General features: G+C 38.9%; 4 protein-coding genes across 4 annotated transcripts in view; all 4 read right to left on the bottom strand.

Moving 5' to 3' along the window:
- Positions 1–31,735: 31,735 nt before the first annotated feature.
- On the bottom strand, positions 31,736–32,909 carry LOC122036360 (agamous-like MADS-box protein AGL19). Its single transcript, XM_042595656.1, has one exon. It carries the CDS (start codon positions 32,849–32,851, stop codon positions 31,736–31,738), a length of 1,116 nt encoding a protein of 371 aa, XP_042451590.1. The 5' UTR covers positions 32,852–32,909.
- Positions 32,910–33,046: 137 nt separating this feature from the next.
- LOC122036363 (plastidal glycolate/glycerate translocator 1, chloroplastic-like) lies at positions 33,047–35,937 on the bottom strand. The gene is made up of 6 exons (XM_042595659.1): positions 35,483–35,937; positions 35,261–35,376; positions 34,788–34,897; positions 34,523–34,700; positions 34,026–34,155; positions 33,047–33,345 (listed from the first exon to the last, which is right to left on the bottom strand). The coding sequence occupies exons 1-6, from the start codon at positions 35,668–35,670 to the stop codon at positions 33,195–33,197; spliced, it is 873 nt and encodes a 290-aa protein (XP_042451593.1). The 5' UTR covers positions 35,671–35,937; the 3' UTR covers positions 33,047–33,194.
- Positions 35,938–67,907: 31,970 nt separating this feature from the next.
- On the bottom strand, positions 67,908–69,139 carry LOC122036361 (agamous-like MADS-box protein AGL19). The gene has a single exon (XM_042595657.1). The coding sequence runs from the start codon at positions 69,042–69,044 to the stop codon at positions 67,908–67,910; it is 1,137 nt and encodes a 378-aa protein (XP_042451591.1). The 5' UTR covers positions 69,045–69,139.
- A 102-nt stretch (positions 69,140–69,241) lies between these two features.
- The window catches only part of LOC122036362 (plastidal glycolate/glycerate translocator 1, chloroplastic-like), a 2,891-nt gene continuing 43 nt past the window's right edge, over positions 69,242–72,089 (bottom strand). The window contains exons 1-6 of the mRNA XM_042595658.1: positions 71,678–72,089; positions 71,456–71,571; positions 70,983–71,092; positions 70,718–70,895; positions 70,221–70,350; positions 69,242–69,540 (exon numbers count right to left, since the gene is read on the bottom strand). The exon at positions 71,678–72,089 is cut by the window's right edge and continues 43 nt beyond it. Of these exons, the coding sequence (XP_042451592.1) occupies positions 69,390–69,540; positions 70,221–70,350; positions 70,718–70,895; positions 70,983–71,092; positions 71,456–71,571; positions 71,678–71,865 (873 nt within the window). The 5' untranslated portion in view covers positions 71,866–72,089 and the 3' untranslated portion in view covers positions 69,242–69,389. The remainder of the gene's footprint in view (positions 69,541–70,220; positions 70,351–70,717; positions 70,896–70,982; positions 71,093–71,455; positions 71,572–71,677) is intronic.

Genomic DNA, 72,089 nt, shown 5'->3' on the forward strand with positions numbered 1-72,089 from the left:
GCTATATCTTTCTGCATTTCTCTTCAAGCGAGGACATGGCAAGAATGGCAAGAGTGTGGACTCGTGGAATTTGGTTTATTGGGGGTATGCCCCTTTGGATTTTCAAATAGTTCCCAAATATTTCTTATTCGGTTGAATCTTCAGTGGTTCCTGTTTGGATTCAATTTCTGGATTTTTCCTATTCATATGTCAACAAACATTCTTTGTTTTCTGCTGCCCGGATTGTTGGGAAGCCAATTAAACTTGATGAGGCGACGACTGATAGTTCAAGGCTATCCATGGCTCGGGTGTGTGTTGAAATCAATCTTGTGAAACCCATGGTGGATGAATTCTGGATTGGTATTGGAGAGGAAACAAGATTGCAACGTGTGATCTTTGAAAAGTTCCGAAATATTGCACACAATGTTTTCATCTTGGGCACTTGGAGGATGCATGTTATGCTAATGGAAATAGGCCAAATCCTTTGTGGAAATCTGAGAACGATGGTAATGATGGTCAAGATTTGAGTGTTGGTCTAAATAGAAGAAATGCTGTTGGAAAACAGGAGGTAACAGGGCCTTTTGAATCTGATGAAGGGAAAAAGATGTTAAACAAATCTGATGGGGGAAAACAAGTATGGATTAAGAACGGTGAGGCCAGTGAGCAAGGTATGGTGGACAAGAAGGGGAGTGAAAGTAGGAATAGCTTTCACGTTTTATCTACATTAGAGGAAGAAGATAAGGGTGAATTAGAGGGGCTGTATGAACCGCCAGAAAATGTAATGTATCCTTGGGGAGATGGTTATGTTGATACTAAGATTGGGCAAAATCAATTGGGGCCTTTGGGTTTTCAGAATTTGGAAGTAGAGGAACAAAAATTAGATAAGTTGGAGGATGCTCACCTGGCTGCTGTCCTGGCTCCGGCTCATGTTGACAGTCAAACTAATGTACTAAATGTTGAACCAAGGATGGACAAGGGGAAATCTGTAGTTGGATTTTCAAAACAGAGGTCTTACAACAGGTTGTGCAGGAAACAAAATAAACTGTACAACCCACAAATCAGAATGTGCAGGATTTGGTTTCAGCTCCAAATCAGATTGTGCTAGATTTGAAGGTGCTTGCAGTCTCTAAACTGACAGTATAGGTTCAAAAAAGACAGGTGCAGTTTGTGCCAAGTCCAAGGCAGAAGGTACCAGCAGGGGATGGAGTTCCTCCTTACAGAAACAATCCGGTCCTGTTGGTTTGGCAGGGATACAAGATTCTGGGCAGTGGGGAAACTTTTCATTTTCAGCTATGCAGGATGAATTTGAAGGGAATGAAGTGTCTAAGTCCTTCATGGAAGAGGATGATTCTGATTATGGAGAAGCAGTGGATTCACAAAGGTCTTCATCTTTTCCACTGGTTTCTAATCCAAAGGGCCCTCTTTTGAAAACTTCTTCTATTAATGTTCCATCTGGGGTTACCCGAATGGTTACTAGAAGTAAATCTCAGGTACAAAAAAGTTCTTCCTCTTCTAATTTTTAATGTTAGGCTTGATATGGAATGTAAGGGGGGCTGGGGAATAATGCTTCTATGAGGAGATTACTTTATTTGAAGAAGTTACATCGTATTAATTTCATGGGGATTTTGGAGCCCTTTATTTCTCTTGACGCTAATTTTATCACTAGAAGGTTGGGTCTTCATGGTGCTATTTCAAATTGTTCTGGCAAAATTTGGTTTTTGTATGATCATAATATAGCTTGTACTATGTTAGTGGATCATGTTCAGTTCTTGCATCTTAAACTTTGCTCTCCTATTTTTCCCATCTCCATTATGGTGACTGTGGTATATGCGAAATGCAATAGAATTGATAGAAGGATATTATGGGATGATGTATCAGCAGTTAAGCCAGTTATGGATGAATATTGGCCAATGGGAAGAGATTTTAATGTAATTATTGGTTCCAATGAGCATTCGGCAGGTTTTCTAGCTAAGCCAGGTGCTACACATGAATTTAATAATTTTCTAATGTTGGCTGGACTTCTGGATTCTGGTTTTGTGGGAGATAGGTTTACATGGACAAATGGTAAAGTATGGAAGTGGCTGGATAGAATCCTGGTATCTCCATCTTAGAGTCATCAGGAATATATGGTGCAGGTGGAGCATTTGAGTAGGGCGGCTTCAGATCATTGTCCTTTATTTATTTCTTTCCCCAGTTTCCATCTGCCAATGGCCTCATTCAGGTTTCAGAAAATGTGGACCAAACATCAAAATTTCTCCCTTACAGTACATTTGAATTGGATGCTGCCGTGTTCTGGTTTTGGCCTTCAGAAGCTTCAAATTAAACTCAAAAGACTGAAGGCTCATTTGAAATGGTGGAATGCTGAGGTATTTGGAAATATTTTTAAGAATGTTAAGAAGGCTAAAGAGGTTTTTGAGTTGGCAGAAAAGGCTTTTGATCTTTCTCCTACCATAGAGAATAAAATTCATATGGCTAAGTGCTAAGCTTCTTTGTTTCGTACGTTGGATATGGAAGAAATGTATTGGAAACAAAATGCGGCTGTGAAATGGATTGGGGAAGGTGAAAGGAACACTAAATTTTTTCACAATCTGGTACAGAAAAAGAGGATGGCTAGCCGAATATTTAGAATTTGGGAAGACAGGGTTTGCTTGGAGAGTAATGACCTTATTCAGGCTTCTGGGGCTCAGTTTTTTGAAGAGTTATTAATAGGGGAGGATTTGGGTGTGTCTGTGAGTATGGATATTATGCCACAGTTTGTGAGTTCGATGGAGAATCAAGCTTTGTTAGCTTTACCATCTATTGAAGAGGTAAAGCAAGTGGTATGGGAGATGTGTGAAGATAGTGCAGTCGGTCCAAATATTTTTTCTGTAGCTTTTTATGTGGCCTGCTAGGATATCATCAAGGAAGATATGTATCAAGTTGTCTTGGATTTTTTTCAAGGATATTCTCTTCCTAAAGGTATGGCTGCAACTACTATTGTGATTATTCCTAAAGTTGATAATGTCCATTGTAGGCACGAGTCTAGGCCAATTAGCTTATGCAATGTTTCTAATAAAGTTATATCAAAGTTGTTGGCAAACTTGTTGAGCTTGATGCTGGATAACATTATTTCTCAGTCACAGAGTGACTTTATAGCTAGAAGACTAATATCAAATAATATTTTGTTGGCACAAGAGTTCAACCATAAGTTGAATTAACATGCTAGAGGAGGGAATTTAATTTTGAAACTGGATATGACCGAGGCATATAATAGAATTCAATGGAGTTTTTTGTTTAAGGTTTTCACTGCTTTTGTTTTTTCTGAAAAGTTTATTGACATCATAAGACGTTGCATCAGTGATTGCTGATTTTCGGTAAGAATTAATGGACAGTTATTCAGAATTTTTCATTCCAAAAGGGGTTTTTGTCAAGGGGATCCCATATTCCCTTTACTACTTATTATAGCAGCGGAATTTCTATCAGGAGGTTTGGATGATTTATTTTTTAAATATCCCCTAATGTTTTTTTAAGTTGGTTGTGCCATGAAATTATCTCATTTAGCTTATGGGGATGATGTCATGATTCTAATGAATGCCCCGAGGGTATACTTGTCCGCCAAATCAGACGGTACCCCCTAGCGACAATATAGGAAAAATCGATATCAAACAAATTCAAGTCCACACAAACTCCAATGCGATATAAAATCAATAAACACATTAAAGATGATGCGTGTATGTCTACATGTATATGTGGACATTCTCAAAATCCGATACAAAAAGAAACTGCAACCATAATCAACAAGAACAATAATATAAAGCAACTCAACGGAAACCCAACTCGAGCGGGATTGGCAGCCAGGACCTCTAAGCGACACAACGCCTCCTCTATCAACTAACTTGAAAGTCAAGGGAAAAGCAAAGGGTAGTGAGTACAACCACTTGTAAAAGAAGATATTGTATGCATAATATACTGACAGGAAATCAAAGGATGCAGTCTCAGATAAAGTACTTACTAACAAACGTAAGTGTCCCAACATAATCCTCTGCTAATTAAAAGCATAACTAATTACATAACACTACACTAACCTGCTCAACCAAGTATAACTAACAAATTGGGATTACATACCGTACATCCAAAACCACCTGCATAAACTCAGCACATAACAAGCATATAACACACGTATAACAAAACATACAGTCCTATGTATCCTAATCGCTGACGACTCTCTCAACCACGAATGGGAGACAATAGTCGACAGTATATACCAACGGTTACTAACAACTCTCAACCATGAATGGGAGACAATGGTCATTAGGATATACCAACGGTCACTAACGATTCTCTCAACCACGAATGAGAGACAATGGTCGTTAGTATATACGAACGGTCACTAACGACTCTCTCAACCACGAATGGAAGACAATGGTCGTTATGATATACCAACGGTCGATAAGCAAAAAATGAAGTCACATCAATATAACACTATAGCCACACCTTGGTCTAACCTTACTAGCGTATAGTCATAGGCCTAAATAACAAGGGTCTAGTAGAATACTCACTATCTTATACTACGGTATGAAATAACAAACATAGGTTTAACAAGATGCTCGATATCCTATACTTTGGTATGATCATCGTGACAATAAGTACAAACTCAAATCATCTACCAAGAGGTCTTAGCAAAGTATTCAATGTCCTACACTATGGTATGGTAATATCGTGCATACATATAAACACAATCACAAATAACAAACATAACAGCATAGCTATCAACAATAGGTCAACATATTAAGACAAACAATAAGATATTAAATTCAAGAGCAATATAGGATAGATTTAAAGTAAACGCGTAACTGCAACCTCATCGAAACATGACAGTAACTAATCATGCAATATGATCAAAACTACTCACCTCTCAACGTAGAATGTCCCTTGATGTCTTCAAGTCTAAGAGCATGTCTCTAGCTCGAATCTACATATAAGATATACTAAGAATTGACCCATTAATCAACCTATTTATTAATTAATCATCTACTAATCAATTCATTAATTAATTCATCAATCTACTCTTAATCGATTAAGCATTACTTTATTTATTTAATCAAGTAACCTCAATTAATCAACCATTTAGATTAACCTAATTAACTATTTAGCTTATCATTTAAATTAATCAAATAGCGTTGATCAATCATCTCATACTCTTGATTAATAATCAATCTATTAATTAATCAATCTTAATTAATCAACCTTCAATCAACTTCTCATTATTAATCAATTCATTGATGCATTAAGTCAACCCTAATCAATTTAACCTAACCTTAATTAAATCCAAAATAACAAAGTAAATCAAAACATAATTGGATTTAATTAATTCGTTACACAAACTAGTTTGGCTTCTTCTTCTTGGCGAGTTTGCGGTCGGCGGCATGGGAGGTTGGCGATTGACGTTGGGTTGCAACAGAGATGGGCACAACGTCGGCGACTTGCAGCAGCGGCTCGCGGCAGTGGCTTGCGACGATGTGGTCTGCGGCGGTTCCTCGCGTCTTCTCCTGTGAAGGCTCACTACTGCAGGTGGCCGACTGTGGTGTCGAGGCAGGAGGGTGGGAGGCACTCGAGCAGTGACTCCAGTGGGTGAGCGTCATTGCGTGGACAAGCGACCAATGCATGCGACGGGGAGCGAAAGGGAAGGGAGGTGGCTGTGGAGGCAGTGCGCCGACGATGGGACGTGTGGACAGTTGGGATGACACCTGGCAGAAGTGTCGAGGAAAGGAGACGGACGCAACCCGGCAACTTGCGTTGCGGTAGCGTTGGTCGGTCCGCGCGGCGGAGCAACGCTGCGGATGCGTAAGGGAAGAAGAAAACGCGGACGGGTGAGAGAGAGGAGGGAATAAAACTTAGGTTTAGGAAATTAAACTTAACAAAATTGATTCAATCAACTCCCATTTTAAATAGATATTCTAAACATATTTTTATTTTTACCCGTTTATCCCTATAAAATATAAAATACTCATATAAAATCTAGAAAAATTCTATAAATTCATATAAACATATTTCCTGATAAATTATCCCCTAAAATATTTATTTTCCTTAAAATAATTTAATTATATTAAATTTTAATTATTTTTTTATCTTTATTTATATTTTTGGTATATTACATTAATTGTGTGAAAAGGATCCGAAAGTTCTTAGATTTTTATATGGTCTCTTCGGGCCAATTCATAAATGCTGCCAAGAGTTGTTTCTATCCTTCAAAAACAATATCTACAGTTAGACGGTGCCGAATTGCGAGTATCACAGGCTTTAGAGAAAGGGTCACCCCTATCATATACTTGGGTGTTCGGATATTTTTGGGTAATCGAAAGGCAATTTATTTTCAACCTCTGTTAGAGAAAGTGAGGACAAGGATGCTTGGGTGGAACCTTTCAAGGCTTTCTCATGGTGGCCGGCTTATGCTTATTCAAAGTGTCCTAAGCTTGGTGCCTTTTTATCTAATGCAGGTTTTACTCCCCCCTGTATCTATTCTTCATCAATTAGAAATGATGTTTGCTAACTTCTTTTGGGGATCTTCGAGTTCAAATAAGAAACCACATTGGATTGGTTGGGTTGATGTTTGTAAACCAAGATTAGAAGGTGGATTGGGGGTATGTAGACTTTCGGATGTTGCTACGGCAGTCACTTTGAAGCATTGGTTTCAGTTCAGGGAGCAAAAGTCTCTTTGGGCAATTTATATGGCTAAACTGTATTGTGGCGGAGTGTCTTCAAGTGTGGTTCTGTTAAAGAGCAATGCTTTCCTGTGTTGGTGCCAGCTTTTGAAGATACGTTGTTATTGAGAGAGCAATATAGGTTGGATTCTTGGAAATGGGGAAATTAGATTTTGGTATGATAATTGGTTGGACTGTGGTCCTCTTTATCTTTCTTGTCCAATTTCTGGAAATCCGGATAGTAAGGTTGCGGATTTTATTTGAAATTGGGGATGGAAGTTGAATACGCTCCAAAGTTTTGTGTCGGATCAGATTGTTGCTGAAATTGTTGATGTTTCTTTACCTGCTGTTGAGGGGGTTTCTGCTTGGGCGGAGAATGTGGAAAGGGCTAGACATACTGGTGTGATGGATTGTATTGTATGGAAGCCATCTTTGGATGGTAGGTTTTCTATGAAAACTGCTTGGCAGTGCATCCGGAATGATCAGCAACAGGCTGGATTTGGGCAGCAGGATGGAGTTTGGAGCGCAGTTTGGAGTAAACCTATCTTCCCAAATATCTTTGTCTTTGTTTGCCGATTTTTAAGGAAGCGTTTACCTATGGATGAAGTGTTGTAGAGGCGGGGAGTTTGCTTAGCTTCTAAATGTCATTGCTGTGATTTGTGGAGTCTTGGGATCATTTGTTTTATCATGGAGCTATTGCATTAGAAGTGTGAAGTCATTTTGCCCAGTTGTTTGGAGTTTGATCGGTTTCAGGTATTGGAAAGGTGGAGGGTTGGTCAGTTTTGGTCTCATGGTGGTCATGTTAGGGAGGCTATTCCATTCTTGATTATATGGTTTTTATGGTATGCAAGAAACGACGCCAAGCATTGTGGTATAATGCTGGTTGCAAAGAAGATTATTTGGAATGTTTTTCAATATCTTGTTTCTGGTATGGCTGCAGGGATTATTAAACCAAAGTATTGGAAGGGTTTTACTGATGTGGCTCATAATTTGGGGTTTCTTGTGAGGCCAAAAATTGTTAACACCATTTCAGTGGTGAGTTGGAAGAAGCCGAAGTTTAGATGTTTTAAGTTAAATGCGGATGGTTGCTCGAAGGGGAATCCAGGTGTATCTTCGTATGGGGTTATTGTACTTGATCATGGTAGTATTGTTGTGATGGCAAAGCATGGATTAATTGGAGTGGGGTCGAATGTTAGAGAAGAATTCGTGGCAATTCTAAAAGGTTTAGAGTTATGTATGGAGAATCAACTATTTCTGATCTGGCTTGAGTCTGATTCTTTAGTAGCTTTGAAGATACTGTCATCTTCTTATTTTTCTTGGGAGTTTGGCAATCTGATACGCAAAATCAAAGGTATTATTTGTAAGCATCAAGTTTATTTTTCTCACGTGTATAGAGAGGCTAATGCAGTGGCTGATTACATTGCTAATCAAGCTTTTAATTCTCCTGTGGATAGTGCCTTGAGTGTTCCTCTTGATTTGTATACAGGTAGAATTTTTTATAATCAGGATATTGATAAGGAGCTTCGTGGAATTTGCAACCTGGATAAGAGTGGTCTTCCATATATTCAGTTTTCCTCTAAGCTAGGTTAGATAATATATGGAAAAGTGTGCAGACTTTTGCTGAGAAATGAGTAGAGTGCAAAGGTTTGGAGACTTGTATATGCGGCTGGAAATATTAGAGCTTTACAATGTTTTGCTAGTTCTTTGTTTGTTGGAGTGGTTTCCACTTATGCATGGGAGCAGAGAAGTGCATGGGTGTAGGTGTTTGTTGATTTTCTGGTGGAGCTTTCTTTTTACATGGAACATTTTCGTATGGTGCAATCTAAATTTGGCACTGCTGGTGTTCTTGAATTCTATGTTGGTTTTCTGGTACATTTTGACTTGCTGGCTGAAATTCTTCTGTTTTTGTTGATCGCGGTGTAAGAGTGATATTTCTTTTGGTGTTAAATATCCTATGCTGGCGGATGAGTTTTGAGTGGTTTTAGACCGTTGGAGTTGCTGACAGATTTTCAACGAGCATCCATTTCTCTTTGGAAGTTTCATGACGTTCTGTTGGAATAGGAGCTGGTGTGATTAATATGGAGTTTGCTGGTATTTGAGGGGTTGTTGTTGGTAAAGGATTCGGTTGCAGAAGTTTTCATGGTGCTGGGATGTTGATTTTCTCCTGTTGCAAAATGGTGGAATTAAGATTAGAAGTTATTGAGCTTGGCACGTTGTGCTTTTCTCTCAACTTCAGTGTTGGTGACTTTGTTGGAGCTTGGGACTGGGATTGAAAAGATGAAGCATTTGTGGAAGTATGGTCCCTGTGATGGGTTTCTGTTGAAATTTCGTGCTTATTTGAAGGTGGAGTTTGGTGATTCTTTCAGATTGCATGATTCATATGGTTTTATTTTGTATCTGGCTGAGGAAGAGTTCTTTAATGTTCTGACTTTAGTAAAGTTTACAGAGTTGGTTTGAATTACTTTAGAGATTATTGTAAAGTAGTGGAGTCTTTGTAAATAAGCAATACTAGAAGGTCAGGTTTGGCCCCCCTTCTAGTATGGTTTTTCTTTTTATAAGAGTTCTTTAAAAAAAATAAAAAATAAAAAAATCAAGTAATTCTTGCATCCTTTTACTTATTTTATGCATTTTCTTTTGATTGTTTAATTAATATGGTATCCTTGCTAAGTTCGAAAAACAATACATTTCTAACTTTCTTTTTAGATTATTCACCCCTCTAGCTAGCCTAATACGGACCAACATTTGGTTCTGTCCATCTATCCATTGCTCTGTCCATCTATCCATTGCTCGGATTTTGGAAGAAACCAGCAAGCCGTTCATACTGTTTCATAATTCATGGTTTGAAATCGTTATTGTGTAGGACCACGAGTGACGACAGAGAAAGAACTTGCCCTTTGTGCGTGGAGGAAATGGACCTGACTGACCACTAGCTCAAACCTTGTAAGTGTGGATATGAGGTATGAGTTTTGTGAAGGCTGAAGAAACACTTTTGTTTTGTTGACCTAAAACCTTTATACCGGCTAGGGTTGCAATTCTCTCATTGATGTCTTAATACTTTGTACTCGCATTGTCGAGCTTATTCAAAATTATAACTTCTTCCTTTTATAGAGGCATATGATCATACATTCAATGACTTGCTTTTCTTATGAATAGATTTGTATTTGGTGTTGGCATCATATAATTGAAATGGCTGAAAAGGATGACACAGAATCTCAATGTCCAGCATGCTGTACACCTTATGACAAGGACAGAGTCCTGACAGTGGCTGCTGCTAATTCTGAGAGGTTGCTAGCATTTTCATTTTTTTTGTTTTCTTTCTGCTGTATTTCTTTCTTTCTTTTTTTATTCATTTACTAAGGAATTGTGTAGAAGATTCTTTACCCTGAAGATAGGATAATAACTGAGGTTTACTCTGAGAAAAAGCAAAGGTCTCAAAGAGCAAAGCCAAAGATTTCTGAAGAAGTTAGGAAACACCTTAGTGGTGTTAGAGTAATGCAAAAAATCTTGTATCTGTAGCTGGATTACCAGGAAACTTATGTGACGAAAATGTATGCTCATGTCATTTTCAGAAATAGTAATAAATCAAATTGTGCACTTGACATTTATTGATAGAACGTTTTTGTTTGTTTGCCAGATTCTTGAACACAATGAATACTTTGGGCAGTATGGTAAAGTTTTAAAGGCTTCAATTTCATGTCCTGCTGGCACCACTTCTAAGAAAACGTTTGCCGGGTATGTCTCGTCAAACTCACTCCTTTAGCTTTCCTCTGGCATTGGTTGTGAAGACATTTACTTATGATCTATTAGCAGTGAAATTAATTGTGTCAAACATTATTAGGCTATTGTTTGCTAATCTTGTTAATCTTTATTTTTCATTACTATAGGTCTTTCATGTGCTAGTGTTATCATTACTACACACGTCATTGTTGACAAAGTTTTTAACAGTTATTTCTGGATAGTTATTACATACCACTTTGGTAACTGTTAACTGGTATTCAAGTGATGTTGATGATATCACTGTTTGTACTTTCTTTCAGATAAGCGAAGTTGTGTCTTGAAATTGTTTCTGGCATGTATTTGTCATCCTTTCTCCAGTGTGAAGTACTCAACTATTCCATGTGATCATTTATGTCTAGGTATATCACATACGCCAAAGAGGAGGAAGCTGTTCGATGCATACAAGCAACACATAATTATGTTTTGGAGGGGAAAACCTTGAGGTGAACACATAACCTGACCTCTGATTTCTTGCACTCATCAGTTGAAATTCTTATTCTATGACAACTGATTTTCTTAGAGCATGCTTTGGTACCACAAAATATTGCTGTGCATGGTTAAGTAACTTGGTACGTAGTGTCTCCTTTTGTCTTCTCTCAGGTTACTTATTTACGTGCTCATCTGTCTGCTGGATTTTCTAAGATGAACTTTGTCATTTATTCAGACCTGCAGCAATCCTGATTGTTTGTATTTGCATGACATAGGGAACCAGGAGGACAGCTTTACAAAACATGAGACAATTTCAGCATATACTTGGTATTTTTCTTTCACAAAGTTTGCATGAACTTTGTAATCTTGATTTCCTAGTATAATGAGATGTTTGTCTGAGGTGATTGAACCCTTGGGTTTGATGAATGTGTATTTTAGTACAATATGTATCATTGATCACTCAATTGTTAAATTGGATATGTGTAGTAGATGGTGTATGTGGTGACTAGGAAAAAAAATGTCACTATTTTGAGCAATTAGGTTTAGCTTCAATATATGATAAAAATAAGAGGAATAGGGTAAGACAATTAAGATATGTCTGAAAATTATTGATAAATTTTTATGATTAAACAAGTTTCTATAAGAATTGACAGAGACTAAGAAAGTCTAATTAAATAATTTATGTGATGTAAGAAATCTAGATATTAAGGATATAAAAGATAGAGTTTATCTAGATATTATTAGTGATAGAACTTTGGATAGAGTTAATAGTGGTCAGATCCATGTGGCTGACCCGCCCCAAATAGTGGGACTAGCACATTGTTGATATGTGTGCTTACAAGTGATTTTGAGAATGTTGGATAATTTCTTTGTCTTAATCATCTTTCCCATGCTATTGGAATCTTAACATTAGGGGAAATCACTATGGTGATATTCAAAATAAACCTACTAATGCAGAAGCTATTGGAAGTTTCAAAAAACTTAAAAAGAAACCTTGGAAGGTGAAGGTCAAAAACTATTAAACATATTAAGCTTGTCAAAACATACTCGAGTGCTTACTGTGGGGCATACAGATGCAGTGTTTTTAATTACATAAGCATCTAGTTGATTTTTATCTTGCACCATTTAAGTATATTAGAAGCAAGCCAACTGATTCCTTTAGTTTTGCCTCTTGAGCATACTTTTTTCTCACTAAGACTCTAGTTTCTGCTTATAAACTTTGTTTCTATTACTGGACTTAATCCATGGATTAGTTTGCCATTTCAGGAGTAGAGTTCCTAAAACTACTTTGAACATACAACAACGGACTGGAATGTGCTGCCACCTCCTGTAGATGACTCCAGCAGTAATGGAACTAAGCATCCAGTCAAAGATGCCTATAATGTAAGTCAATAATCTATTGTACTATATGCACTTGTTTTGATAAGAAATGCCACCTTCTATGAGAGCAGATCCATATTGTTCTTTTTATGCTCTATGTCATTCTTTTCCAAACTAGGTGTTCATACAGAGTGCTCCTAGCCAGGTCAAAGGTTCTCTTCCCAATAGTAGTCTCAGGAAATCCAATGCTTTACCAGCATCTGCTTCATGGTATGTTGCTTTTAACTTTACGTGCCGCAAAATATCTTTTTTACCAATATTGTCACCACATGCGGGGTCTTCATGGTTCAAATTGTCGGATAGATTCAAGCATGCAATGTTCTGAAACTCTTGCCGCAAAATGTAGAGACTAGCAAAGGTCTACTTTGCCTTCGCACTGATGAAAATCCAATTCAACCTCCAGAAAAGCTTGATGAAGTGGCTACAACTTCAAAGGAACCTGAAAGCAATATAGTTGGTGCAGTCTCAGGATCATCAGAACAATTACAATTTGGTAACTCAGTAGATTCAAGATAGTGATTGGCCTTTAGTATCTGCATGGGATGATGATACCATTGTCATACCAAAACCCAAGGAAGATGTGGATGACAGTTTCATTGGTTGTGAATCTATAAAATCAAACACTGTCAGACATCAGCCTACATCTTTAACATGGTTGCCAACTCAGTTTGCCCCAAAGACGACAGATGTTTCCCATGTTTTTTCAAGTTGCTTATCTAACCCCCTTGTTGAAACACTTGAACATAATGGACATATCATAAATTTAAGCAATAGGGAGATGTTTCCAAGAAATAGCACCATGCTTAAATGTCATGTTACACAGCTTAGCAATTCTGATCCTGATACAGTTGATCGTGATTCTGCCCTTATCAATGGCGTTGTACATAGCTTGGGTTTAGGGTCTTTGTCAGTTAAATTGGATAGATCAACAACAAAACAGGTAAATGTTGGCCAACATCAGACCTTAGCCTCTAGTTTCTCTTCAGTTGTTTTACCCCAGAGTCGAGATTTTTTTTCAGACCTGTGGCATCAAGTAGGGATGAACCAACAGGTTGGAACAATGAGCTCCAAGGGCAACAGTTGATATCTGCAATGAATGAGATGGAAGATCCCTTGAAAGAGCAGGACAACCATTCTTTGCATTCTTTAAATAGACCGGATAACAATACAATACATTTAAGTGCTACTTCTTTGTGTGACTTGTCAATAAGCGAACACCAGGTGTCGAGAGTTCTGTGGATATTGATAGAAGCGTTTGTTGGTTGCTACTCGGAAAGCCTAGAGGTTCCACTGTACAAAAATTTTGTACAAAGGTCTGAACCTTTTCCTAGCTACCATGTGTTCTTTTAAATTAAATTTTGGATCGCCTGCGGAACTTAACACGTTTGATCCAAAACTTAATCTATTTGTTCTTTTAGGTTTTGACTTGGATCTCCTGCGGAACTTAACACGTTCGACCCAAATCACCTTAAGTTATTAATTCCATTAAATATTAATTTCCATAATTGGTTCCCAGTACTGACGTGGCGAGGCACATGGCCTTCTTGGATATGGGAGCAACCACCACCGACTAGACAAAACCTTTTATAGAAATCTAATATTTAATTTCCTAAAATAACTTTAGGTTAACCGAAAAGAACAATCAAATCACAAGGAAAAATAAAACAAAAGAACACAACTTCGAAAAACATATTCGAAATACTAGAATCGTAAGCCTCTTGTATTTGGTATTATTTCCATAAATAACTAGCATGATGCGGAAAGAAAAATTACTAGTTATACCTTTTAGAAAGACCTCTTGATCTTCTACTGTATTCCTCTTCTAACCTCGGACGTTGTGTGGGCAACGATCTTCCAAGATGAGAAACCACCAAGCACCTTCTTCTTCTCCTAGCTAGGTTCGGCCAATCACAAAGAAGCTTCACCAAGGACGAAGAACAAAACACCAACCAAACTCCAAGGGATACAAGCTTTCTCTCCTTCTTCTTCTTCTTCTCCAAATAGTATCCGGCCACCACAAGAACTCCAAGCAAGAGATAAGTTTCGGCCACCACAAAAGAGGAAGAAAAGAAGAGGATGGCCGGCCACAATAATTTTCTTCAAGGATGAAGAATTTCGGCCGCCACCAATGCTCCAAGGGATGCTAGAGACTAGACTTGCTTTCTCTCCTTCTTCTCCTTCCTTGATCCGGCCACAAACAAAAGCTCCACCAAGAAGATAGGTTTCGGCCAACAAGAGGAGAAGAGAGAAAGGAAAGGGCCGGCCACCACACCAAGGAAAAGAGAGAGGAAAAATAATAGAGGTTGTTCCCATGAAGGCACCCTCACCTCTTCTTTTATATTCCTTGGCCTAGGCAAATTAGGAAATTTAATTACAAAATTTCCTTAATTCTTTTGCCATGTAAAGAAAAATTATTTTAATTAAAACAATTTTCTTCTTTTAAACACAATGGTCGACCACTTTAAAAAACAAAACAAGGAGAGTTTTAATTAATTAAAACTTCCTAATTTGTCTCCAGAAATTTTATAAAAAATTTCTCCAATAATTTTTATCCCTTTTATGATTGGTTTATAAAAAGAAATTTCTATAATTTTAATTTTTCAACATGTGAATAATTTATAAAGAAGAGAAATAAAATATCCTTTCTAATCTACAAATAAGGAAAGAGATTTAATCTCTTTCTTTAATCTTTTATAGAGATTTATAAAAGAGATATTTTAATTTTTAATCTCTTCAATAAATTATATCTTTCACATAAGAAAATTTTAAAATTAAAATTCTTTTAAAATTAAATAGGGCCGGCCACCTAAGCTTGGGTTCAAGCTAGGGCCGGCCACCCATGAACCAATGGTTTGGCCGGCCCTAGCTTGATCCTCAAGCTAGCTTGGCCGGCCCCTATAACATGGGTATGAAGTGTTAGGATCTTGGATGGCTAGAGGGGGGTGAATAGCCTCTTCAAAAGCTAAAACTTAAAGATAAAACTCACACGAGTGGTTAGCGCAGCGGAAAACAAGTTAAGAACAGAATAAGAATAAGAGAAGAAACAAAGCAAACCACAGTGACTCAAGTGTTTACGAGGTTCGGGGATAACTTGCCCCTACTCCTCGGTGTCCGTAAGGTGGACAAGCCGATCTTCGGTAGATCAACCCCGGTGAACACCCGGCTATGAACTTTCTCCTTCTCGGTGGAGTGACCTCTCAACAAAATCTCAACAGGTATGTAGAATATAGCACAAGACTTACTGAGCTTGGTGACTTAGGAGAATGAAAATTAAGCTTACAGTCACGCGAAGGTCAGTGAAACAGAGAGCAAGTCGAGACAGCCGCTTCTCAGCCCCGAGCGTCAAAGCTTTTGCACTGATCGACAGAGAGTGTTTCTTTTTCTTCCCCAAAAGAACTTCTTATTAACCCTCTCTTCAACCAGCCTTTTATGTCTCTGCCATCTCTGCCTTTCGCCAACCTGCAGCAAATCTCTGCATCCAGCCATAGCATCGCCAATCACGCTTCTTTCTCATCTGATCATCTGAGCTCACACCAATGGAATTCTGGTCTTCACTGGTGTCTCTGAGCTCCACCCAATCACCATGAGTTGAGCTGATCGATGCCAGATCACCGCCAGATCGCAGCCACGACTTTGCTGCTTTAACAGGTTTACAGTGGAACATAGCAAAAGTTTCTCTGGTATCCTCTACTAATGAAGCTCAATTTGAAATCAACCAATTGCAAATTACCAGTAACCTGCACCTCAAAATCTTGCAGCAGATGGTTAGAAATATTTAGGCAAAAGCAACTTTGAATCAGAAAGAATCAGAGAAAGTGCATGCAAAACAGACTATAGTATGGATCGGTCTGCAGACCGATCCATACGTTCAAATTTCTTTTTCGATCGTTTCTGATCGGTCTGCGGACCGATCAGGAACTAACCTGATCGGTCCTCAGACCGATCAGGTGTCGCGCGCACAAGCCTGATCGGTCTCCGGACCGATCAGGCATCAATCTGACCGGTCCCGAGACCGGTCAGTATCGATACAGTAGCATACTGAGTTCTCACCGATCGGTCGGCGGACCGATAAGTAACAACACAGGATGCTACTGAGTGTTTACTGATCGGTCCGTAGACCGATCAGGGCACACTTAGTGTCACTGGATCGGTCTGCCGACCGATCCCACTGGATCGGTCTGATCGACCGATCCAAGGCTGTGATTTAAGAGGCAAGCTTCCAAGCTTGCTACCCTTAATCCTGACAGTCCAGAGACCGAGCTACCGAGCTCTTCTCCGACTATACATGCCAAGTTTCCATACTTGGACTTCCCAATACCAGATGTCCGATCACCCTTGATCCATCTGGATTTTCCCTTGCCTGGCTTCACTCACCAGGACTTTCCAATTGCCTGGTTTCACTCACCAGGACTTTCCAATTGCCTGGTTTCACTCACCAGGACTTTCCAATTGCCTGGCTTCACTCACCAGGACTTTCCAATTGCCTGGCTTCACTCACCAGGACTTCTCCAATTGCCTGGCTTCACTCACCAGGACTTTTCCAATTGCCTGGCTTCACTCACCAGGACTTCTCCAATTGCCTGGCTTCACTCACCAGGACTTCTCCAATGCCAAGCTCCTTGCTCGGACTTTTCCCAATCAGATTAATCAGGTCAACCAAGTCAACCCTGATTTGTCTGAGTTAATTCAATATCTGATTGAAACTTAAATCAGTGTCAACATCAAAACAACATCCAGGTCAGACTGTATCAACAATCTCCCCCTTTTTGTTGTTTGACAACACGATTTAAGTTTAGATCAGAAATGCTTTCATATCCATAATTTTAGGGAAATCGGGATCCTCCCCCTAAGACGGATATATCTCAAATATCTTCTCCCCCTTTTTCATATTGAGTTTACAATTCGTCTCTAAACTTCAAATACTCTCTCCCCCTTTGTCAAACACCGAAAAGGTATATATATAAAAAAAAAAAAAAAATGTGAGGACTGACAAACACCTCCCCCTTAAACCCATATCATAATCCACAAAAAGAAGTAAGATATGATAGAACTCAAGCAATGTCATATACATAGCATGAAAAAGATATCATAGGAGTACAAAACGCATGAAAATAAACATAATGTCTAAAATAGCAACCATCCAGGACAGGCAATCAACATCGTATCTAGAATAAAGTAGCACAATCAACAATCAATCACATAATCAAAATCAACTCGCATCCTCATCATGAGGAGCAGTGTCATCAGCAACAGGATAAGAGAATCCCTGAGGGGGCACGCCGCTGCCTGAAGATGGATCGTCTGTAGAAGGCTGAGGTGGTGGGTGGCTGGCCATCCATCCCATAAACGCCTGATGAGTAGCCAACTGATGTCTCTGTAGGGTCTCAAAGCGTCGGTCAATGTGGAGACGTAGACCAACGAACTCAGCAGCCACCATCTCCTCGTGGCGATCAAATCGGTCCTCCAACTCCGCGATCTGCCAGCGCAGATCAGGGTCCGCCTCGCCAATGTCAGCAGGAGGAGCAGCTGCAACCTGTCGTGGTAACTCACCTAAAGCTCTCCCATCCTTCCACTGAACCTCCCCATTTCGCCCTATGATTCCAGACTTGGAAAATGCTCGTTTCCCAAGTCGGCAATCCTGCCTGATCATTTTGATTATTCTACCCTTAGAGACATCAACCTGAAGGGTCTCAAGCCAATCAGTAATTATATGCCCATAAGGCATATAAATAGTGAAGCCGCTAGGCTGAGAATATGATATGATCGAGGAGTAGATGCTTGACATGATATCAAAATCGAGACGCCGACGCAAACCATAAAGCATAAGACAATGATATGGTCGGATCTCAGATAGTGGTTTAGATGTGATAGGTAGAAGGCAGTTCGTGACAATTTTAAAAAGAATGTAGTCTTGAGGAGATAATCTCAAGGCTGCAAAAGTAGGGAAGTCAACATCTAGCTCATCTAGCCCTAGTCTAGGCTGTCTGAAGAAGTACTCATAGATTTCGTCAGATGAGATATCAAACGGTGGAGGTAACTCTTCTGGTAAGTCAGGAAATATCGAAAAGACATCACCGGAACACCTCCGACAATCGAGATACTCAAAGAAAGATGAGATACTGAAATCAAGAGTCCGCCTAGCAACTCTTGTTTTAAAACCTTGATCATTAGTCTCATGAAGGTTATTATAGAACTCAGAGACCAAGTCATAGTTGATATCCCGTTCCAAGTAGACTAGAGTATCGAGTTTGTAGTATGCTAAGATTTCGGACACTTGTGGGCAAAATTCGTCCATGAATTTTCTATCCACGGACCTACAAGGGAGTAATTTGAATGTCCTTTGTTGAAAAGCTTCCTCAGTCCGGCGGTTTGGGAATCTACTGGAACTAGCCGGTTGGGGTCGGGAAGAAGCAGCAGGAGTTTTGGATTTGGATGTCTTGGTTGGTTCCTTAGAGGTTCCCTCACCATCAGTGGGTTTCTTCCTAAGGGGACACAATGGGGTGAAATGGGGAGCACCGGAGCCACCGACAATTAAGAACCGAGACAACAAAACAACAAATTCAGTGAGAAACATAATGCTGCCAAATTCTAGAAAGGTAAGAAGTTACCTTGGTGCCATTTGAACCTTAGTATAGGGCGAGTGCTGGAGCTTCGGCGTGCAAAGAGAAGAGAAGGAGTGAACTGGTGGGAAGAGTCGGCTAGGGTTCGTGTGAATGAGGGAAAGAAGAATCGGGGGTTTTAAGGGTTAAGATGGGTGTACAATGAAGAAAAGATCGGACGGTTGTCCGATCAGAAGGTTTCGGAAGCCCACAGATCGGTCACCAGACCGATCAGGGAACCTCCTGATCGGTCAGTAGACCGATCAGGGAGTGCGAAGCTGATCGATCCTCGGACCGATCAGGGAACTACCTGATCGGTCCGTAGACCGATCAGAGATCGATCAGTAAGCCCAAGTTAGAACCACCGATCGGTCCATGGACCGATCAGAAGAACCCTATGCGTATCAGATTATCCTGATCGGTCCCTGGACCGATCAGTGAGCCGCACAAACATACCCTGATCGGTCCCTGGACCGATCAGATTACAGACAGTAAGGTTGGGAAGTTTTTGGATCGGTCTGTCGACCGATCCATCTTCTCCTGATCGGGCTGTAGCCCGATCAGTGTCTGATACTGAAATTTTCAGTGATTTCAGTAACCGAAATCCTTAGATATGTTTGATAGGTCGTAGAAGTTTCTCCAGTAAAACTGTCAAACTCAATATCTAGAACCCTGAGAATCTACAATCATAACTATGTCCTAACGATGGGCTCTTATGGTGTGAATTTGTTTATAATTTGAGACTTTCATATTCGACTACAAACACTGAGATTTCAGACAAGTTTCAAGTTTGTCAAAATAGACAACTTGTCCTAATTTGCAATCAAGGCATGAAAGCTGAAATTCTTGATTCTTGTTATGTTTAGTTTCAAGTTTGTCAAAATATATCCAATTTGTTATTATTTCCTTTAATAACCTAGCGTTTTATCAATCAAGGTCATGACATGAACTAAGCAACAATACCAATCAACACATCAGCCATCAACCATGATTAGAGAATTTCTAGGCAAATGTCCAACCAAGATTCCTTGGTTGGAATATATGAGTAAGATCTAGGAACCAAATACACATGAATTGTGTAATGGTGTTCCCCAAACTCAATTAATGTCTCTTCAACCTAAATATTCAAGGGATGCATGATACATTTTGAATAATTTGGTTGATCCTAGCATCTCACCCCATTTCTAGCAAACAAAAACATTTTGTTAAACCTTATAGTGTATGTGAGATGTTCCCAAGTTGCCCAAATTTTTGTCCCAATTACTCTTGTCATTTTAATAGTCCTTATTGATTATGGTGAAACTCTAATGACCTAAGGAGCCAAACACATTCCCAACTCCCTCCTTAAATGACTAAATTCATTTTCCGGAAGGGGTTTGGTGAAAATATCAGCTAGGTTTGACTTTGACTCAACATATGTGAGTGCAATGTCTCCCCTAGCTACATGATCTCTTATGAAGTGATGACGCACTTCAATGTGTTTAGTCCTCGAATGATGGACTGGATTTTTAGTTAGGTTGATTGTGCTAATGTTGTCACATAGCACTTGTACACCCTTATAAGAAAGTCCATAATCCTCTAGGGTGTGTATCATCCACAACAATTGTGATACACTCTCTCCCATGGCAATATATTCAGCCTCGGTCGTGGAGAGAGCAACACAATGTTGCTTCCGACTTGACCAACTAACTAAAGATGACCCTAAAAATTGGCAACCCCCACTCGTACTTTTCCGATCCAATTTGCACCCAAGATAATCGGAATCGGTATAACCTATCAAGTCAAAAGACTCGGTACGAGGATACCAAAGACCTACTCTTATTGTGCCCTTAAGATATCTCAAAATTCTTTTAACTGCAATTAAATGAGATTCCTTTGCACAGACTTGATACCTAGCGCACATGCCCACAGCAAAAAGTATATCGGGTCTACTGGCTGTGAGATATAGAAGACTACCGATCATGCTTCTATATTGCGTTAGATCAACTGGTTTTCCACTCTCATCATTGTCAAGGCGAGTGTTTGTCGCCATTGGAGTGGACACTTCCTTAGAGTCACTCATATTGAATTTTCTGAGCATCTCTTGAGTGTATTTTGCTTGATGGACATAAATACCATCTCTAGTTTGTTTGATTTCGAGTCCAAGGAAGAAAGTCAATTCTCCCACTAGACTCATCTCAAACTCACTCTCCATGTGAGTGATGAACTCATTTAAATAGCCCTTGTTGTTTGAGCCACAAATTATGTCATCGACATATACTTGGGCTACAAAAATATTTTCACCATCTCTACGTAGAAATAGTGTTGGGTCTATTTGTCCTCTAACAAAGCCCTTCTCTAGTAGATATGTTGACAACCTTTCGTACCAAGCTCGTGGTGCTTGTTTAAGCCCATAAAGTGCTTTCTTGAGCTTGTACACGTGATTTGGAGATTCGGTATTCACAAATCCCGGTGGTTGTTCAACATAAACTTCTTCCTTAATGAGACCATTTAAGAAGGCCGATTTTACATCCATTTGATAGAGCTTGAAACCTCTATGTGCAGCAAAAGCTAGCATTAAGCGAATGGACTCTAATCGGGCCACTGGAGCATATGTCTCATCATAATCAAGGCCTTCAACTTGACTATAGCCCTTGGCTACAAGTCTTGCCTTGTTTCTAACTACATCTCCCTTTTGGTTCAATTTGTTCTTGAAGACCCATTTGGTTCCAATAATGGTGGTCTTCTTAGGTCTGGGAACCAAGTCCCATACTTGGCTCCTTTCAAATTGACCTAATTCGTCTTGCATAGCTATGATCCACTCAGGATCATGCAATGCCTCATCAATTAATCTAGGTTCAATTTCTGAGATCAAAGCGACCTCATTGGACTCATTTCTAAAGAATGACCTAGTCCTAACCCCTTGATGGATGTCTCCCACAATCTGGTCTTGGAGGTGACTAGTGTCTAACCTAGACTGCCTTGGTGCTGATGGTGCCTCATGAGTGGTCTCACTTGGCACAGACAAGGACTCAATATCAGGCAATGGATCCACCTGAGTTCTTTGTTGTCCTTGCTCATCATTATCAGAGTCAATTTCGACTCTTTCGATGTTTTGGTCATTCAAACTTAGCCTTCTAAGTTTGAATTGAATTTGTTCTACATCCCTTGATTGATCATTTAAATTAGGGATTTCTTCAAAAGCTACATCAGAGGACTCTTCAATCAATTTAGTCCTACTGTTGTAGACTCGATAGGCTTTGCTGGTGAGTGAATACCCGACCAGTATCCCTTCATCAGCCTTAGCCGTGAACTTCCCAAGATGATCCTTTGTGTTTAAGATAAACACCTTACAACCAAACACCCTAAGATGTTTAATTGTAGGTGGTTTCCCAAACCAAAGTTCATGAGGGGTCTTTCCTAAGAATCTGTGTATTAGGACTCGATTTTGCACATAGCAAGCTGTACTCACAGCTTCGGCCCATAAGTAGCTCGGCAAAGAGTACTCATTGAGCATGCTTCGTGCAGCTTCCTGTAGGACTCGGTTCTTTCTCTCCACAACCCCATTTTGCTGTGGGGTCCTCGGAGTAGAGAACTCATGTCTATAACCCTTCTCTTGACAAAACTCTAAAAACCTATGGTTTTGGAATTCACCACCATGATCACTCCTGATGGTTTTAATTGTGGTTGATTTTTCATTTTCCGTTCTTCTACAAAAAGAAATGAAAATATCTATGGTTTGGTCCTTATGTTTCAAAAAGAAGGTCCAAGTATATCTAGTGAAATCATCAATAATCACAAGACAATATCTACTTCCATTCAAAGATATTACACTACTGCAATCAAATAGGTCCATGTGCAATAAGTCTAACGGAGTAGAAGTACTTACAATGCTTTTACCTTTATGAACCGCTTTTGTTTGCTTACCCTTTTGACATGCATCACATAGTTTGTTCTTTTGATATTTGATGCTTGGTAAGCCTCGCACTAATCCTTTGTTTGCTAGCTTCCGGATGTTCTTCATGTTTACATGTGCCAACCTTCTATGCCATAGCCAAGACTCTTCTTCTTTTGACATGAAACACTTAATCAAAGCATTAGTAGCACTTTTAAATGATACTTGATAAATATTGTCTACCCTTGTGCCTACTAGTACTGTGTCAAGTGTGTCAATGTTTTTAACCAAACATTGACTTGAATGAAATTCAATTGTGTAACCCGTATCACACAATTGACTGACACTTAGGAGATTAAAAGTCATTCCCTTGACTAGAAGGACATTCTTGATATGAAGACATTCGGATATATGAATGTCTCCAACTCCTATTACCTTAAGACTACCATTGTTACCAAAGGACACATTACCTCTACTTTTGTTTTGAAGAGAAGCAAATAGAGATTTGTCCCCGGTCATGTGCTTGGAGCATCCACTATCAACAAACCAAGTTGATAGGTGCTCCCCCTCGATCAATGCCTACAAGATACGAAAGATAGATGTTTTAGGTACCCAAATCTTGGGACCTAATGCATCTACAAGAAGTGACCTAGGAACCCATGCTTTGGTCATACCCTTCCTAGTTCCATGAACCCTAGAATCATTTGATCTATGGTATTGGGTCCTAGACACTAATGAGATAAAACTCGATTCTTTGGGTTGATAACCTATCCCGGCTTTGTTGTAGACTGCCCTTTGGGCATTTAAGATCATGTCTAATGTCTTAGAGCTAGTTGAGAATTTCTCAAGCATTTTCTTGAGCTTCTCAACCTCACTCTTCAAAGCCTTGTTCTCATCTTCAAGAAGCTCTAGATGGAGGTCATCAACCTCATCTTCCCTAAGAGCCTTTAGCATTTCTACTTCTTCTTTTAACAATTTATTTTCTGTTTTCGACTTTTTAAGCAATGTAGATAAATGAGTAATAGTCTTATAACATTTTTCTACATGAGAAGAGGTTACCTCTTCATCATCCGAGGATGATGAGGCCGCGTTTGAAGCATCACTTGAGTTGCCATCGCTTCCGGAGTCCTCCCTTGCCATGAGTGCTAAATGGCGAGTACTCTTTTCCTTCTTCTCTTCTTCCTCGGATGAGCTTGAAGATGACTCATCCCAAGTGGCCTTAAGGGCCTTCTTCTTTTTGCTTCTTTCTTCTTTCTTCTTGGCTCGTTCTTCCTTCTTCTTGGCTCGTTCTTCCTTCTTGAGCTTAGGACACTCACTTCGGTAGTGCCCTTTCTTACTACATTCATAGCACGTAACGTTAGATTTATCAATGTTCGGATCATTAGGTTTACCTTTGTATCTTCGGCTTCTTCTCATGATCCTCCTCACGAAATTCGCCATTTCGCTTGATGACGATGATTCGCCTTCGTCATCGGACTCGGAGGAAGAGGTGGATGAGGAGATCTCCTTTTCTTTCTTCTTTTCCTTCTTTCTTCTCCCATCCTTGCTCCTTTCTCCTGCAACAAGAGCAATACCTTTCTCCTTTTGGCCTTTGTTAGCAAGTTCATGTAATTCCATTTCACAGAAAAATTCATCTAACTTGACAATTGAAAGATCCTTGGATACCTTGTAGGCATCTACCATAGATGACCACAAGGCATTCCTAGGAAAAGCTTTAAGTGCATACCTTACAAGATCGCGGTTTTCTACATGTTCATCTATGGAATGGAGACCGTTAATGATCTCTTTAAACCTACCATGAAGTTCACTTACATTCTCATTTTCCTTCATGGTGAGGTTCTGGAGTTGGTTGAGGAACAAGTCTCTCTTGGCAATTCGAGAGTCCCGAGTCCCTTCTTGAAGCTCAATGAGCTTGTTCCATAGATCTCTTGCACTAGTAAAAGGACCTACCTTGACTAGTTGGTCCTTGGCGATTCCACATTGCAAGGTGACCATGGCCTTGGCATCGGCTTGTGCTTTGCGGAGTTGTTCGGTAGACCACCTTGACGATTCGAGCTCCTTACCTTCCTCATCTCTTGGTGGTGTGTAGCCTTCCTTGACTGAGAACCACATGGCAATGTCCGTCTTTAGGTAATACTCCATGCGTCCCTTCCAGTACTGGAAATCTGCCCCTTCAAAGTAAGGTGGTCGATTTGTGCTAAAACCTTCCCTCATGGCCATCTCTTTGCTCTTAGGTTGTTAAGCCGGATGAAGAGCTCCAAGCTCTGATACCACTTGTTAGGATCTTGGATGGCTAGAGGGGGGTGAATAGCCTCTTCAAAAGCTAAAACTTAAAGATAAAACTCACACGAGTGGTTAGCGCAGCGGAAAACAAGTTAAGAACAGAATAAGAATAAGAGAAGAAACAAAGCAAACCACAGTGACTCAAGTGTTTACGAGGTTCGGGGATAACTTGCCCCTACTCCTCGGTGTCCGTAAGGTGGACAAGCCGATCTTCGGTAGATCAACCCCGGTGAACACCCGGCTATGAACTTTCTCCTTCTCGGTGGAGTGACCTCTCAACAAAATCTCAACAGGTATGTAGAATATAGCACAAGACTTACTGAGCTTGGTGACTTAGGAGAATGAAAATTAAGCTTACAGTCACGCGAAGGTCAGTGAAACAGAGAGCAAGTCGAGACAGCCGCTTCTCAGCCCCGAGCGTCAAAGCTTTTGCACTGATCGACAGAGAGTGTTTCTTTTTCTTCCCCAAAAGAACTTCTTATTAACCCTCTCTTCAACCAGCCTTTTATGTCTCTGCCATCTCTGCCTTTCGCCCGCAACGGATCCCTGCCAAACTGCAGCAAATCTCTGCATCCAGCCATAGCATCGCCAATCACGCTTCTTTCTCATCTGATCATCTGAGCTCACACCAATGGAATTCTGGTCTTCACTGGTGTCTCTGAGCTCCACCCAATCACCATGAGTTGAGCTGATCGATGCCAGATCACCGCCAGATCGCAGCCACGACTTTGCTGCTTTAACAGGTTTACAGTGGAACATAGCAAAAGTTTCTCTGGTATCCTCTACTAATGAAGCTCAATTTGAAATCAACCAATTGCAAATTACCAGTAACCTGCACCTCAAAATCTTGCAGCAGATGGTTAGAAATATTTAGGCAAAAGCAACTTTGAATCAGAAAGAATCAGAGAAAGTGCATGCAAAACAGAATAGTATGGATCGGTCCGCAGACCGATCCATACTATATTCTTTTTTGCATGCACGTTCTCTGATCTATCAGATTCAAAGTTGCTTGTGCCTAAATAGCACAAGCCTGATCGGTCTCCGGACCGATCAGGCATCAATCTGACCGGTCCCGAGACCGGTCAAGATCGATACAAGAGCGAAGATGCCATCGAGTTCTCACCGATCGGTCGGCCGATAAGTAACAACACAGTATGCTACTGAGTGTTTACTGATCGGTCCGTAGACCGATCAGGGCACACTTAGTGTCACTGGATCGGTCTGCCGACCGATCACCCGTGCCACTTGTGCCACTGGATCGGTCATCAGACCGATCCAAGGTTGTGATTTAAGAGGCAAGCTTCCAAGCTTGCTACCCTTAATCCTGACAGTCCAGAGACCGAGCTACCGAGCTCTTCTCCGACTATACATGCCAAGTTTCCATACTTGGACTTCCCAATACCAGATGTCCGATCACCCTTGATCCATCTGGATTTTCCCTTGCCTGGCTTCACTCACCAGAACTTTCCAATTGCCTGGCTTCACTCACCAGGACTTTCCAATTGCCTGGCTTCACTCACCAGGACTTTCCAATTGCCTGGCTTCACTCACCAGGACTTTCCAATTGCCTGGCTTCACTCACCAGGACTTTCCAATTGCCTGGCTTCACTCACCAGGACTTTTCCAATTGCCTGGCTTCACTCACCAGGACTTCTCCAATTGCCTGGCTTCACTCACCAGGACTTCTCCAATGCCAAGCTCCTTGCTCGGACTTTTCCCAATCAGATTAATCAGGTCAACCAAGTCAACCCTGATTTGTCTGAGTTAATTCAATATCTGATTGAAACTTAAATCAGTGTCAACATCAAAACAACATCCAGGTCAGACTGTATCAACATGAAGGTGGGTATAGGTGGGTATAGTACTCTATAAATAAGAGGCTACGATAGGGACCGAGAGGAGGAATTGATTTTGGTCTCCCGATAAAATTAAGCATCCTGTGTTCGCCCCAAACACACAACTTAATTTTATCAATAATAATTCATTCCACTAGAGAACTATTATTGAACTACCGCACCAATCCCAAATTACATTTTTGGGCTCCTTCTTATTATGAGCGTGTTAGTCTCCCTGTGTTTAAGATATCGAATGTCCACTAATTAAGTGAGTTACTGACAACTCATTTAATTAATATCTCAGTCCAAGAGTAGTACCACTCAACCTTATTATCATGTCGGACTAAGTCCACCTGCAGGGTTTAACATGACAATCTTTATGAGCTCCTCTTGAGGACATTATCAACCTAGTATCTCTAGGACACAGTTTCCTTCTATAATCAACAACACACACTATAAGCGATATCATTTCCCAACTTATCGGGCTTATTGATTTATCGAACTAAATCTCACCCATTGATAAATTAAAGAAATAAATATCAAATATATGTGCTTGTTATTATATTAGGATTAAGAGTACACACTTCCATAATAACCGAGGTCTTTGTTTCTTTATAAAGCCAGTATAAAAGAAACGACCTCAAATGGTCCTACTCAATACACTCTAAGTGTACTAGTGTAATTATATAGTTAAGATAAACTAATACCTAATTACACTACGACCTTCCAATGGTTTGTTCCTTTCCATTATGGTCATGAGTTACTGTTTATAATTTATAAGGCATCGATAACATGATCCTCTGTGTGTGACACCACACACCATGTTATCTACAATATAAATTAATTGAACAACTACATTTATCATAAATGTAGACATTTGACCAATATGATTCTTATTTCTAGATAAATGTTTATACCAAAAGCTAGGCTTTTAGTATACACTCTAACAGCGTTGAGATGGCTAATGGTTCCTTCGGAGGCAAAGATTCTTATGTACATAATGGCCACCCAATAGTCGATGTAAGTACAAACTCCTTAAGCAGGAATGATTCAGGGAGTCCTGAGTTCAACTGCAACAAAGAGAGAATGCATCCTCTAGGTAGTAATGCTACAACTAACACTGTCAATGATGTTTACATAGATAAAATGGGAGAGAGCAGCATTATTTCAGATATTTTGTCATTAGAGTTTGATCCATGGGACAAATCAGTATCACTGGCTAACTCTTTGGCTAATATGCTGGGTGAAACAAACAAGCAAGATGGATCATTTAGCTTATCCAGTTCATCAAGAAGTCCAACCAATAATCAGTCTAGATTTTCTTATGCCTGGCAAGAAAATCAATCAAGTCTTCCAGAAACTACAGTCAGAGAATCTATTCATGCACGAAGATTTTGCTTCTCATCACAAAATTCATGCAGAGATAGTTTCCACAATGGTCTTCAGTTCAATGATTCTAAATGTATTATCACAATTTCTGGTGATTCATCTACTAGGAGTAATGATAAGAGTTCTCTTGTTTGCTTTTCATTTCAAATATGTGTGAAATATTTGACACTATATCCAATGTTATATTTGCTTCCCTTTCACTTCCCTTTGTTTGTTCGGTTCTAATACTCCTCATTTACTTTTTAATTTGTGTGATAGACTATGTTCGTGCTTAAGTTTCTTCTGACTAGTCACATTGTTTTGAGTGGTTTCATGGTCAGCCATATGCCTCCTATTTTCATGACTGTATGCCTTGTCAATGGAATTTGATTAATATTCCTTTGGCTCTGATTATTTAGTTTAGTCTGGGTCTGCCTTGTGTACCCAATCGCTTGTTGCATTGGTTGCTTCCTCTCCATGTGAGTGCATGGTTGCGCTACAAAGGGGAACATGCTGGATGGTGTATACAAGGATGAACTCTGAGGCCACTTAGGAGACATCGAATTGTATGCTAATCTAACACAGTGAATGCATTGTTTTGACCTTTCTGATTTTAAATGGTTTTTTAGTGTATATGTATTGTGTGAGGCACTTTTCTAACTTTATAAACAATAGCATTTCCTATATGATTAAAACTAAGCCAGAGAAGATTACTGAGCATTTTATGGTTTTCTGGACAGTGCTGTAAAATTATACAGTAATTAAAAGTTTAAATAACCCAAACTGAGTTGATGCTCCTAACTTAAACTTCAAATTTCCCCCCTTTTAATATGGATCTTTTTTTTAATAGTTTGAAATAGAATAATTTCCTTTGGTGGCTTAAGTAGCAGCCCACCCCAGTGAGCTTGAATGATTGCTATTCAGACTTAGTTGTAGTCAGATGTGGATGATTCTTTTCTTTAAAATCTCATGGCTTTGTGAATAATGCAATTCTCTGAAATTGTAATTTTGTGAAGCTATTTGTTTTAGAATTTTGCCCATCTTTGGAAGCTGGGCAAGGAAACAATGCCAGTTAAGATAAAATCCTTATTTAATTTCTGCAACACCACTTTTGTACAGCCTTAAAAAGAACTGGAAGTATTTTAAAGGACAGCATTGCCATCATTTCCTCTCAGAGTGTGTTTCTTGCTGTGCTTTTAGGATCCATTCATAATGGATGCTTTAGGACTCATTTAAAACAATATTTAGGAACTTTCTGGTACGTTTGCCACTAAATCGAAGTTCAATTTCATTTGGGAGAACACAAGAATGCTTTAGGAAAAGGACATTCGGACCAGGCAACAGGTATACATGGCCAAAGCTATGTGATACACTAATCAATTTTTGTGTAATTCTTGAACTGAACATGCGTACAAGTATTTGACTTGACGTTTGGTACGCTTGTATTTATGGGTTGTCTCTGGACAATTGGAGCCTGTAAATGGCTTTGACTAGTTTGAGTCTACATCTCATTACTATCTGATTCTTGTATGCCCTTTCTAAGAGTGATTTGTTGAGTGCTTTTTTTTTCAATGCAAGTTCAAGCTCACTTGATGCATTTCCTTTCTTGCAATTTTTGTCTCTCATGCCTTTAATCTACATCCTGAAAATCCTTTTTTTGGAAGGTGTTTTGCTGGCCAAGATTGCTGTGCCACCAGGATTCTCAACTCCTAGCAGAGCGCCTCCTCCAGTGTTTTTTTCTCAAACCAGATTTAACCAGACCCATGACACTGCCTACTCAGGTTTGTACATCTTGCTTTCTTGTGTGTTTTGGAGATTTTTATGTTGTGTAAATCATAGGCATGCTTCCACTTCAGCTGAAAATCATTATCAATCACATTCAATTGATCATGCTGATGATGTGGAGTTTATAGATCCTGCAATACTGGCTGTTGGCAAGAGTCAGATACCTGCTGAACCAAATAACTCTACATTGGGATTGAATTCATCATTTCCTGCACAATTTATCACTTCTGATAGCGACCCAAGGTTTCACCTAATGTCACATCTCATCAAAACATGGGGATGCCAGATATAGGGGAAACATTTCTTGCCTTTACATGCTTTTGCTGCATCTTGACTTTCTGCACAGAGCCATACAGGCTTCTCTCCACTTACACAGTTATCGTTCCAACAACCATGGAATCCACTAAACTCAAATAACCTTTGGGATGCCTGGAACAGTATGTGTACTGAAGCTGATGTGGGCAGGGGTGAGATCTACAGGAATGACAGAAATGAACTCAATGGCTACTACAAAAGCACTGCTTTAAACAACTTCTGCATGACGAGTGCAGGTGATTTATACAGTCAAGCATTTGGGATGTGAACTTGTGTCTCTGAACTTTGGTCACCTTGTTGCCTAGATGCTTGTCTGTGGTTTAGTAAAATTGGTTCTTGGAGCAGACGTGGCAAGCCATCAGTAAAAATGAATGGCAACAGACCTTGGACCAGTGTCTTTCATTATCAGGTATAAATAGTTTTCAAAATATTTGAACTAAGCATTGAAAATATTAGTTGGTGTGGTGAAGCCAAAGCATATCTAGAAATGTGATGTTGATAATGTCTAACATGCTACTCTGTGTCTGTATTACTTAATCTTCTGAAATTACAAATCATACGGAAAAATGAATTACTTGTTTGTTATTGTTCAGTATGTTACAAGCAGGAAGGCCCCAGTTTTGGCCGTGATTTTATCTTCTGACCCATTGACCCTGTTCTCAAATCTCAAGCATAGATTCATCACAGAAGGCTGCCTATTTTGACATTTGTTGTGTTTTCTCAGTCATAGTGCATACATAGGGTGGGACTGTTTTGAAATATTTGTGTACATCTTGAAAGATTGTAAATACATGTAATACATATATGTGCTTATTGGAGGGTCCTATTTACCAACCAAAGTTATTGTGTAGCTGCAAACTGTTTGTTATTATCCAATATGCTTTGTTTAGCCCAAGCCTAATCTTCTAGTATACCATGGTCTAGGGTAACAACTTCCATAAGGTTTTTAATTTTTTTAATTTTTGGTATGTTTCGTGAATTACTGTTAAGTTGGGACACGCACTTTGTTGTAACGTACATCTGGCCGCATGCATGGCGCCGGCGGAGATACGTGAGAGCATTGATTATATTCATATAAAATGTAAGTCAGTTGTTATTTGCGTGGCTGGAGTTAACTTGTTGAAACTTTCAACAAATACTGTCATAGACTCATAGTGGCATACTAGCTCAATTGTTATTCAGTGTTTTTTTTTTTTTAAGAAATAATGTTCATAAAGCATTTCATATGGAATCCTGCAGTGACCACAGTCCAAACATCACGGCACTGTTTTAAAAATCGAGTGCAAGAATGATACATGAATGAATGCAAGCACGAAGAATTCCGAGTACAAATGACAAATCAAAGGTTTTTTGTTTTGGTCTAAAACAAATCAGTGGTAAACAAAGTATAATAATATGCACATGACGCAATCAATTCGTCAGTATCTCTGATCAGCAGTCGAACTGGCTGTTGAAGAGGACCAACGGAGCTTGCCACGGAGGGTGATCCTGCTCCACTGACTCGGGCTCAAAGCAAGACAATGGCACGGCGCCAAACATTTTCTCCACGAATCCCATCCATGGATCCACGGCCTCCTCAGAAATGCAGCATAAAGCCGTGTCTTCTTGTCGGCCAACATCCCACGGCTCCTGATCAATGCACGGCTCCTGATCAATGCAGCTTAATGCCCCAACATCCCACGGCTCCTGATCAATGCACGGCGGCTCCTGATCAATGCACGGCTCCTGATCAATGCAGCTTAATGCCCCAACATCCCACGGCTCCTGATCAATGCAGCTTAATGCCCTGGCTTCTTGTTCCCCGACGTCGGCGAACGGTGCAATTTCGCCGGCGCTCAAGGCCTCCACGAGCCAGTTTAGGGTTTCGTCCTCCGCCACTGTCTCCACCGTGCCTACCGCCTGTTCGACCGCCTGCAGCGGCGGCAACACAAATCCTATCCATGGATCCTCCGCCATGTCCACCACCTGTTCGGCCGCCTGCCACGGCGTCTTCACAAATTCTATCGATGGACCCACCGCCATGGCCACCACCTGTTCGACCGCCTGCCGAGGCGGCTCCACCGCGGTCCTCGCCTTCTCCCTCTCGACCCTGTTGCGCACCAGCGCCAGCTTTATCTCCGCCAACCGCACGAGCTCCGCGGCCTGCTCGATGCCCACGTCGCACATCCTCCATCCGCCGCCGGACAGCATTTCGTGCATGAGCAGGCTCGCCTCCAGCTCCCTGTTGCCGCGATCCTGCCGGCTGAGCTGCTCCCGCAGCTTGGCCGCCCGCTGGCGGAGGAACCCTTCCTGGTCCGTCTTCTTGCGATTCTGATCCGATTCCGGCACCGCCCTGAACCGCGCCGCCACGCGCGCCGTCTCCGCAGGCGAAGGCCACGCCTCCGGCGCCTCATCCTCCGGTCCGTAGACGACGGCACAGGCGTCGATGGCGCAGAGGGTGGCGAGCTCGCTCACCTTCTTGAGTAGACTCTGCTTCCGTTTCTTGAAGGTGGTGCGGCGCGTGGCGTCGTGCGCGATCCACCCGAGCGTAACCTTCTTCCTCGCCATTCTATTCTGCAATTAACCTTCTCCTATGACATCCAAGCCTAATTTATAGGCAACGGCCTACTCCTAATTCCCATGGGATTCAGAAAGAATCTTTGATTGGCAAAATATTTTGCAACGGTCACATATTCTTCTAGATGTCCATTAATTCTGGACAATATTAACAAGCAAAAAAAAAAAAAAAAAAAAACCAAATCCTTGTAAGTATAATTTTTCCACTTTATTTTTAGATGGTTACACTGTTAATGTACAAGAGGCATTTCAGTTTGGAGAAAAATGCCAGAGGATTTCATTCATCTCGTCGATGTAACGGAATGATCAAATGCGTGTGCACAGAAGATATTTCTCAACCAACTATAAACAGAAGGCTTTGTCTTACAATTGGAACAGAGCAAATCAATGATCCACAGATTCCAGTTAATGCATAAGCAATGGCACAGAACGGAAGTGCCTCCGGTTCCTTTGCAGACAGTGCTGCTGTCCCTAATCCATGAGCACTGATAAAGAAAACGCAGGCAATGATTAGTGCAAGAATATTTAATCCCAAATAGCTGGGACACTATTACAATACAAAGTGCAAGAATGCATAATCATGCAAATATTATATGCTCAATTGGAGAAATTCCAAGAAATACTAGACACAAATAGAGAGTGGAATCTCATAACAAGTTACTTATTCATAACGCTGTTACAACTTAAACTTCATCTTCCTGTTTTTGGAAAACTTTCATATCTAATTTTTGAAATTTTCCTCAATGAACCCAATGGTAGAATATTTTTCTCATAATTAAAATACCATGAAATTCCTTAGCAGTTCAATAAAGTACCAGAATCAAGACTAAAAGCACAATTTTAAAAATACCAATGAATGGCATTTACCTTGAAGCAAGGAATGAAAAGTTTAAACCAAGAAGATTAACAGAAAAACAATAAACTATATATCTCAGGATGGTTGAATGCTATGAACAATAATTCAACTTGTGAGAAACTTTGACAAGAATCTATCGTCAGTTAATTGTGAGCTTTCCAAACCCCATTTGATTTCAGAATTATATTTCTAAGTGTTCTAAAAACTCTAATTAATCATAATATACTAAACAAGATTTCTAATGCTGTTACAGGTGTTTATAAATCACATCAAGCTGATGTAAGTCTGTAGGAGGGCTTTAGTTAATACCTAGAAGCTGTTGCTATTCCTCTAGCAATAGGATCATCAAGGCGGAGTTTATCCATTACAGTTTGCACAAAGTTTGCTCCCACCACACCAGTTAGAACTACCGCTGCAGCAGTCAGAGATGGATTTGCACCTATAAGCACACATATCGCATAATTCAGTGATAGCCAAGATCAATATATGCTTAAGCAAAGGAAACAAGAGAATCTCATCTGCTATATAGTTGTGTCATGTTCAATGCAACAGCATAGAAATTGCTGACATTTAACTTATAAATCTAGTACTGATTCAAAGAAAACCATCTAAACTGCAGTAGTTTGATTGCAGGCCTTAATCATGTTTATAAAAACAAACAAGGAAAATGAGAAATGGCTGCAAATTAACTTATAAATGTAGTACCAACTCTTGGAATAAAAAACATCTCGAGTGCAGTAGTTTAATTGTATGTCTTAACAGGTTCTAATCACAAAATATAGTTATTGTTAGTGTCAAGAGTGTACCTTCAAAGAAAGACACTATGCTCAAGGCTAATGCCACTGTTATACACCTTGGTAGGATGGAAATGGTTAAATTTGGTTCTAGCCCAACAAGACGCCCTATGATTGCAGTTGAGTACAGAGAGAAAATAGTTGCAAAAATCACTGATGAGAAGATCTCAGCAGCATGTCTCTTGACAAGCTACTAGCCAAGAACACATGAGAAACTGTCAGCATAATAGTTCATATCTTAAGAAATTAAAAATGGGTTAGAGGCTGAAGACAATACCTTTCTTTGTTTAAACATAGAAAAGGCGAATGAAATTATAACAGATCCAAGAAAGCCCATAAGAATATCACCAGCTCCAGGATTTGATGACATTTTTGTAAGGTAATCAGCTGCAAAAATCAACAAAAAGCTTACAAACATAAAAACACAACATTAAAAGCAGGCTTCTGATTAGTAAAAGATGAAAAGAGAAAACTGCCTGGTGCAAATCCTTCTTGGTAAAGCTGTAGGGACAAGTATTTACAATTTTAGTTGGTTGTAACTCATTTGCTCTAAAGCCCAAAAATCAGAAAAAAGTCAAAACTTTGAGCAACACCAACAAGTTGATGAAAGTGGCAAAAGTATAGCGCAAAACCTTCACTTTTACCAATAAAAATAATATAAATCAAGGATTTGTAGTCCCAAATCTACCAACTGTCAGATGACTACAACTAAGCCAACATAACTTGGATTGAAAGAAGAAAGCAATGAACCTAGGACAGCATCCAAGCTACTCTTTGAGAAATATCCATAAGTTACAGCTGCCAGATCAGCAGAGAGTGCACAACAGATAATTGGGTGGAATACCTTCTTCACATTAAATGGTAACCTGAGACAAAAGAATGGTAGCTCTATTAGCTGTTCATACTCCAAAATATCGCCATAAGAGAAGTTTGTTTTAGTTTAAAATATATATATATACAGAAGTTTATTACCCAGAACCAACCATGTATCCCAAGACTGTTGCAGCTAGCAAGAACGGGAGGCATGTCCTTGCACTTGTACCAAGTGCTGTTGGATTAACATAAGCAAGAACAAATGTTGAAAGGAAAATAGAAGCCCAAGTCCAAAGCTCAACATTTGAAAATGGAGAGGCTTTTGGCATGGGTTCAGCTGGTATCATTTCTGTTTTTACAAGTTTTCTCACAGTTATTGCTGTTTGACCTGCAACAGAAAGCGACGCCAACCAGCCACCAACTGGAAATAGAAAATGATTTGTCTTTAAATACAGATCACTCGATGCAATAAAAATGTAGTTATCTAAATTTTATACTTAGCTGCCTTCTTAAATTAATATTGACATTTTTGCAATCCTATTCCCAAAATTTACAAAAAACCCCTTATTGTGAAGAAAGGAGCTGGGTTCACTTGACAATTTCTACTCATAAATTGGATAACTGTAATTGGAAAAAGAAATTAGAAAGGAAGGTGCAGAGGGGAAAATCAAATCGATTAGAGAGGAAAACATTTAAAGAAAATAAAACTCTTCTCAAACAATGTTCTGAATAATACAACATCACAGTGAAACAGAGTGTTCAATATGATCAGAGAATAAAGAACCATGTTTCTGGTACCATATGCAACTTTCGAGGTGCCCCTTTCCCGTTTTAACCTATACAAACGACAAAGCCACGAAAAATACTTGAATGATGATTGCACCAGTTTAAAGCGACCCCGCTCTGATACCAATTGATGGATCGAAAGCGCTAGAGGGGGGGTGAATAGTGATCGTGGCTATTTTAACGATTTAAAACATAGAATAGAAACGCAGCGGAAAGTAAACACAAACACACAGAGACGCAGGTGTTTTACTTCGTTCGGAGCCTATGACGACTCCTACTCGAAGACCCGCGGTCCTTGACCGCTTTCGGTGGGCAACAACTATATATCGGAAAGATCACAATTTGAATTACAATTAATGCAATAAGTAAACTAATACCGACAACAAAAGATCGAAGAGTCTGAGCTTCGGGTTGTCGACGTCGAGTAGTAGCACTTCAAGGTCGTCTCGTTGGCAGCACTTCACAGAAGAAAGCTTAGAATGTGTTGTACTTTGGTTGCACCCTCGACCCTCTTTTTATATGACATTCCGGGCGCCTGGATCCCTTCCGGGCGCCTGGAGTGTGACGTGGCCAACCAACCAGGATGCTCCACGTGGCGAAGTCGCGGCAGGGATAAAGTTTGGTCCCGGGCGCCCGGATCCATCTCGGGCGCCCGGACCACCTTTTTCCAGCAGGTTCCTCACCTGCAAAACCAGGTTAGTCCGAGCAAAATCCCCTGCAAGACAGTGTTAGAATCTGATAAAACACAGTAAGGATTAACTGACAGTCTTCGGACTGTCCGAGTCTGACTTCGTATTCCCAACCGGAAACCCTAGGTCGACCCGATGCCTACTGTTCCCTCTACGGGGAACGCGTCCTCACCTACTCCCCTCAGGAGAGCTTACCTGATGCCAGTCCGGTCTTCCAGACTGACTGGACTTTTCGCCTAGGGTTACCACCCCCTAGGACCTAGGGTTACCGCCCCCTAGGGTTTTTCTCCACCTAGGGTTACCACCCCCTAGGACCTAAGGTTACCACCCCTTAGGGTTTTTCACCTGCCTAACCGCAGCTAGGACTTTCCTGAAACACTCATTCAAACATGTTAGATCACACACTAACTTAACTTTGAATCCTTTGCCATTATCAAAACTAAGGTTTGATCGTCGGATGCTTCCCGCACCAATAGATACCTTGCACATCACAAGGATACTGTACATCTTAAAGATGTCATGATGCCTTGAGATATAATCTGAGTCTTCCGATCGACAATGGGACATGGGGACAACAAGAAATGGGGACAGAGGATCTAAACTTTAATTTTAGTTGCCATAAGTAGGACTGTAAACAAGACGAGCCGAGCCGAGCTTTGGGGATGTTCAAGCTTGTTTAATAAGGTAACCGAGCTAAGCCGAGCCGAGCTTAAAATGAACCAAGCTTTTGAAATGAGTGTTCAAACTTAGCTTGAGCTTGGTTCGTTTAGATGTTATCGAGCTCTTAATTCAAGCTTGGCTTGAGCTTGGTTCGAGCTTGGCTTGAGCTTGGTTCGAGCTTGGTTTGTTTAGATGTTATCGAGCTCTCAATTCAAGTTTGTTTGATTGTTTAAAACTTTTAGTTGTTTGATTGGTTATTGAGCTTGATAATTTAAATTTATTTATTTTATTTTATTATTTATTTAGTATATTGAAAAGAATTTTATTAATGAATATGGTTCATAAATATTGTTCATGAACGTAGTTCACGAACATTATTCACGAACGTTGTTCACGAACGTAAACGAGCTGAACACATATGTGTTCAAGCTTGTTTGTTTAGCCTAACGAGCTCTTCAAGCTTGTTTGTTTAATTAATCTTGTGCATATTGAACGAACATAAACAAGCTCTTACCAAGTCGAACATCAAGTTTGTTCACGAACGCTGGGTTCATTTACAGCCCTAGCCATAACTTAACCAAACGGGTTCAAACGCACCCTGACTCTTTGGGCGAAATGGGTAATTGCGCACCCGTCCTCCTTGCGGCGATGGCCGCTGGTGACAGCATGCCGCCGGGGGTAGATCTCTCCCATCCTTCTCATTTTCCTCCACTAGTAGCAGCTAACCTCAAACCGGTGGAGTCTCTTCCCCAAAGCTCTCAGGAGGCGAATCCAGTGCACCCCTCTTCATATGCGGCGGCGTTGAGGCCGACGTCACCTCGTGCATCAAAGAAGAGTTTTGAGGATGTTGGTGAGAATTTCAAGCAGCCTTCTATATATAACAACAAGCCTGGCATTTTCTACACAAAGGAGGAGGTCAATGGTATGTCTAAACCTTACCAATTCTCGTTAATTGGGAAATTCTCGGGTTTAAGGCCAAGGCCACAGATTGTGTTTCAAGCTTTTAAGAATATTGGGCTTTTTGGTTTATATGACATACGGTTTCTTCATGCGGGCTATATCTTTCTGCATTTCTCTTCAAGCGAGGACATGGCAAGAATGGCAAGAGTGTGGACTCGTGGAATTTGGTTTATTGGGGGTATGCCCCTTTGGATTTTCAAATAGTTCCCAAATATTTCTTATTCGGTTGAATCTTCTGTGGTTCCTGTTTGGATTCAATTTCTGGATTTTTCCTATTCATATGTCAACAAACATTCTTTGTTTTCTGCTGCCCGGATTGTTGGGAAGCCAATTAAACTTGATGAGGCGACGACTGATAGTTCAAGGCTATCCATGGCTCGGGTGTGTGTTGAAATCAATCTTGTGAAACCCATGGTGGATGAATTCTGGATTGGTATTGGAGAGGAAACAAGATTGCAACGTGTGATCTTTGAAAAGTTCCGAAATATTGCACACAATGTTTTCATCTTGGGCACTTGGAGGATGCATGTTATGCTAATGGAAATAGGCCAAATCCTTTGTGGAAATCTGAGAAGGATGGTAATGATGGTCAAGATTTGAGTGTTGGTCTAAATAGAAGAAATGCTGTTGGAAAACAGGAGGTAACAGGGCCTTTTGAATCTGATGAAGGGAAAAAGATGTTAAACAAATCTGATGGGGGAAAACAAGTATGGATTAAGAACGGTGAGGCCAGTGAGCAAGGTATGGTGGACAAGAAGGGGAGTGAAAGTAGGAATAGCTTTCACGTTTTATCTACATTAGAGGAAGAAGATAAGGGTGAATTAGAGGGGCTGTATGAACCGCCAGAAAATGTAATGTATCCTTGGGGAGATGGTTATGTTGATACTAAGATTGGGCAAAATCAATTGGGGCCTTTGGGTTTTCAGAATTTGGAAGTAGAGGAACAAAAATTAGATAAGTTGGAGGATGCTCACCTGGCTGCTGTCCTGGCTCCGGCTCATGTTGACAGTCAAACTAATGTACTAAATGTTGAACCAAGGATGGACAAGGGGAAATCTGTAGTTGGATTTTCAAAACAGAGGTCTTACAACAGGTTGTGCAGGAAACAAAATAAACTGTACAACCCACAAATCAGAATGTGCAGGATTTGGTTTCAGCTCCAAATCAGATTGTGCCAGATTTGAAGGTGCTTGCAGTCTCTAAACTGACAGTATAGGTTCAAAAAAGACAGGTGCAGTTTGTGCCAAGTCCAAGGCAGAAGGTACCAGCAGGGGGTGGAGTTCCTCCTTACAGAAACAATCCGGTCCTGTTGGTTTGGCAGGGATACAAGATTCTGGGCAGTGGGGAAACTTTTCATTTTCAGCTATGCAGGATGAATTTGAAGGGAATGAAGTGTCTAAGTCCTTCATGGAAGAGGATGATTCTAATTATGGAGAAGCAGTGGATTCACAAAGGTCTTCATCTTTTCCACTGGTTTCTAATCCAAAGGGCCCTCTTTTGAAAACTTCTTCTATTAATGTTCCATCTGGGGTTACCCGAATGGTTACTAGAAGTAAATCTCAGGTACAAAAAAGTTCTTCCTCTTCTAATTTTTAATGTTAGGCTTGATATGGAATGTAAGGGGGGCTGGGGAATAATGCTTCTATGAGGAGATTACTTTATTTGAAGAAGTTACATCGTATTAATTTCATGGGGATTTTGGAGCCCTTTATTTCTCTTGACGCTAATTTTATCACTAGAAGGTTGGGTCTTCATGGTGCTATTTCAAATTGTTCTGGCAAAATTTGGTTTTTGTATGATCATAATATGGCTTGTACTATGTTAGTGGATCATGTTCAGTTCTTGCATCTTAAACTTTGCTCTCCTATTTTTCCCATCTCCATTATGGTGACTGTGGTATATGCGAAATGCAATAGAATTGATAGAAGGATATTATGGGATGATGTATCAGCAGTTAAGCCAGTTATGGATGAATATTGGCCAATGGGAAGAGATTTTAATGCAATTATTGGTCCTAATGAGCATTCGGCAGGTTCTCTAGCTAAGTGTGCTACACATGAATTTAATAATTTTCTAATGTTGGCTGGACTTTTGGATGTTGGTTTTGTGGGAGATAGGATTACATGGACAAATGGTAAAGTATGGAAGTGGCTAGATAGAATCCTGGTATCTCCATCTTGGAGTGATAAGCAATATATGGTACGGGTGGAGCATTTGAGTAAGGTGGCTTCGAATCATTGTCCTTTATTTATTTCTTTCCCCAGTTTCCATCTGCCAATGGCCTCATTCAGGTTTCAGAAAATGTGGACCAAGCACCATAATTTCTCCCTTACAGTACATTTGAATTGGATGCTGCCGTGTTCTGGTTTTGACCTTCAGAAGCCTCAAATTAACTCAAAAGACTGAAGGCCCATTTGAAATGGTGGAATGCAGAGGTATTTGGAAATATTTTTAAGAATGTTAAGAAGGCTGAAGAGGTTTTTGAGTTGGCAGAAAAGGCTTTTGATCTTTTTCCTACTATGGAGAATAAAATTCATATGGTTAAGTGCTAAGCTTCTTTGTTTTGTACGTTGGATATGGAAGAAATGTATTGGAAACAAAAAGTGGCTGTGAAATGGATTGGGGAAGGTGAAAGGAACACTAAATTTTTTCACAATCTGGTACAGAAAAAGAGAATGACTAGCCTAATATTTAGAATTTGGGAAGAAGGGGTTTGCTTGGAGAGTAATGACCTTATTCAGGCTTCTGGGGCTCGGTTTTTTGAAGAGTTACTGATAGGGGAGGATTTGGGTGTGCCTGTGAGTATGGATATTATGCCACAGTTAGTGAGTTCAATGGAGAATCAAGCTTTGTTAGCTTTACCATCTATTGAAGAGGTAAAGCAAGTGGTATGGGAGATGTGTGAAGATAGTGCAGTTGGTCCAAATGGTTTTTCTGTAGCTTTTTATGTGGCCTGCTAGGATATTATCAAGGAAGATGTGTATCAAGTTGTCTTGGATTTTTTTCAAGGGGGTTCTCTTCCTAAAGGTATGGTTGCAACTACTATTGTGATTATTCCTAAAGTTGATAATGTCCATTGTAGGCACGAGTCTAAGCCAATTAGCTTATGCAATGTTTCTAATAAAGTTATATCAAAGTTGTTGGCAAACTTGTTGAGCTTGATGCTGGATAACATTATTTCTCAGTCACAGAGTGACTTTATAGCTAGAAGACTAATATCAAATAATATTTTGTTGGCACAAGAGTTCAACCATAAGTTGAATTAACATGCTAGAGGAGGGAATTTAATTTTGAAACTGGATATGACCGAGGCATATAATAGAATTCAATGGAGTTTTTTGTTTAAGGTTTTCACTGCTTTTGTTTTTTCTGAAAAGTTTATTGACATCATAAGACGTTGCATCAGTGATTGCTGATTTTCGGTAAGAATTAATGGACAGTTATTCAGAATTTTTCATTCCAAAAGGGGTTTTTGTCAAGGGGATCCCATATTCCCTTTACTACTTATTATAGCAGCGGAATTTCTGTCAGGAGGTTTGGATGATTTATTTTTTAAATATCCCCTAATGTTTTTTTAAGTTGGTTGTGCCATGAAATTATCTCATTTAGCTTATGTGGATGATGTCATGATTCTAATGAATGCCCCGAGGGTATACTTGTCCGCCAAATCAGACGGTACCCCCTAGCGACAATATAGGAAAAATCGATATCAAACAAATTCAAGCCCACACAAACTCCAATGCGATATAAAATCAATAAACACATTAAAGATGATGCGTGTATGTCTACATGTATATGTGGACATTCTCAAAATCCGATACAAAAAGAAACTGCAACCATAATCAACAAGAACAATAATATAAAGCAACTCAACGGAAACCCAACTCGAGCGGGATTGGCAGCCAGGACCTCTAAGCGACACAACGCCTCCTCTATCAACTAACTTGAAAGTCAAGGGAAAAGCAAAGGGTAGTGAGTACAACCACTTGTAAAAGAAGATATTGTATGCATAATATACTGACAGGAAATCAAAGGATGCAGTCTCAAATAAAGTACTTACTAACAAACGTAAGTGTCCCAACATAATCCTCTGCTAATTAAAAGCATAACTAATAACATAACACTACACTAACCTGCTCAACCAAGTATAACTAACAAATTGGGATTACATACCGTACATCCAAAACCACCTGCATAAACTCAGCACATAACAAGCATATAACACACGTATAACAAAACATTTCCTAATCGCTGACGACTCTCTCAACCACGAATGGGAGACAATAGTCGACAGTATATACCAACGGTTACTAACAACTCTCAACCATGAATGGGAGACAATGGTCATTAGGATATACCAACGGTCACTAACGATTCTCTCAACCACGAATGAGAGACAATGGTCGTTAGTATATACGAACGGTCACTAACGACTCTCTCAACCACGAATGGAAGACAATGGTCGTTATGATATACCAACGGTCGATAAGCAAAAAATGAAGTCACATCAATATAACACTATAGACACACCTTGGTCTAACCTTACTAGCGTATAGTCATAGGCCTAAATAACAAGGGTCTAGTAGAATACTCACTATCTTATACTACGGTATGAAATAACAAACATAGGTTTAACAAGATGCTCGATATCCTATACTTTGGTATGATCATCGTGACAATAAGTACAAACTCAAATCATCTACCAAGAGGTCTTAGCAAAGTATTCAATGTCCTACACTATGGTATGGTAATATCGTGCATACATATAAACACAATCACAAATATCAAACATAACAGCATAGCTATCAACAATAGGTCAACATATTAAGACAAACAATAAGATATTAAATTCAAGAGCAATATAGGATAGATTTAAAGTAAACGCGTAACTGCAACCTCATCGAAACATGACAGTAACTAATCATGCAATATGATCAAAACTACTCACCTCTCAACGTAGAATGTCCCTTGATGTCTTCAAGTCTAAGAGCATGTCTCTAGCTCGAATCTACATATAAGATATACTAAGAATTGACCCATTAATCAACCTATTTATTAATTAATCATCTACTAATCAATTCATTAATTAATTCATCAATCTACTCTTAATCGATTAAGCATTACTTTATTTATTTAATCAAGTAACCTCAATTAATCAACCATTTAGATTAACCTAATTAACTATTTAACTTATCATTTAAATTAATCAAATAGCGTTGATCAATCATCTCATACTCTTGATTAATAATCAATCTATTAATTAATCAATCTTAATTAATCAACCTTCAATCAACTTCTCATTATTAATCAATTCATTGATGCATTAAGTCAACCCTAATCAATTTAACCTAACCTTAATTAAATCCAAAATAACAAAGTAAATCAAAACATAATTGGATTTAATTAATTCGTTACACAAACTAGTTTGGCTTCTTCTTCTTGGCGAGTTTGCGGTCGGCGGCATGGGAGGTTGGCGATTGACGTTGGGTTGCAATAGAGATGGGCACAACGTCGGCGACTTGCAGCAGCGGCTCGCGGCAGTGGCTTGCGACGATGTGGTCTGCGGCGGTTCCTCGCGTCTTCTCCTGTGAAGGCTCACGACTGCAGGTGGCCGACTGTGGTGTCGAGGCAGGAGGGTGGGAGGCACTCGAGCAGTGACTCCAGTGGGTGAGCGTCATTGCGTGGACAAGCGACCAATGCATGCGACGGGGAGCGAAAGGGAAGGGAGGTGGCTGTGGAGGCAGTGCGCCGACGATGGGACGTGTGGACAGTTGGGATGACACCTGGCAAAAGTGTCGAGGAAAGGAGACGGACGCAACCCGGCAACTTGCGTTGCGGTAGCGTTGGTCGGTCCGCGCGGCGGAGCAACGCTGCGGATGCGTAAGGGAAGAAGAAAATGCGGACGGGTGAGAGAGAGGAGGGAATAAAACTTAGGTTTAGGAAATTAAACTTAACAAAATTGATTCAATCAACTCCCATTTTAAATAGATATTCTAAACATATTTTTATTTTTACCCGTTTATCCCTATAAAATATAAATACTCATATAAAATCTAGAAAAATTCTATAAATTCATATAAACATATTTCCTGATAAATTATCCCCTAAAATATTTATTTTCCTTAAAATAATTTAATTATATTAAATTTTAATTATTTTTATATCTTTATTTATATTTTTGGTATATTACATTAATTGTGTGAAAAGGATCCGAAAGTTCTTAGATTTTTATATGGTCTCTTCGGGCCAATTCATAAATGCTGCCAAGAGTTGTTTCTATCCTTCAAAAACAATATCTACAGTTAGACGGTGCCGAATTGCGAGTATCACAGGCTTTAGAGAAAGGGTCACCCCTATCATATACTTGGGTGTTCGGATATTTTTGGGTAATCGAAAGGCAATTTATTTTCAACCTCTGTTAGAGAAAGTGAGGACAAGGATGCTTGGGTGGAACCTTTCAAGGCTTTCTCATGGTGGCCGGCTTATGCTTATTCAAAGTGTCCTAAGCTTGGTGCCTTTTTATCTAATGCAGGTTTTACTCCCCCCTGTATCTATTCTTCATCAATTAGAAATGATGTTTGCTAACTTCTTTTGGGGATCTTCGAGTTCAAATAAGAAACCACATTGGATTGGTTGGGTTGATGTTTGTAAACCAAGATTAGAAGGTGGATTGGGGGTATGTAGACTTTCGGATGTTGCTACGGCAGTCACTTTGAAGCATTGGTTTCAGTTCAGGGAGCAAAAGTCTCTTTGGGCAATTTATATGGCTAAACTGTATTGTGGCGGAGTGTCTTCAAGTGTGGTTCTGTTAAAGAGCAATGCTTCCCTGTGTTGGTGCCAGCTTTTGAAGATACGTTGTTATTGAGAGAGCAATATAGGTTGGATTCTTGGAAATGGGGAAATTAGATTTTGGTATGATAATTGGTTGGACTGTGGTCCTCTTTATCTTTCTTGTCCAATTTCTGGAAATCCGGATAGTAAGGTTGCGGATTTTATTTGAAATTGGGGATGGAAGTTGAATACGCTCCAAAGTTTTGTGTCGGATCAGATTGTTGCTGAAATTGTTGATGTTTCTTTACCTGCTGTTGAGGGGGTTTCTGCTTGGGCGGAGAATGTGGAAAGGGCTAGACATACTGGTGTGATGGATTGTATTGTATGGAAGCCATCTTTGGATGGTAGGTTTTCTATGAAAACTGCTTGGCAGTGCATCCGGAATGATCAGCAACAGGCTGGATTTGGGCAGCAGGGTGGAGTTTGGAGCGCAGTTTGGAGTAAACCTATCTTCCCAAATATCTTTGTCTTTGTTTGCCGATTTTTAAGGAAGCGTTTACCTGTGGATGAAGTGTTGTAGAGGCGGGGAGTTTGCTTAGCTTCTAAATGTCATTGCTGTGATTTGTGGAGTCTTGGGATCATTTGTTTTATCATGGAGCTATTGCATTAGAAGTGTGAAGTCATTTTGCCCAGTTGTTTGGAGTTTGATCGGTTTCAGGTATTGGAAAGGTGGAGGGTTGGTCAGTTTTGGTCTCATGGTGGTCATGTTAGGGAGGCTATTCCATTCTTGATTATATGGTTTTTATGGTATGCAAGAAACGACGCCAAGCATTGTGGTATAATGCTGGTTGCAAAGAAGATTATTTGGAATGTTTTTCAATATCTTGTTTCTGGTATGGCTGCAGGGATTATTAAACCAAAGTATTGGAAGGGTTTTACTGATGTGGCTCATAATTTGGGGTTTCTTGTGAGGCCAAAAATTGTTAACACCATTTCAGTGGTGAGTTGGAAGAAGCCGAAGTTTAGATGTTTTAAGTTGAATGCGGATGGTTGCTCGAAGGGGAATCCAGGTGTATCTTCGTATGGGGTTATTGTACTTGATCATGGTAGTATTGTTGTGATGGCAAAGCATGGATTAATTGGAGTGGGGTCGAATGTTAGAGCAGAATTGGTGGCAATTCTAAAAGGTTTAGAGTTATGTATGGAGAATCAACTATTTCTGATCTGGCTTGAGTCTGATTCTTTAGTAGCTTTGAAGATACTGTCATCTTCTTATTTTTCTTGGGAGTTTGGCAATCTGATACGCAAAATCAAAGGTATTATTTGTAAGCATCAAGTTTATTTTTCTCACGTGTATAGAGAGGCTAATGCAGTGGCTGATTACATTGCTAATCAAGCTTTTAATTCTCCTGTGGATAGTGCCTTGAGTGTTCCTCTTGATTTGTATACAGGTAGAATTTTTTATAATCAGGATATTGATAAGGAGCTTCGTGGAATTTGCAACCTGGATAAGAGTGGTCTTCCATATATTCAGTTTTCCTCTAAGCTAGGTTAGATAATATATGGAAAAGTGTGCAGACTTTTGCTGAGAAATGAGTAGAGTGCAAAGGTTTGGAGACTTGTATATGCGGCTAGAAATATTAGAGCTTTACAATGTTTTGCTAGTTCTTTGTTTGTTGGAGTGGTTTCCACTTATGCATGGGAACAGAGAAGTGCATGGGTGTAGGTGTTTGTTGATTTTCTGGTGGAGCTTTCTTTTTACGTGGAACATTTTCATATGGTGCAATCTAAATTTAGCGCTGCTGGTGTTCTTGAATTCTATGTTGATTTTCTGGTACATTTTGACTTGCTGACTGAAATTCTTCTGTTTTTGTTGATCGCGGTGTAAGAGTGACATTTCTTTTGGTGTTAAATATCCTATGCTGGCTGATGAGTTTTGAGTGGTTTTAGACCTTTGGAGTTGCTGACAGATTTTCAACGGGCATCCATTTCTCTTTGGAAGTTTCATGACATTCTGTTGGAATAGGAGCTGGTGTGTGATTAATATGGAGTTTGCTGGTATTTGAGGGGTTGTTGTTGGTAAAGGATTCGGTTGCAGAAGTTTTCATGGTATTGGGATGTTGATTTTCTCTTCTGTTGCAAAATGGTGGAATTAAGATTAGAAGTTATTGAGCTTGGCACGTTGTGCTTTTCTCTCAACTTCAGTGTTGGTGACTTTGTTGGAGCTTGGGACTGGGATTGAAAAGATGAAGCATTTGTGGAAGTATGGTCCCTGTGATGGGTTTCTGTTGAAATTTCGTGCTTATTTGAAGGTGGAGTTTGGTGATTCTTTCAGATTGCATGATTCATATGGTTTTATTTTGTATCTGGCTGAGGAAGAGTTCTTTAATGTTCTGACTTTAGTAAAGTTTACAGAGTTGGTTTGAATTACTTTAGAGATTATTGTAAAGTAGTGGAGTCTTTGTAAATAAGCAATACTAGAAGGTCAGGTTTGGCCCCCCTTCTAGTATGGTTTTTCTTTTTATAAGAGTTCTTTAAAAAAAATAAAAAATAAAAAAATCAAGTAATTCTTGCATCCTTTTACTTATTTTATGCATTTTCTTTTGATTGTTTAATTAATATGGTATCCTTGCTAAGTTCGAAAAACAAGACATTTCTAACTTTCTTTTTAGATTATTCACCCCTCTAGCTAGCCTAATACGGACCAACATTTGGTTCTGTCCATCTATCCATTGCTCTGTCCATCTATCCATTGCTCGGATTTTGGAAGAAACCAGCAAGCCGTTCATACTGTTTCATAATTCATGGTTTGAAATCGTTATTGTGTAGGACCACGAGTGACGACAGAGAAAGAACTTGCCCTTTGTGCGTGGAGGAAATGGACCTGACTGACCACTAGCTCAAACCTTGTAAGTGTGGATATGAGGTATGAGTTTTGTGAAGGCTGAAGAAACACTTTTGTTCTGTTGACCTAAAACCTTTATACCGGCTAGGGTTGCAATTCTCTCATTGATGTCTTAATACTTTGTACTAGCATTGTCGAGCTTATTCAAAATTATAACTTCTTCCTTTTATAGAGGCATATGATCATACATTCAATGACTTGCTTTTCTTATGAATAGATTTGTATTTGGTGTTGGCATCATATAATTGAAATGGCTGAAAAGGATGACACAGAATCTCAATGTCCAGCATGCTGTACACCTTATGACAAGGACAGAGTCCTGACAGTGGCTGCTGCTAATTCTGAGAGGTTGCTAGCATTTTCATTTTTTTTGTTTTCTTTCTGCTGTATTTCTTTCTTTCTTTTTTTATTCATTTACTAAGGAATTGTGTAGAAGATTCTTTACCCTGAAGATAGGATAATAACTGAGGTTTACTCTGAGAAAAAGCAAAGGTCTCAAAGAGCAAAGCCAAAGATTTCTGAAGAAGTTAGGAAACACCTTAGTGGTGTTAGAGTAATGCAAAAAATCTTGTATCTGTAGCGGGATTACCAGGAAACTTATGTGACGAAAATGTATGCTCATGTCATTTTCAGAAATAGTAATAAATCAAATTGTGCACTTGACATTTATTGATAGTACGTTTTTGTTTGTTTGCCAGATTCTTGAACACAATGAATACTTTGGGCAGTATGGTAAAGTTTTAAAGGCTTCAATTTCATGTCCTGCTGGCACCACTTCTAAGAAAACGTTTGCCGGGTATGTCTCGTCAAACTCACTCCTTTAGCTTTCCTCTGGCATTGGTTGTGAAGACATTTACTTATGATCTATTAGCAGTGAAATTAATTGTGTCAAACATTATTAGGCTATTGTTTGCTAATCTTGTTAATCTTTATTTTTCATTACTATAGGTCTTTCATGTGCTAGTGTTATCATTACTACACACGTCATTGTTGACAAAGTTTTTAACAGTTATTTCTGGATAGTTATTACATACCACTTTGGTAACTGTTAACTGGTATTCAAGTGATGTTGATGATATCACTGTTTGTACTTTCTTTCAGATAAGCGAAGTTGTGTCTTGAAATTGTTTCTGGCATGTATTTGTCATCCTTTCTCCAGTGTGAAGTACTCAACTATTCCATGTGATCATTTATGTCTAGGTATATCACATACGCCAAAGAGGAGGAAGCTGTTCGATGCATACAAGCAACACATAATTATGTTTTGGAGGGGAAAACCTTGAGGTGAACACATAACCTGACCTCTGATTTCTTGCACTCATCAGTTGAAATTCTTATTCTATGACAACTGCTTTTCTTAGAGCATGCTTTGGTACCACAAAATATTGCTGTGCATGGTTAAGTAACTTGGTACGTAGTGTCTCCTTTTGTCTTCTCTCAGGTTACTTATTTACGTGCTCATCTGTCTGCTGGATTTTCTAAGATGAACTTTGCCATTTATTCAGACCTGCAGCAATCCTGATTGTTTGTATTTGCATGACATAGGGAACCAGGAGGACAGCTTTACAAAACATGAGACAATTTCAGCATATACTTGGTATTTTTCTTTCACAAAGTTTGCATGAACTTTGTAATCTTGATTTCCTAGTATAATGAGATGTTTGTCTGAGGTGATTGAACCCTTGGGTTTGATGAATGTGTATTTTAGTACAATATGTATCATTGATCACTCAATTGTTAAATTGGATATGTGTAGTAGATGGTGTATGTGGTGACTAGGAAAAAAAATGTCACTATTTTGAGCAATTAGGTTTAGCTTCAATATATGATAAAAATAAGAGGAATAGGGTAAGACAATTAAGATATGTCTGAAAATTATTGATAAATTTTTATGATTAAACAAGTTTCTATAAGAATTGACAGAGACTAAGAAAGTCTAATTAAATAATTTATGTGATGTAAGAAATCTAGATATTAAGGATATAAAAGATAGAGTTTATCTAGATATTATTAGTGATAGAACTTTGGATAGAGTTAATAGTGGTCAGATCCATGTGGCTGACCCGCCCCAAATAGTGGGACTAGCACATTGTTGATATGTGTGCTTACAAGTGATTTTGAGAATGTTGGATAATTTCTTTGTCTTAATCATCTTTCCCATGCTATTGGAATCTTAACATTAGGGGAAATCACTATGGTGATATTCAAAATAAACCTACTAATGCAGAAGTTATTGGAAGTTTCAAAAAACTTAAAAAGAAACCTTGGAAGGTGAAGGTCAAAAACTATTAAACATATTAAGCTTGTCAAAACATACTCGAGTGCTTACTGTGGGGCATACAGATGCAGTGTTTTTAATTACATAAGCATCTAGTTGATTTTTATCTTGCACCATTTAAGTATATTAGAAGCAAGCCAACTGATTCCTTTAGTTTTGCCTCTTGAGCATACTTTTTTCTCACTAAGACTCTAGTTTCTGCTTATAAACTTTGTTTCTATTACTGGACTTAATCCATGGATTAGTTTGGCATTTCAGGAGTAGAGTTCCTAAAACTACTTTGAACATACAACAACGGACTGGAATGTGCTGCCACCTCCTGTAGATGACTCCAGCAGTAATGGAACTAAGCATCCAGTCAAAGATGCCTATAATGTAAGTCAATAATCTATTGTACTATATGCACTTGTTTTGATAAGAAATGCCACCTTCTATGAGAGCAGATCCATATTGTTCTTTTTATGCTCTATGTCATTCTTTTCCAAACTAGGTGTTCATACAGAGTGCTCCTAGCCAGGTCAAAGGTTCTCTTCCCAATAGTAGTCTCAGGAAATCCAATGCTTTACCAGCATCTGCTTCATGGTATGTTGCTTTTAACTTTACATGCCACAAAATATCTTTTTTACTAATATTCTTACCACATGTAGGGGTCTTCATGGTTCAAATTGTCAGATAGATTCAAGCATGCAATGTTCTGAAACTCTTGCCAGGCAAAATGTAGAGACTAGCAAAAGGTCTACTTTGCCTTCTGCACTGATGAAAAATCCAATTCAACCTCCAGAAAAGCTTGATGAAGTGGCTACAACTTCAAAGGAACCTGAAAGCAATATAGTTGGTGCAGTCTCAGGATCATCAGAACAATTACAATTTGGTAACTCAGTAGATTCAAGATAGTGATTGGCCTTTAGTATCTGCATGGGATGATGATACCATTGTCATACCAAAACCCAAGGAAGATGTGGATGACAATTTCATTGGTTGTGAATCTATAAAATCAAACACTGTCAGACATCAGCCTACATCTTTAACATGGTTGCCAACTCAGTTTGCCCCAAAGACGACAGATGTTTCCCATGTTTTTTCAAGTTGCTTATCTAACCCCCTTGTTGAAACACTTGAACATAATGGACATATCATAAATTTAAGCAATAGGGAGATGTTTCCAAGAAATAGCACCATGCTTAAATGTCATGTTACACAGCTTAGCAATTCTGATCCTGATACAGTTGATCGTGATTCTGCCCTTATCAATGGCGTTGTACATAGCTTGGGTTTAGGGTCTTTGTCAGTTAAATTGGATAGATCAACAACAAAACAGGTAAATGTTGGCCAACATCAGACCTTAGCCTCTAGTTTCTCTTCAGTTGTTTTACCCCAGAGTCGAGATTTTTTTTCAGACCTGTGGCATCAAGTAGGGATGAACCAACAGGTTGGAACAATGAGCTCCAAGGGCAACAGTTGATATCTGCAATGAATGAGATGGAAGATCCCTTGAAAGAGCAGGACAACCATTCTTTGCATTCTTTAAATAGACCGGATAACAATACAATACATTTAAGTGCTACTTCTTTGTGTGACTTGTCAATAAGCGAACACCAGGTGTCGAGAGTTCTGTGGATATTGATAGAAGCGTTTGTTGGTTGCTACTCGGAAAGCCTAGAGGTTCCACTGTACAAAAATTTTGTACAAAGGTCTGAACCTTTTCCTAGCTACCATGTGTTCTTTTAAATTAAATTTTGGATCGCCTGCGGAACTTAACACGTTTGATCCAAAACTTAATCTATTTGTTCTTTTAGGTTTTGACTTGGATCTCCTGCGGAACTTAACACGTTCGACCCAAATCACCTTAAGTTATTAATTCCATTAAATATTAATTTCCATAATTGGTTCCCAGTACTGACGTGGCGAGGCACATGGCCTTCTTGGATATGGGAGCAACCACCACCGACTAGACAAAACCTTTTATAGAAATCTAATATTTAATTTCCTAAAATAACTTTAGGTTAACCGAAAAGAACAATCAAATCACAAGGAAAAATAAAACAAAAGAACACAACTTCGAAAAACATATTCGAAATACTAGAATCGTAAGCCTCTTGTATTTGGTATTATTTCCATAAATAACTAGCATGATGCGGAAAGAAAAATTACTAGTTATACCTTTTAGAAAGACCTCTTGATCTTCTACCGTATTCCTCTTCTAACCTCGGACGTTGTGTGGGCAACGATCTTCCAAGATGAGAAACCACCAAGCACCTTCTTCTTCTCCTAGCTAGGTTCGGCCAATCACAAAGAAGCTTCACCAAGGACGAAGAACAAAACACCAACCAAACTCCAAGGGATACAAGCTTTCTCTCCTTCTTCTTCTTCTTCTCCAAATAGTATCCGGCCACCACAAGAACTCCAAGCAAGAGATAAGTTTCGGCCACCACAAAAGAGGAAGAAAAGAAGAGGATGGCCGGCCACAATAATTTTCTTCAAGGATGAAGAATTTCGGCCGCCACCAATGCTCCAAGGGATGCTAGAGACTAGACTTGCTTTCTCTCCTTCTTCTCCTTCCTTGATCCGGCCACAAACAAAAGCTCCACCAAGAAGATAGGTTTCGGCCAACAAGAGGAGAAGAGAGAAAGGAAAGGGCCGGCCACCACACCAAGGAAAAGAGAGAGGAAAAATAATAGAGGTTGTTCCCATGAAGGCACCCTCACCTCTTCTTTTATATTCCTTGGCCTAGGCAAATTAGGAAATTTAATTACAAAATTTCCTTAATTCTTTTGCCATGTAAAGAAAAATTATTTTAATTAAAACAATTTTTCTTCTTTTAAACACAATGGCCGGCCACTTTAAAAAACAAAACAAGGAGAGTTTTAATTAATTAAAACTTCCTAATTTGTCTCCAGAAATTTTATAAAAAATTTCTCCAATAATTTTTATCCCTTTTATGATTGGTTTATAAAAAGAAATTTCTATAATTTTAATTTTTCAACATGTGAATAATTTATAAAGAAGAGAAATAAAATATCCTTTCTAATCTACAAATTGTTAGAGTGTATACTAAAAGCCTAGCTTTTGGTATAAACATTTATCTAGAAATAAGAATCACATTGGTCAAATGTCTACATTTATGATAAATGTAGTTGTTCAATTAATTTATATTGTAGATAACATGGTGTGTGGTGTCACACACAGAAGATCATGTTATCAGTTTCCTTATAAATTATAAACAGTAGCTCACGACTAAAATGGAAAGGAACAAACCATTGGAAGGTCGTAGTGTAATTATGTATTAGTTTATCTTGACTATATAATTACACTAGTACACTCAGAGTGTATTGAGTAGGACCATTTGAGGTCGTTTCTTTTATACTGACTTTATAAAGAAACAAAGACCTCGGTTATTATGGAAGTGTGTGCTCTTAATCCTAATGTAATAACAAGCACATATATTTGATATTTATTTCTTTAATTTATCAATGGGTGAGATTTAGTTCGTTGAATCAATAAACCCGATAAGTTGGGAAATGGTATCACTTATAGTGTGTGTTGTTGATTATAGAAGGAAACTGTGTCCTAGAGATACTAGGTTGATAATGTCCCCAAGAGGAGCTCATAAGGATTGTCATGTTAAACCCTGCAGGTGGACTTAGTCCGATATGACGATAAGGTTGAGTGGTACTACTCTTGGACTTAGACATTAATTAAATGAGTTGTCAGTAACTCACTTAATTAGTGGACATTCGATATCTTAAACACAGGGAGACTAACACACTCATAATAAGAAGGAGCCCAAAAATGTAATTTGGGATTGGTGCGGTAGTTCAATGATAGTTCTCTAGTGGAATGAATTATCATTGATAAAATTAAGTTGTGTGTTCGGGTGAACACGGGATGCTTAATTTTATCGGGAGACCAAAACCAATTCCTCCTCTCGGTCCCTATCGTAGCCTCTTATTTATAGAGTTCTATACCCACCTATACCCACCTTCTATACCCACCCAATGGGGGCCGGCCAAGCTAGCTTGGGAACAAGCTAGGGCCGGCCTAGGTATAAAATTGGGTGGCCGGCCCTAGCTTGAACCCAAATAAATTAAAAAGAAATTTAATTTTAATTTTTATTATTATGTGGAAGATATATTTTAAAGAGAATTAAAATTAAAATATCTCTCTTGTAAAAGATCTACAAAAGATTAAAGAAAGAGATTAGATCTCTTTCCTTATTTGTAGATTGGAGAGATGTTTTATTTTTTTCTTTAAAAATTATTCACATGTTGATAAAATTAAAATTATAGAAATTTCCTTTTATCAACCATGAAGAGATTTTAAAGAGAAATTTTATTTTTTAAAATTTCCGGAAACAAATTAGGAAGTTTTAATTGTTGATTAAAATTTGTCCTCTTTTGTTTTCCAAAGATGTGGCCGGCCACTTGAAATTAATTTGGGAAATTTTATTTTATTTCTCTCAATTAAATCATGTCAAGGAAATTAAGGAAAATTTATTGTAATTAAATTTCCTAATTTGCCTAGGCCAAGGAATATAAAAGAAGGGGTGAGGGTGCCTTCACAAGACACAACATCTATTATTCCTCTCCCTCTTTTGTTCCTTGGTGTGGCCGGCCAACCTCTCCCTCTCTTCCTCTTGTGGTGGCCGAATACTTCATCTCTCTTGGAGTTCTTGTGGTGGCCGGATACTACGTGGAGAAGAAGAAGAAGAAGGAGAGAAAGCTAGCATCTCTTGGAGCTTGGTTAGTATTTTGATTTTCTTCTTTGGTAAAGTTCTTCCTTTGTGGCCGAACCTTGCTTGGAGGAGAAGAAGGTGGTTGGTGGTTTCTCATCTCGGTAGATCGTTGCCCACACAACGTCCAAGATTAGAAGAGGAATACGGTAGAAGATCAAGAGGTTTTTCTACAAGGTATAACTAGTAATTTCTATTTCCGCATCATGCTAGTTATTTATGGAAATAATACCAAATACAAGAGGCTTACGTTCTAGAATTTCGAATATGTTTTTCGAAGTTGTGTTCTTTTGTTTCTTTCTTTTCCTTGTGATTTGATTGTTCTCTTTGGTTAACCTAAAGTTATTTTAGGAAATTAAATATTAGCTTTCTATTAAAGGTTTTGTCTAGTCGGTGGTGGTTTCTCCCATATCCAAGAAGGCCATGTGCCTCGCCACGCCAGATCGGGAACCTTTTATGGAAATTAATATTTAATGGAATTAATAACTTAAGGAGACTTGGGTCGAACGTGTTAAGTTCCGCAGGAGATCCAAGTCAAAACCTAAAAGAACAAATAGATTAAGTTTTGGATCAAACGTGTTAAGTTCCGCAGGCGATCCAAAATTTAATTTAAAAGAACACATGGTAGCTAGGAAAAGGTTCAGACCTTTGTACAAAATTTTTACAGTGGAACCTATAGGTTTTCCGAGTAGCAACCAACAATTGGTATCAGAGCTAGGGTTTTGCCTCTGTGTATTTGGTATTTAGTTTAATTATGCACATGTCATACATAATTTAGGCAGGATAATAGTAGGATGTGCTAACTTTGTGGATGCAGGATCCAACTATTATGGCTTTTAGTTAATTATGTGTGTGATTGGACCCTTGGACATGTCAAGGGCAATTTATATGTGTGTGCATGATTGTATTAAAATACAGCAGGAGCTGTATTTAGTTTTATTAGAATTTTATTTTTGATCTAGATACATGTACATTCCTTTTATGGAATATAGGATCAAAAATGTAAAATTCTATTTATGTCGCGGATCGAATCTTGCAAAGCGTGGAACCTTCTAAGGACCAGAGGCGCAGCGGAACTAGTAGCAAGATGGATGCGATAGCTAGACCCGGTGGCGGTGGCCAAATATGGCAGCAGCTTGGGATGACAACACACGGAGGACAACTAGAGATAAAAGCCATAATAGTTGAAAATTAGATTTTCTATTTATTGCTTTTATATTGTGTGTGCATGTTAGTATACATGACTAGTAGGCTAGCATAGTTAAAATTCCTCGTTTATAAATAACTAAGTGGGAGAGGGATTTTAAATAAATCTCATGGTCTCCATTACTGGTTTGTAAGTGATGCAAACAAGCTTGCGCGTTGGCTCTGAGTGCCTTCCTCCATAACGGATGAGCTTGTTTGTGGATCACTAGAACAAACTTCCATTTTGGATGACTATAGGAAGTTAATTAAGGCGTGTGATCTTCCCCAAGGAAGGGCATAATCTTATTAATGGACTTAGTGTCAAGTAATGGTATACACTTAGACACATCTAATAGTATCCTCCCCATCGGAGTCACTGCTATTATTTGTGTGACCAAATGAAACCAACTATTAATTTGTCATAAAACTAGGTTGACAAGATAATAAAATTAAAGGGTTAAAACCCCTCTTACAAATGATTGATTTTGTATACGTCCACACTAACGTGGCATACAAAATTAACGGTGTTTGAGATAATTTTATTTGTCATAAAGATACGTTGACAAGATAGTTAATGGGTAAAACCCTCCTTTTACAAATGTTGAATTTGTATACGTCCACACTAACGTGACATGCAAAATTCACGGTGTTTGAGGTGTTGGTGAATTTAAATAATATTGTTTGAGGAATCAATATTTTATTTTAAATTCAAAGAGTTTTAACCAAATATTTGATCAAAGACAGATCAACTATTAATTTTATTCGTCATAAAGTAAAGTTGACGAGATAATAAAATTAATGAATAAAATCTCCTCTTCGATTTTGTATACACAAAATTCATGGAGATTTTAAGAAGTTGATCTTGACCAAATATTTTTGTGATTCTTAGGATGTTTGTCAATCCCTAGTAGTCATACTATAGAAAAAGACTTAGTAGTCCCAATTGTAATGATTGGAAATAGGACTAGGACATTAAGGTAGACTGTCTTCTTAGAACTAAGAACAATTTAGGTGTATTTAATTCATTAGTTGAAACATGTCTAGTGGTGTTATCTACCAGAACCTGGAGTGTAGATACAAGATGCCATTAATCATGTCTGCAATTCATTGCAGGGTTCCAGGAAACCCGACAACTAAATGAAAGGTAAATCACCGTCCACATGGGCACTACTGTAAAAGTGGTAGCTATTGCAGTGGGAGATGTTTATCCTTCGATAAGAATAAAATATGGATTTTAAGTAATTGTCTTTACGTACCAAGTTTAGAAAGAACCTGACTTCAGTTTCTAAACTATTATAGATATTGTGTCTATTTTGATAACAAAGTTGTTATCAAGAAAAATAGGGAAGTTATCTATTCTGGTATGGTGGTTGACAATTTATAATCCAATAACTCCCACGATGCAACAAATGGAAATTAGTAACACATCTTCTAATTTTAAGAGAAAGTAACCTTCGGAAATGAACCAATTATATCTTTGACATCTAAAAGCTAGGTTATACTTGAGTAGGATTCATTGGTAGCTGATGAACTTTTGGGTTCATTAGTAGTGGAAATCTTTCCAACCTGCGAGTCTTACTTGGAAGGAAAATAACCAAGGAGCTTTTAAGTCTAAGGGGTTTGGAACAAAAGATATATAGGAATTGGTTCATTCTGATTTGTGTGATCCTATGAGCATCTAGGCAAGAGGTTGTTTCAAATATTTTATCTATTTTATAGATAACTATTTGAGATACGGATATATTTACTTGATGTGCCGCAAGTCTAAGTGCTTTGATTAGTTCAAAGAGTACGAGGCTGATGTGGAGAAACGACAAAGTAAAAATATCAAGACACTACGGTAAGATCGTAGTGGCAAGTACCTCTTGGGAGAATTTAGGAGTCATTTATCAGAAGTAGGATTTCAATCCCAACTAACTACATTTGGTACACTCCAACAGAATGGTGTAGTAGAAAGAAGGTAAAGGACTCTTATGGAATAATTAGATAGATGATGAGTTATTCAGAAAATTACCAAATTTGTTTTAAGGATAAACTCTGAAAACGAAAGTGAACATAGTACCTTCCAAGTTAGAACTCTCTACTCATATAGAATTGCTGAATAGGTGAAAACCTATTTTGAAGCATATTCGGATTCGGGTAATCCAGCACATATGAGAGACAATGATAAGTTGGATAGGAGTTCACTTGTTTGTAAGTTATCCTAGATAAACAAAAGTAGGTTTATAGTCTTAAAATCAGAAAGTCATTGTTAGCATCAATGACTGATTTTTAGAAAAGGACTATATAATGAACCACGTGCTCATAAGTAAATTTGTTCTTAAGGAAATAATAAAGGACATGTCTAACCTAGTACCAACTGTACAAGATGAGATACCACAAGAAAACTGCAACACGTATCACAAATTGATACACAATTGCATAAAGTGCCTTGTCGTAGTGGGAGGGTTGTTAGGCAACCTAAATAGGTCATGTTTTGGGAGAGTTTTTGGACTCGATCCCTGAAGGACATAAACCTGATCTCCGGACATATGATGAAGCACTCCAAGATAAATATGCAGCATCTTGGCAAAGAGTAATGAATAATAGAATTAGAATATATGTATTCTAATAAAATTTGGAAGCTTGTAGAACCACCAAGTGGTGTAAAAGCCTTTGGGTGTAAAAGGTCTATAATAGGAAAAGAGGGATAGACAGGAAGGTAGAAACCTTCAAAGCAAGGCTAGATGAAAAAGGAAACTTTTTCACTGGTAGCCATGCTTAAGTCTATTCGGATTCTTTTATCTATTTGGCAAGTGGATGTCAAGACAGCATTCCTTAATGGAAGTCTTGAAGAAAACATCTATATAAAGCAACCAGAAGGGTTCATTGCAAAGGGCTAAGAGCATCTTGTGTGCAAGCTCAATCAGTCTATGGACTGAGGCAAAGCTTCAAGGTCTTGGAACATCCGGTTTATCAAAGTAATCCAGATCTATGGATTTAGTAACCGGATAAGTCTTGTGTATACAAAAGATGTGATGGAAACGTGGTGATATTTCTTGTACTATACTTAGATAACATTTTTGGTAGTTGGAAACAATATCAAAATGTTGTCAGAAGTAAGGGTATGGTTGTCCAAACAATTCGATATAAAGGACTTGGGAGAATGTATATATTCTTGAGATCAAAGTAATAAGGGATCGCAAGAAAAGAATATTTTACTTATCCCAAGCTTCATACATCGGAAAAATCCTTGCTCGTTTTAAGCATACAAAACTCCAAGAAAGGTTTCTTACCTTTTCAGGATGGAGTAACTTTATCTAAAGATATGTCTCTATAGACATCAAAGGAGATAAATGAAATAAAGGTAGTTCTTTATGCTACGGCTGTTGGAAGCCTAATGTATGCTATGCACGAGATCAGAAATCTGTTTTGCCAAGGGCATAGTTAGCAGATATCAAAGTAATCCTGGACAAGGACAGTGGACTGCAATAAAGCATATATTAAAGTACCTTAGAGGCGCTAGAGATTATATGCTAGCTTACAAGGCAGTTAATATGGTCCCTGTGGGTTGCACGGATTTTGACTTCCAATCGGATAGGGACAATAATAAGTCAAGCTCGGGGTTTTGTGTTTACTTTAGGAGGTAAAGTCATAACTATGGAAGAGTGATAAGCATAGGTGTTTTTCTGGACTCCACCATAGAAGCTTAATATATGGCAAACCTCTGAGGTAGCCATAAAAGTTGAATGACTCAATAACCTCAAGATAGACTTAGATATGATTTCTGGTTTGTCCAAAGATTATTACAATTTATTGTAATAATGTTGGTGCAGTAGCAAACTCGAAGAAACCATAAGTCTATTAAGGCAAGTAAACACAATAGAGCGCAAGTACCACCCAATACAAGAAATTGTATAAACGAGGAGAAGTTGTTGCCGCCTAGATTGCATCAGGTGATGACCTATAGATCCTTTCACTAAGGTCCTTAAGGCAAGAGCTTTTGATGGGCATGTTGAAGGGTTGGGAATCAGATGTATGGCAGCTGATATGGCAACTTAGTCTTTTAGTATAAGTGGGAGATTGTTAGAGTGTATACTAAAAGCCTAGCTTTTGGTATAAACATTTATCTAGAAATAAGAATCACATTGGTCAAATGTCTACATTTATGATAAATGTAGTTGTTCAATTAATTTATATTGTAGATAACATGGTGTGTGGTGTCACACACGGAAGATTATGTTATCGGTTCCTTATAAATTATAAACAGTAGCTCACGACTAAAATGGAAAGGAACAAACCATTGGAAGGTCGTAGTGTAATTATGTATTAGTTTATCTTGACTATATAATTACACTAGTACACTCAGAGTGTATTGAGTAGGACCATTTGAGGTCGTTTCTTTTATACTGACTTTATAAAGAAACAAAGACCTCGGTTATTATGGAAGTGTGTGCTCTTAATCCTAATGTAATAACAAGCACATATATTTGATATTTATTTCTTTAATTTATCAATGGGTGAGATTTAGTTCGTTGAATCAATAAACCCGATAAGTTGGGAAATGGTATCACTTATAGTGTGTGTTGTTGATTATAGAAGGAAACTGTGTCCTAGAGATACTAGGTTGATAATGTCCCCAAGAGGAGCTCATAAGGATTGTCATGTTAAACCCTGCAGGTGGACTTAGTCCGACATGACGATAAGGTTGAGTGGTACTACTCTTGGACTTAGACATTAATTAAATGAGTTGTCAGTAACTCACTTAATTAGTGGACATTCGATATCTTAAACACAGGGAGACTAACACACTCATAATAAGAAGGAGCCCAAAAAATGTAATTTGGGATTGGTGCGGTAGTTCAATGATAGTTCTCTAGTGGAATGAATTATCATTGATAAAATTAAATTGTGTGTTCGGGGCGAACACGGGATGCTTAATTTTATCGGGAGACCAAAACCAATTCCTCCTCTCGGTCCCTATCGTAGCCTCTTATTTATAGAGTTCTATACCCACCTATACCCACCTTCTATACCCACCCAATGGGGGCCGGCCAAGCTAGCTTGGGAACAAGCTAGGGCCGGCCTAGGTATAAAATTGGGTGGCCGGCCCTAGCTTGAACCCAAGCTAGTAGGGCCGGCCAAATAAATTAAAAAAGAAATTTAATTTTAATTTTTATTATTATGTGGAAGATATATTTTAAAGAGAATTAAAATTAAAATATCTCTCTTGTAAAAGATCTACAAAAGATTAAAGAAAGAGATTAGATCTCTTTCCTTATTTGTAGATTGGAGAGATGTTTTATTTTTTCTTTAAAAATTATTCACATGTTGATAAAATTAAAATTATAGAAATTTCCTTTTATCAACCATGAAGAGATTTTAAAGAGAAATTTTATTTTTTAAAATTTCCGGAAACAAATTAGGAAGTTTTAATTGTTGATTAAAATTTGTCCTCTTTTGTTTTCCAAAGATGTGGCCGGCCACTTGAAATTAATTTGGGAAATTTTATTTTATTTCTCTCAATTAAATCATGTCAAGGAAATTAAGGAAAATTTATTGTAATTAAATTTCCTAATTTGCCTAGGCCAAGGAATATAAAAGAAGGGGTGAGGGTGCCTTCACAAGACACAACATCTATTATTCCTCTCCCTCTTTTGTTCCTTGGTGTGGCCGGCCAACCTCTCCCTCTCTTCCTCTTGTGGTGGCCGAATACTTCATCTCTCTTGGAGTTCTTGTGGTGGCCGGATACTACGTGGAGAAGAAGAAGAAGAAGGAGAGAAAGCTAGCATCTCTTGGAGCTTGGTTAGTATTTTGATTTTCTTCTTTGGTAAAGTTCTTCCTTTGTGGCCGAACCTTGCTTGGAGGAGAAGAAGGTGGTTGGTGGTTTCTCATCTCGGTAGATCGTTGCCCACACAACGTCCAAGATTAGAAGAGGAATACGGTAGAAGATCAAGAGGTTTTTCTACAAGGTATAACTAGTAATTTCTATTTCCGCATCATGCTAGTTATTTATGGAAATAATACCAAATACAAGAGGCTTACGTTCTAGAATTTCGAATATGTTTTTTCGAAGTTGTGTTCTTTTGTTTCTTTCTTTTCCTTGTGATTTGATTGTTCTCTTTGGTTAACCTAAAGTTATTTTAGGAAATTAAATATTAGCTTTCTATTAAAGGTTTTGTCTAGTCGGTGGTGGTTGCTCCCATATCCAAGAAGGCCATGTGCCTCGCCACGTCAGTACTGGGAACCTTTTATGGAAATTAATATTTAATGGAATTAATAACTTAAGGAGACTTGGGTCGAACGTGTTAAGTTCCGCAGGAGATCCAAGTCAAAACCTAAAAGAACAAATAGATTAAGTTTTGGATCAAACGTGTTAAGTTCCGCAGGCGATCCAAAATTTAATTTAAAAGAACACATGGTAGCTAGGAAAAGGTTCAGACCTTTGTACAAAATTTTTGTACAGTGGAACCTATAGGTTTTCCGAGTAGCAACCAACACAAATAAGGAAAGAGATTTAATCTCTTTCTTTAATCTTTTGTAGAGATTTATAAAAGAGATATTTTAATTTTTAATCTCTTCAATAAATTATATCTTTCACATAAGAAAATTTTAAAATTAAAATTCTTTTAAAATTAAATAGGGCCGGCCACCTAAGCTTGGGTTCAAGCTAGGGCCGGCCACCCATGAACCAATGGTTTGGCCGGCCCTAGCTTGATCCTCAAGCTAGCTTGGCCGGCCCTTATAACATGGGTATGAAGGTGGGTATAGGTGGGTATAGTACTCTATAAATAAGAGGCTACGATAGGGACCGAGAGGAGGAATTGGTTTTGGTCTCCCGATAAAATTAAGCATCCCGTGTTCGCCCCGAACACACAACTTAATTTTATCAATAATAATTCATTCCACTAGAGAACTATTATTGAACTACCGCACCAATCCCAAATTACATTTTTGGGCTCCTTCTTATTATGAGCGTGTTAGTCTCCCTGTGTTTAAGATATCGAATGTCCACTAATTAAGTGAGTTACGACAACTCATTTAATTAATATCTCATCCAAGAGTAGTACCACTCAACCTTATTATAATGTCGGACTAAGTCCACCGCAGGTTTAACATGACAATCTTTATGAGCTCCTCTTGAGGACATTATCAACCTAGTATCTCTAGGACACAGTTTCCTTCTATAATCAACAACACACACTATAAGCGATATCATTTCCCAACTTATCGGGCTTATTGATTTATCGAACTAAATCTCACCCATTGATAAATTAAAGAAATAAATATCAAATATATGTGCTTGTTATTATATTAGGATTAAGAGTACACACTTCCATAATAACCGAGGTCTTTGTTTCTTTATAAAGCCAGTATAAAAGAAACGACCTCAAATGGTCCTACTCAATACACTCTAAGTGTACTAGTGTAATTATATAGTTAAGATAAACTAATACCTAATTACACTACGACCTTCCAATGGTTTGTTCCTTTCCATTATGGTCATGAGTTACTGTTTATAATTTATAAGGTACTGATAACATGATCCTCTGTGTGTGACACCACACACCATGTTATCTACAATATAAATTAATTGAACAACTACATTTATCATAAATGTAGACATTTGACCAATGTGATTCTTATTTCTAGATAAATGTTTATACCAAAACCTAGGCTTTTAGTATACACTCTAACAGCGTTGAGATGGCTAATGGTTCCTTCGGAGGCAAAGATTCTTATGTACATAATGGCCACCCAATAGTCGATGTAAGTACAAACTCCTTAAGCAGGAATGATTCAGGGAGTCCTGAGTTCAACTGCAACAAAGAGAGAATGCATCCTCTAGGTAGTAATGCTACAACTAACACTGTCAATGATGTTTACATAGATAAAATGGGAGAGAGCAGCATTATTTCAGATATTTTGTCATTAGAGTTTGATCCATGGGACAAATCAGTATCACTGGCTAACTCTTTGGCTAATATGCTGGGTGAAACAAACAAGCAAGATGGATCATTTAGCTTATCCAGTTCATCAAGAAGTCCAACCAATAATCAGTCTAGATTTTCTTATGCCTGGCAAGAAAATCAATCAAGTCTTCCAGAAACTACAGTCAGAGAATCTATTCATGCACGAAGATTTTGCTTCTCATCACAAAATTCATGCAGAGATAGTTTCCACAATGGTCTTCAGTTCAATGATTCTAAATGTATTATCACAATTTCTGGTGATTCATCTACTAGGAGTAATGATAAGAGTTCTCTTGTTTGCTTTTCATTTCAAATATGTGTGAAATATTTGACACTATATCCAATGTTATATTTGCTTCCCTTTCACTTCCCTTTGTTTGTTCGGTTCTAATACTCCTCATTTACTTTTTATTTTGTGGGATAGACTATGTTCGTGCTTAAGTTTCTTCTGACTAGTCACATTGTTTTGAGTGGTTTCATGGTCAGCCATATGCCTCCTATTTTCATGACTGTATGCCTTGTCAATGGAATTTGATTAATATTCCTTTGGCTCTGATTATTTAGTTTAGTCTGGGTCTGCCTTGTGTACCCAATCGCTTGTTGCATTGGTTGCTTCCTCTCCATGTGAGTGCATGGTTGCGCTACAAAGGGGAACATGCTGGATGGTGTATACAAGGATGAACTCTGAGGCCACTTAGGAGACATCGAATTGTATGCTAATCTAACACAGTGAATGCATTGTTTTGACCTTTCTGATTTTAAATGGTTTTTTAGTGTATATGTATTGTGTGAGGCACTTTTCTAACTTTATAAACAATAGCATTTCCTATATGATTAAAACTAAGCCAGAGAAGATTACTGAGCATTTTATGGTTTTCTGGACAGTGCTGTAAAATTATACAGTAATTAAAAGTTTAAATAACCCAAACTGAGTTGATGCTCCTAACTTAAACTTCAAATTTCCCCCCTTTTAATATGGATCTTTTTTTTAATAGTTTGAAATAGAATAATTTCCTTTGGTGGCTTAAGTAGCAGCCCACCCCAGTGAGCTTGAATGATTGCTATTCAGACTTAGTTGTAGTCAGATGTGGATGATTCTTTTCTTTAAAATCTCATGGCTTTGTGAATAATGCAATTCTCTGAAATTGTAATTTTGTGAAGCTATTTGTTTTAGAATTTTGCCCATCTTTGGAAGCTGGGCGAGGAAACAATGCCAGTTAAGATAAAATCCTTATTTAATTTCTGCAACACCACTTTTGTACAGCCTTAAAAAGAACTGGAAGTATTTTAAAGGACAACATTGCCATCATTTCCTCTCAGAGTGTGTTTCTTGCTGTGCTTTTAGGATCCATTCATAATGGATGCTTTAGGACTCATTTAAAACAATATTTAGGAACTTTCTGGTACGTTTGCCACTAAATCGAAGTTCAATTTCATTTGGGAGAACACAAGAATGCTTTAGGAAAAGGACATTCGGACCAGGCAACAGGTATACATGGCCAAAGCTATGTGATACACTAATCAATTTTTGTGTAATTCTTGAACTGAACATGCGTACAAGTATTTGACTTGACGTTTGGTACGCTTGTATTTATGGGTTGTCTCTGGACAATTGGAGCCTGTAAATGGCTTTGACTAGTTTGAGTCTACATCTCATTACTATCTGATTCTTGTATGCCCTTTCTGAGAGTGATTTGTTGAGTGCTTTTTTTTTCAATGCAAGTTCAAGCTCACTTGATGCATTTCCTTTCTTGCAATTTTTGTCTCTCATGCCTTTAATCTACATCCTGAAAATCCTTTTTTTGGAAGGTGTTTTGCTGGCCAAGATTGCTGTGCCACCAGGATTCTCAACTCCTAGCAGAGCGCCTCCCTCATTGTTTTTTTCTCAAACCAGATTTAACCAGACCCATGACACTGCCTACTCAGGTTTGTACATCTTGCTTTCTTGTGTGTTTTGGAGATTTTTATGTTGTGTAAATCATAGGCATGCTTCCACTTCAGCTGAAAATCATTATCAATCACATTCAATTGATCATGCTGATGATGTGGAGTTTATAGATCCTGCAATACTGGCTGTTGGCAAGAGTCAGATACCTGCTGAACCAAATAACTCTACATTGGGATTGAATTCATCATTTCCTGCACAATTTATCACTTCTGATAGCGACCCAAGGTTTCACCTAATGTCACATCTCATCAAAACATGGGGATGCCAGATATAGGGGAAACATTTCTTGCCTTTACATGCTTTTGCTGCATCTTGACTTTCTGCACAGAGCCATACAGGCTTCTCTCCACTTACACAGTTATCGTTCCAACAACCATGGAATCCACTAAACTCAAATAACCTTTGGGATGCCTGGAACAGTATGTGTACTGAAGCTGATGTGGGCAGGGGTGAGATCTACAGGAATGACAGAAATGAACTCAATGGCTACTACAAAAGCACTGCTTTAAACAACTTCTGCATGACGAGTGCAGGTGATTTATACAGTCAAGCATTTGGGATGTGAACTTGTGTCTCTGAACTTTGGTCACCTTGTTGCCTAGATGCTTGTCTGTGGTTTAGTAAAATTGGTTCTTGGAGCAGACGTGGCAAGCCATCAGTAAAAATGAATGGCAACAGACCTTGGACCAGTGTCTTTCATTATCAGGTATAAATAGTTTTCAAAATATTTGAACTAAGCATTGAAAATATTAGTTGGTGTGGTGAAGCCAAAGCATATCTAGAAATGTGATATTGATAATGTCTAACATGCTACTCTGTGTCTGTATTACTTAATCTTCTGAAATTACAAATCATACGGAAAAATGAATTACTTGTTTGTTATTGTTCAGTATGTTACAAGCAGGAAGGCCCCAGTTTTGGCCGTGATTTTATCTTCTGACCCATTGACCCTGTTCTCAAATCTCAAGCATAGATTCATCACAGAAGGCTGCCTATTTTGACATTTGTTGTGTTTTCTCAGTCATAGTGCATACATAGGGTGGGACTGTTTTGAAATATTTGTGTACATCTTGAAAGATTGTAAATACATGTAATACATATATGTGCGTATTGGAGGGTCCTATTTACCAACCAAAGTTATTGTGTAGCTGCAAACTGTTTGTTATTATCCAATATGCTTTGTTTAGCCCAAGCCTAATCTTCCGGTATACCATGGTCTAGGGTAACAACTTCCATAAGGTTTTTAATTTTTTTAATTTTTGGTATGTTTCGTGAATTACTGTTAAGTTGGGACACGCACTCTGTTGTAATGTACATCTGGCCGCATGCATGGCGCCGGCGGAGATACGTGAGAGCATTGATTATATTCATATAAAATGTAAGTCAGTTGTTATTTGCGTGGCTGGAGTTAACTTGTTGAAACTTTCAACAAATACTGTCATAGACTCATAGTGGCATACTCAGTTGTTATTCAGTGTTTTTTTTTTTTAAGAAATAATGTTCATAACGCATTTCATATGGAATCCTGCAGTGACCACAGTCCAAACATACCGCACTGTTTTAAAAATCGAGTGCAAGAATGATACATGAATGCAAGAATCATGAATGAATGCAAGCACGAAGAATTCCGAGTACAAATCAAATGTTTTTTGTTTTGGTCTAAAACAAATCAGTGGTATAATAATATGCACATGACGCAATCAATTCGTCAGTATCCCTGATCAGCAGTCGAAGTGGCTGTTGAAGAGGACCAACGGAGCTTGCCACGGAGGGTGATCCTGCTCCACTGACTCGGGCTCAAAGCAAGACAATGGCACGGCGCCAAACATTTTCTCCACGAATCCCATCCATGGATCCACGGCCTCCTCAGAAATGCAGCATAAAGCCATGTCTTCTTGTCGGCCAACCTGATCAATGCAGCATAAAGCTATGACTTCTTGTTCCCCAACATCCCACGGCTCCTGATCAATGCACGGCTCCTGATCAATGCAGCTTAATGCCCCAACATCCCACGGCTCCTGATCAATGCACGGCTCCTGATCAATGCAGCTTAATGCCCCAACATCCCACGGCTCCTGATCAATGCAGCTTAATGCCCTGGCTTCTTGTTCCCCGACGTCGGCGAACGGTGCAATTTCGCCGGCGCTCAAGGCCTCCACGAGCCAGTTTAGGGTTTCGTCCTCCGCCACTGTCTCCACCGTGCCTACCGCCTGTTCGACCGCCTGCAGCGGCGGCAACACAAATCCTATCCATGGATCCTCCGCCATGTCCACCACCTGTTCGGCCGCCTGCCACGGCGTCTTCACAAATTCTATCGATGGACCCACCGCCATGCCCACCACCTGTTCGACCGCCTGCCGAGGCGGCTCCACCGCGGTCCTCGCCTTCTCCCTCTCGACCCTGTTGCGCACCAGCGCCAGCTTTATCTCCGCCAACCGCACGAGCTCCGCGGCCTGCTCGATGCCCACGTCGCACATCCTCCATCCGCCGCCGGACAGCATTTCGTGCATGAGCAGGCTCGCCTCCAGCTCCCTGTTGCCGCGATCCTGCCGGCTGAGCTGCTCCCGCAGCTTGGCCGCCCGCTGGCGGAGGAACCCTTCCTGGTCCGTCTTCTTGCGATTCTGATCCGATTCCGGCACCGCCCTGAACCGCGCCGCCACGCGCGCCGTCTCCGCAGGCGAAGGCCACGCCTCCGGCGCCTCATCCTCCGGTCCGTAGACGACGGCACAGGCGTCGATGGCGCAGAGGGTGGCGAGCTCGCTCACCTTCTTGAGTAGACTCTGCTTCCGTTTCTTGAAGGTGGTGCGGCGCGTGGCGTCGTGCGCGATCCACCCGAGCGTAACCTTCTTCCTCGCCATTCTATTCTGCAATTAACCTTCTCCTATGACATCCAAGCCTAATTTATAGGCAACGGCCTACTCCTAATTCCCATGGGATTGAGAAAGAATCTTTGATTGGCAAAATATTTTGCAACGGTCACATATTCTTCTAGATTTGCATTAATTCTGGACAATATTAACAAGCAAAAAAAAAAAAAAAAAAAAAAACCAAATCCTTGTAAGTATAATTTTTCCACTTTATTTTTAGATGGTTACACTGTTAATGTACAAGAGGCATTTCAGTTTGGAGAAAAATGCCAGAGGATTTCATTCATCTCGTCGATGTAACGGAATGATCAAATGCGTGTGCACAGAAGATATTTCTCAACCAACTATAAACAGAAGGCTTTGTCTTACAATTGGAACAGAGCAAATCAATGATCCACAGATTCCAGTTAATGCATAAGCAATGGCACAGAACGGAAGTGCCTCCGGTTCCTTTGCAGACAGTGCTGCTGTCCCTAATCCATGAGCACTGATAAAGAAAACGCAGGCAATGATTAGTGCAAGAATATTTAATCCCAAATAGCTGGGACACTATTACAATACAAAGTGCAAGAATGCATAATCATGCAAATATTATATGCTCAATTGGAGAAATTCCAAGAAATACTAGACACAAATAGAGAGTGGAATCTCATAACAAGTTACTTATTCATAACGCTGTTACAACTTAAACTTCATCTTCCTGTTTTTGGAAAACTTTCATATCTAATTTTTGAAATTTTCCTCAATGAACCCAATGGTAGAATATTTTTCTCATAATTAAAATACCATGAAATTCCTTAGCAGTTCAATAAAGTACCAGAATCAAGACTAAAAGCACAATTTTAAAAATACCAATGAATGGCATTTACCTTGAAGCAAGGAATGAAAAGTTTAAACCAAGAAGATTAACAGAAAAACAATAAACTATATATCTCAGGATGGTTGAATGCTATGAACAATAATTCAACTTGTGAGAAACTTTGACAAGAATCTATCGTCAGTTAATTGTGAGCTTTCCAAACCCCATTTGATTTCAGAATTATATTTCTAAGTGTTCTAAAAACTCTAATTAATCATAATATACTAAACAAGATTTCTAATGCTGTTACAGGTGTTTATAAATCACATCAAGCTGATGTAAGTCTGTAGGAGGGCTTTAGTTAATACCTAGAAGCTGTTGCTATTCCTCTAGCAATAGGATCATCAAGGCGGAGTTTATCCATTACAGTTTGCACAAAGTTTGCTCCCACCACACCAGTTAGAACTACCGCTGCAGCAGTCAGAGATGGATTTGCACCTATAAGCACACATATCGCATAATTCAGTGATAGCCAAGATCAATATATGCTTAAGAAAAGGAAACAAGAGAATCTCATCTGCTATATAGTTGTGTCATGTTCAATGCAACAGCATAGAAATTGCTGACATTTAACTTATAAATCTAGTACTGATTCAAAGAAAACCATCTAAACTGCAGTAGTTTGATTGCAGGCCTTAATCATGTTTATAAAAACAAACAAGGAAAATGAGAAATGGCTGCAAATTAACTTATAAATGTAGTACCAACTCTTGGAATAAAAAACATCTCGAGTGCAGTAGTTTAATTGTATGTCTTAACAGGTTCTAATCACAAAATATAGTTATTGTTAGTGTCAAGAGTGTACCTTCAAAGAAAGACACTATGCTCAAGGCTAATGCCACTGTTATACACCTTGGTAGGATGGAAATGGTTAAATTTGGTTCTAGCCCAACAAGACGCCCTATGATTGCAGTTGAGTACAGAGAGAAAATAGTTGCAAAAATCACTGATGAGAAGATCTCAGCAGCATGTCTCTTGACAAGCTACTAGCCAAGAACACATGAGAAACTGTCAGCATAATAGTTCATATCTTAAGAAATTAAAAATGGGTTAGAGGCTGAAGACAATACCTTTCTTTGTTTAAACATAGAAAAGGCGAATGAAATTATAACAGATCCAAGAAAGCCCATAAGAATATCACCAGCTCCAGGATTTGATGACATTTTTGTAAGGTAATCAGCTGCAAAAATCAACAAAAAGCTTACAAACATAAAAACACAACATTAAAAGCAGGCTTCTGATTAGTAAAAGATGAAAAGAGAAAACTGCCTGGTGCAAATCCTTCTTGGTAAAGCTGTAGGGACAAGTATTTACAATTTTAGTTGGTTGTAACTCATTTGCTCTAAAGCCCAAAAATCAGAAAAAAGTCAAAACTTTGAGCAACACCAACAAGTTGATGAAAGTGGCAAAAGTATAGCGCAAAACCTTCACTTTTACCAATAAAAATAATATAAATCAAGGATTTGTAGTCCCAAATCTACCAACTGTCAGATGACTACAACTAAGCCAACATAACTTGGATTGAAAGAAGAAAGCAATGAACCTAGGACAGCATCCAAGCTACTCTTTGAGAAATATCCATAAGTTACAGCTGCCAGATCAGCAGAGAGTGCACAACAGATAATTGGGTGGAATACCTTCTTCACATTAAATGGTAACCTGAGACAAAAGAATGGTAGCTCTATTAGCTGTTCATACTCCAAAATATCGCCATAAGAGAAGTTTGTTTTAGTTTAAAATATATATATATACAGAAGTTTATTACCCAGAACCAACCATGTATCCCAAGACTGTTGCAGCTAGCAAGAACGGGAGGCATGTCCTTGCACTTGTACCAAGTGCTGTTGGATTAACATAAGCAAGAACAAATGTTGAAAGGAAAATAGAAGCCCAAGTCCAAAGCTCAACATTTGAAAATGGAGAGGCTTTTGGCATGGGTTCAGCTGGTATCATTTCTGTTTTTACAAGTTTTCTCACAGTTATTGCTGTTTGACCTGCAACAGAAAGCGACGCCAACCAGCCACCAACTGGAAATAGAAAATGATTTGTCTTTAAATACAGATCACTCGATGCAATAAAAATGTAGTTATCTAAATTTTATACTTAGCTGCCTTCTTAAATTAATATTGACATTTTTGCAATCCTATTCCCAAAATTTACAAAAAACCCCTTATTGT

The sequence above is a fragment of the Zingiber officinale genome, unplaced genomic scaffold (assembly GCF_018446385.1).
Source record: "Zingiber officinale cultivar Zhangliang unplaced genomic scaffold, Zo_v1.1 ctg145, whole genome shotgun sequence".
In the NCBI taxonomy this organism is placed as follows: Eukaryota; Viridiplantae; Streptophyta; class Magnoliopsida; order Zingiberales; family Zingiberaceae; genus Zingiber; species Zingiber officinale.

Excerpts from the sequence above, each read along its gene's own strand:
- LOC122036360 (XM_042595656.1), bottom strand. The coding sequence starts at position 32,851 with ATGGCGAGGAAGAAGGTTACGCTCGGGTGGATCGCGCACGACGCCACG.
- LOC122036363 (XM_042595659.1), bottom strand. The coding sequence starts at position 35,670 with ATGATACCAGCTGAACCCATGCCAAAAGCCTCTCCATTTTCAAATGTT. Across the intron at positions 34,156-34,522 it reads CATAGTGTCTTTCTTTGAAG|GTGCAAATCCATCTCTGACT; the intron begins GTACACTCTTGA and ends GTGTGCTTATAG. Across the intron at positions 33,346-34,025 it reads GGAATAGCAACAGCTTCTAG|TGCTCATGGATTAGGGACAG; the intron begins GTATTAACTAAA and ends TTTCTTTATCAG.
- LOC122036361 (XM_042595657.1), bottom strand. The coding sequence starts at position 69,044 with ATGGCGAGGAAGAAGGTTACGCTCGGGTGGATCGCGCACGACGCCACG.